Here is a 68,711-nt window from a genome sequence, read left to right as displayed (position 1 = left end):
TGGTACGGCAACTTCACCGCCCACAACACTCTCCAGAGGGTAGTGAGGTCTGCACAATGCATCACCGGGGGCAAACTATCTGCCATCCATGACACCTACAGCACCCGATGTCACAGGAAGGCCATAAAGATCATCAAGGACAAAAGCCTTCTGGCTTTCTACAGAGAACCCTTAACTTTCTCCTTTGATTCTATGCTTCTTCTCTATCATTTATTTAATATCTCAATGTTCAAAATGTCGAACCCAACAAGGTGCAAAGCTGGGACCGAGAGACTGAAAAACAGCCTCTATCTCAAGGCCATCAGACTGCTAAACAGCAATCACTAACTCAGAGGCTGCTGCCTACATAGAGACCCACAATACTGTCCACTTTAATAAATGGATAACTAGTCACTTTAAACAATGCCACTTTAATAATGTTAACATATCTTACACTACTCATCTCATATGTATATATGTAACAGTATAGCTTCCGTCCCTCTCCTCGCCCCAACCTGGGCTTGAACCAGGGACCCTCTGTACACAGACAACAGTCACCCTCGAAGCATCGTTACCCATCGTGCCACAAAACCCACAGCCCTTGCAGAGCAAGAGGAACAACTACTTCAGGTCTCAGAGTGAGTGACGTCACCCGATTGAAACGCTATTAGCGCGCACCACCGCTAACTAACTAGCCATTTCACATCGGTTACATATACTGTACCTTATACCATCTATTGCACCTTGCCTATGATGCTCGGCCATCGCTCATCCATATATTTATATGTATATATTCTTATTCACCCCTTTAGATGTGTGTGTATTAGGTAGTTGTTGGGGAATTGTTAGATGTTACTGCACTGTCGGAACTAGAAGAACAAGCATTTCGCTACACTCACATTAACATCTGCTAACCATGTGTATGTGACCAATAAAATTTGATTTGATTTTGATTTGAAGTTCAATCTATTGCGTCTCTGCGCGGCATGTCATTTCTTCTGCGCAGCCGCGCACACGAGCAGCTTAGAGGGAACGTTGGGCCCAATGTGTGCCATGAAAACACAACCCACACATCCAGCCTGCAATGTTGACACGTGGCATAATGGATGCATGTACTCATGTGGTTTTCTCCATACCCTAGTCCTCCCATCAGCGTCAAATAGCAGGAACCATCAGACCAGGCAATGTTTTTCACATTCTCAAGTGTCCAGTGTTTTTGTTCCTTAGTCCACTGCAACCCCATTCGTGTCAAGGTACGACGAGCTGTGCATTCTTTTATAGGTCTTTGGGCACCAATGCTGTACTGGACTGTCAATTGATTAACTGTAGCCCGTCTGTTGCTCTGCACAATTTGTGTCAGCCTCCTTTGTCCTCTTTCATCAATGACCCGTTTTAACCACTGGCCTGCTGTCGGCTGGATGTCTTTTGTGGACCATTCTTGATATACACGGGAAACTGATGAGCGTGAAAAACCCAGCAGCGTTGCAGTTCTTAGCACACTCAAACCGGTGCGCCTGGCACCTACTACCATACCCCGTTCAAAGGCACTTAAATCCCATTCACCCTCAATGGCACAGACACAATCCATGTCTCAATTCCTTCTTTAACCTGTCTCCTCCCCTTTACCTACACTGATTGAAATAGATTTAACAGGTGACATCAATAAGGGATCATAGCTTTCACCTGGATTCACCTGGTCAGTCTACAGTATGTCATGGACGTCTAAATGGCGAATGACTGTGGGGGGTTTATAAAGCTGTACTGTGTTATACTTGTTGTACTTACAGTGATGTTGTGCTGCTTGCTGTTTTCAGAGAGGCACAGTGACAGGACGGTGGGGTCTGACTGCTTGGTGCAGGGCTCATCCAGAACCAACAGTCCCAGGCTGTCTGCTTTGCCATCGGGACGTGAGGTTACAATGGAACACCGTCATTGACAGTAGCCCAGCTCGGATAGCTTATTAATACATTCCACCTTCTTCCCTGTATCTTTTGATTTATCCACTGATCATTACATTATTGGATGAGGAAACAAAGTTTACACCTAATTGGACATTTAACCAATGTGATTCCTTCAAGCAGGGAAGGAAAGAACTAGTACCATAAAATAAATGCTGAAGCTAAGAGAAAGTGTTTGTTTGGTAATGCTCACTTTAAGGAAGGCAGGGATGAAGTCAGGTATAAAGGGTTTCAGCTTGTGGTCTAGTTCAATAGTCTGAGAAGTATACCTGCAGATTGTTGCTTGACGCAAGGCTGTTGTTCGGTCTGTATGTGTAAATGTCAATAAGTGACACATTCAGCTTTGTCAGCACACACACACACAGCTCTGTGGCTGAGCTGCAGGTGCCACTCATCTAGTGATTACTGAAATAGCTATTTGATCTCCGCAGTGACAGGAATGTGATCATAGTGAGCCAGGTCATTTGCCTTGCAAAGAATCACATATTATAGTGATAGGGGTGACAACATGGCTGGTTAATTATGAGCTTGGTCTGAAGATGATGAGACAGAAATCAATTGACTTGACAACATGCAAACTAGCCCAGGAAGGTACTGTGTAGGCTACATGCAAACTAGCTGGGTAAGTTGGGTAGCTAGATAGCTATGTTGAAAATGTAAAGAATATTCGCTGGTCTGTGGTGTGTACTGAGGAGCAATCAGACACTGCACTTGACACATTCATGAAATTGCTTACTCCAGTTACTAAACATGCACCCATTAAGAAAATGACAAAAAACTGAAATCTATGTGGATTGATGAGGAATTGACAAATTGCATGGTTGAGAGGGACGAGGCAAATTAGTGTGGAAGAAGAATTTTTTGTTGTATATCAACAATGACAAACCATCTGGGACTGACAACTTGGATGGAGAATTACTGAAGATGAAAGCAGAATATATTGCCATCTTCAAGCTAAGCCTACAGGAAAGTGTGTACCCTCAGGCCTGGAGGGAAGCAAAAGTAATTCCGCTACTCAAAAATAGCAAAGCACCCTTTACTGGTTCAAACAGCAGACCAATCAGTCTGCTACCAACCCTTAGTAAACTTTTGGAACAAATTGTGTTTAACCAGAATTTGTTTACTGTGAATTAGCATTAACAACTGACTTTAAACACGCTTATAGGGAAGGGCACTCAACATGTACGGCACTTACACAAATGGCGGATGATTGGCTGAAATAAATTGATGATAAAAAGATTGTGGGGGCTGTTTTATTAGACTTCAGTGCAGCTTTTCACATTATCGATCATAGTCTGCTGCTGGAAAAACATATGTATTAATGGCTTTACAGTCTCTGCTATATCGTGGATCGAGAGTTACTTTGGGGGAGGGGAGTTACTCCGGGGGAGGGGGCAGTCTACTAAGCTATATGGAATTGTTTTAAGAAGGTCATACCAAGGATCATTTAGCTATTTGATTTTGAATTTTCAAATCAGTAAAAAAAAATTTTAAAAATGACATTTTTGGGGGCCTTACCGCTATTAGCCCATACAAACGCGTTGAATAACATATTCACTACATGGAACAATAGATCGGCCCCCCCAAAAAATCTAAAGGAAGTTTGTTCTGAAGTGTCTGTCCTATATCTGAGAGATATATGAAAGTCCACTCATTTTTTCAACTGGTACCGGGGGACTTTCAGTCTTGTGACGCCTGTGGGCGTCCTAGAGCAAAACAACCGGCATGTACGTGTTCGTGCGAGTCTCACCATTCCAATGTCTGTTCCCCCGACATCGACTCGAGGGGGTTAATGGAAGCCGCTCCAACATAATCCAGGTAGAGTCGGAATATCCCAGGGCAGCTGTCTACTTTTTGCCATTTTTACTAATGACCTGGCACTGATTAAAGTCTGTCTATGTATGCTAATGACTCAACATTATACACATCAAGTGGAATCACAGCAACACTTAAAGAGCTGCAGTCAGTTTTAGAATGGTTGGCAAGTAATAAGCTAGTCCTAAATATGTCAAAAAATATAAGCATTGTATTTGGGACAAATCATTCCTAAACACTAAACCTCTAAATCTTGTAATGAATAATGTGGAAATTGAGGAGACTAAACTGCTTGGTGTAACCCTGGATTGTGAACTGTCATGGTCAAAATATATTGATGCAACGGTAGCTAAGATGAGGAGAGGTCTGTCCGTAATAAAGCGCTGCTCTGCTTTCTTGACATCGCTATAAACATAAGTCCTACAGGCCCTAGTTACATCGCACCTGGACTACTGCCCAGTCATATGGTCAAGTGCCACAATGGGGGACATAGGCAAATTACAGTTGGCCCTGAATAGAGCAGCACAGCTGGCCCTTATATGTACACGGACAGCTAACAACATGCCTTTCAATCTCCTGGCTCAAAGTAGATGAGAGATTGACTGCATCACTACTTTTCTTTGTGAGAGAGGTATTGACATGTTGAAAGCACTGAGTCATCTGTTCAAACAACTAGCACACAGCTCAGACACCCATGCATACCCCACAAGACATGTCACCAGGGGTCTCTTCACAGTCCCCAAGTCCAGAAAAGACTCAGTACTACATATGCACAGTACTACATATAGCCGTTACTACATGGAACTCTATGCCACATCAAGTAACTCAAGCAAGGAGATTTTTTTTAAAAAAAATATAAAACTACACCTTATGGAACCAAGTGGACTGTGAAGAGACACACACACACACACACACACACACACACACACACACACACACACACACACACACACAGGCACACGCTAACACACAATGTGGTAGGCTAACCCAGTGGTTCTCAAACCTCTGTTCGGGGACCGCAGCCAGTTCATGTATTTGATCTATTCCAGAACTAGCACACATGATTCAACTTGTCAACTAACCCTTGATTAGGTGAATCAGGTGAACTAGTTCAAGGCTAAAACAAAATTGTTAAACATCTGGAGGAGCGGTTTGACAACCACTGGGCTAACCTAACCAGGTAAAACTCTGGACCCTAGGAGGATATGAAATAGTAATAAATCAGCTGTAAAACAGTTTTATATGGGCTATGATGGGACCAGATTTTTCTAATCGGGTCATATGGTAAAAAGTGTGATTGGACAATGGAACTAACAGGGCTGAGTTTGCTTTATGCAGGTTTGCCTTTGCATCTGTAATTAAAAAGTTACTCACACAGTATATCAAATACATTTTATTCGTCACATGCGTCGAATACAACCTTACAGTGAAATGCTTACTTACGAGACCCTAACCAACAATGCAGTTTCAAAAAAATACGGATAAGAATAAGAAATAAAAGTAACAAGTAATTAAAGAGCAGCAGTAAAATAACAATAGCGAGACTATATACAGGGGGTACCGGTACAGAGACTATGTGCAGGGGCACTGAATAGTTAAGGTAATATGTACATGTAAGTAGAGTTATGAAAGTGACTATGCATAGATGATAACAACAGAGAGTAGCAGCGGTGTAAAAGAGGGGGGGGGGGCAATGCAAATACTCTGGGTAGCCATTTCATTAGGTGTTCGGGAGTTTTATGGCTTGGGGGTAGAAGCTGTTTAGAAGCCTCTTGGACCTAGACTTGACGCTCTGGTACCGCTTGCCGTGCGGTAGCACAGAGAACAGTCTATGACTAGGGTGGCTTGAGTCTTTGACAATTTTTAGGGCCTTCCTCTGACACTGCCTGGTATAGAGGTCCTGGATGGCAGGAAGCTTGGCCTCAGTGATGTACTGGGCCGCTCACACTACCCTCTGTAGTGCCTTGCGGTCGGAGGCCGAGCAGTTACCATACCAGGCAGTGATGCAACCAGTCAGGATGCTCTCGATGGTGCAGCTGTTGAACCTTTTGAGGATCTGAGGACCCATGCCAAATCTTTTCAGTTCACTGAGGGGGAATAGGTTTTGCCGTGCCCTCATCATGACTGTCTTGGTGTGCTTGGACCATGTTAGTTTGTTGGTGATGTGGACAAAGGAACTTGAAGCTCTCAAACTACTCCACTGCAGCCCCGTCGATGAGAATGGGGGCGTGCTCTGTCCTCTTTTTCCTGTAGTCCACAATCATCTCCTTTGTCTTGATCACGTTTAGGGAGAGGTTGTTGTCCTGGCACCACACGGCCAGGTCTCTGACCTCCTCCCTATAGGCTGTCTCGTCGTTGTTGGTGATCAGGCCTACCACTGTTGTGTCATCAGCAAAATTAATGATGGTATTGGAGTCGTGCCTGGCCGTGCAGTCATGAGTGAACAGGGAGTACAGGAGGGGACTGAGCACGCACCCCTGAGGGGCCCCTGTGTTGAGAATCAGCGTGGCGGATGTGTGGTTACCTACCCTTACCACCTGGGGGCAGCCAGTCAGGAAGACCAGGATCCAGTTGCAGTGGGAGGTGTTTAGTCCCAGGGTCCTTAGCTTATTGATGAGCTTTGAGGGCACAATGGTGTTGAACGCTGAGCTGTAGACAATGAATAAGCATTCTTACGTAGGTGTTCCTTTTGTCCAGGTGGGAAAGAGCAGTGTGGATTATCATCATCTGTGGATCTGTTGGGGCGGTATGCAAATTGGAGTGGGTTTAGGGTTTCTGAGATAATGGTGTTGATGTGGGCCATGACCAGCCTTTCAAAGCACTTCATGGCTACAGACGTGAGTGCTACGGGTCGGTAGTCCTTTAGGCAAGTTACCTTAGTGTTCTTGGGCACAGGCACTATGGTGGTCTGCTTGAAACTGTATTAAGGGCTGTATTAACTGTAACCAAGTAAAATCCTTGAAATTGTTGCGTTTACATTTTTGTTCAGTAAAGACAGATAGTACTTATACATTATAAATCGTATCTGTTTTCAGTCATAACTATTATAGATCCAGAGCTTTTAAAAACACCTCAATCAATCCCACCTATCTCCGAAAACCACCCATTTATGATTTCCATGTGCCATATATTTTTCAACTGTGCTGTTTCACAATATCTGAACCCGTCTAATCGCATAGTATCTACAGGTAGTAAATTAAAGCAACATTTTTTTACTGAAAGTATTATATTGTTGATTGCTTGGCTATGGTTTTCCAAATCTCCCAACAGTGCTATTATAATGGTTAATTTTAGATAAATGTGATTTTTCAGCCATTCCTGAATCTGTGACCAGAAACAAACTGCATAGGGAAATGCCAAAATAAGTGAACTAATGATTCTGTCTCTTCATAGCAAAAACTGCAGAGATGAGATGGTTGTTTGCCCCATATAAACTCAGCAAAAAAAGAAACGTCCCGTTTTCAGGACCCTGTCTTTCAAAGATAATTACAAAAAATCCAAATAATTTCACAGATCTTCATTGTAAAGGGTTTAAACACTGTTTCCCATGCTTGTTCAATGAACCATAAACAATTAATGAACATGCACCTGTGGAACGGTCGTTAAGACACTAACAGCTTACAGACGGTAGGCAATTAAGGTCACAGTTATGAAAACTTAGGACTCTAAAGAGGCCTTTCTACTGACTCTAAAAAACACCAAAAGAAAGATGCCCAGGGTCCCTGCTCATCTGCAAGAACATGCCTTAGGCATGCTGCAAGGAGGCATGAGGACTGCAAATGTGGCTAGGGCAATAAATTGCAATGTCCGTACTGTGAGACGCCTAAGACAGCTCTACAGGGAGACAGGATGGACAGCTGATCATCCTTGCAGTGGCAGACCACGTGTAACAACACCTGCACAGGATCGGTACATCCGAACATCACACCTACGGGACAGGTATAGGATGGCAACAACAACTGCCTGAGTTACACCAGGAACGCACAATCCCTCCATCAGTGCTCAGACTGTCCGCAATAGGCTGAGAGAGGCTGGACTCAGGGCTTGTAGGCCTGTTGTAAGTCAGGTCCTCACCAGACATCACCAGCAACAACGTCGCCTATGGGCACAAACCCACCATCGCTGGACCAGACAGGACTGGCAAAAAGTGCTCTTCACTGACGAGTCGCGGTTTTGTCTCACCAAGGGTGATGGTCGGATCGTCGAAGGAATGAGCGTTGCTAATGATTTTGACACCCCCCCCCCCGTTCAGGGACACATTATTCCATTTCTGCTAGGCACATGTCTGTGGAACTTGTTCAGTTTATGTCTCAGTTGTTGAATCTTGCTATGTTCATACAAATATTTAAACATGTTTAGTCTGCTGAAAATAAACGCAGTTGACAATGAGAGGACGTTTCTTTTTTTGCTGAGTTTACATTACATTCTGTTTGGCAATACTTTTGTATAATAATTTAAAGTAAAAAACTCAAAGTTTTGAATCAAGCTTTGTTTTGCGTATTAGTTCATAAACCATGTGCTTCGGAATGTATGGCACCACGGTCATTTTTGGTCCTCAAGTAACACTGCTATTTTTTTTTTTTTTCCAAAAGATTTGGGGCCAATTTTGGTAATTAAGAAAGGGCTATTGACTAAAGTAACTTAGCTAACTAGCTCGTGGCTTGACTTGTTGGCTCTGCTTGTTGACAAGTGTGCTTAATACACGTTAGCAAGAAGCATTTCCATAAAAGGTGAATAAATGGGCAAAACTAGCATAAGAGGCATGCATGCAATACCAATTGTTATCAATTATTTCGTGAAAGATAATAGGACTTTTTGCTTACCTTGTTTCTCTGCTCTTTCCATGAAAGCCAAACAGTGTACCGTCACCAAGGGATACCATGTCTCGCGATTGTTGGATCTCTTTGAAGGGGTTAGAATTGGGAAATTGTATTCAAATCTTAGCTGTACCATACATTGTATATAAAACAATAAACCGTCACACAATGATCAGACCATTGACTTGAATATCTGTGCACATTTATTAAGATAAGCGCAAACAATAATCAACAAGATCATCTCATGTGACACGTCACAGTATGTTGCTAATGCATTTGACCATAGAATTAGAATTCTAAGCATATGACAAAATGTGATAGTTAATTATTCAGGTAATGTGCAGGTCAAATATATACAACATAAATAGACTGATACAAATACATTACATAATCACTGGTTGTGTCACAGTAGTCGAAGGGATTAGACCAAGGCGCAGCGGGTTGCATGCTCATCATTATTTTATTTATAGGTGAACATGAAAAAACAATAACCAAAGAACGACAGTAAGACAGTTTTGCAGGCTACACAAAAGCAATGCAAAAAACAACTACCCACAAAGGGACAGGTGGAAAACAAGCTCCCTAAGTATGACTCTCAATCAGAAACAACGATGTACAACTGTTCCTGATTTGAGAGCCACACCAGGCCAACAAAGAAATACACAACATAGAAACCCTAGAATACAAAACAAGAACATAAACCAAAAACCCCAGAACACATAAATCCAACACCCCTCTACATACACACACATCTAATAAACCCCGAACCACTTAAATCAAATACCCTTTCTACATAGATACACCACTAAACCCAGAAACACTCTACACAAAATAACCCTCTATATAAACACATAACCAAAAACATGTACAACAAATACCCTCTGCCACGTCCTGACCAAACTACAATAAGAAATAGACCCCTTTACTGGTCAGGGCGTGACAGGTTGATTGCATACTATAGGCAAAATGTCTCACCAACCACAAATTGCAAATTTGAGGCCATCACCTTGAAGAGAAGTGAAACGCCTGGCATAGCAACAGAAACTACCAACACATCTCTTACTGGTGTTGCAACAGGAGTCTGACTCAGATTCATCTTGGCTAAATATTGTGTGGCATCCTGAACTACAGAACAAAGCACTATGGGTCAAGGTCCCCATTGAACAGAGGGTCTGCTGCTCTGCATCTGGGTATAATAGTTCATTCTTAGCTTGAGCAGAAGACAGCGTGTTTTAACAACTGCCGTATAACACAGCATCTAATGGCTTTTCACACTACTGAGCCACAAACCAAGCCAACCAACCATGCTGAAAAGGACAATCTAAAAAATAAAATATGAGAGCCAGCACAGTTTGGTTTGGGTAAGCATGATCGTGTGAGTAATAGTGTAGGGTTGCAAACCACATCCGTTGGGCCCTGTGGCCCTCACTTCTTGGTGTGGATGAGAAGTTCCCTCTGCAGGTCTGCCTCCAGGCTTCCTGCCTTGCTGCCCGGAGGGTCGGTGACCAGGGTCAGCTTGTTGAACACCCCGCGGCCAAAGTAGTCCGCCACCACGGAGAAACCGTCGTTGGAGCTGTGCAGCTGAAATGCATAGAAATAAAAAATGAGCCATGATAGAGAAGTAGTAGGCAACACATCAGTTCTGAAAGAAAGATTGAGAACTTTAGTGGTAAATTCAATTCAATATTTTTAAATATTATATTGAACCTCAGACTTGATATATTAAGTGTTGCACTATTACTAGTTCTGTTGTAGTTTTAAGTCGTACCAATATAGCAGAGAAAAGACAAGCAAAGAGGGTGTGTGTGTGTGTGTGTTGTGGTGGTTAATTTCTTTACTATCAAATGAGGAGAGACTAACTTATCACACAAGTCAGAGTTATACTTAAACTACATTTTTATTAGTGAGAGCTTTGCAATAGCGATGGCTGGTCGACGAATCACCCTCAGATGATTCGTTGAGAGCCCCGAGACAAAAATACAAAGTTATTTTATAGCCGAGATACACCCCTTTCAACCTACATAACGAACAACAGATATATAGAATGGGTCACAAGGTTAAGATTTGTATGAAAGATACCTATAATTCACAGCAGACAGTATCTGCTGTAAAAACAGTCATCTTTGTGTACAGACCAGGGTCTGGCCCTGGGGTCATCTCTCCCTGGTACCATATAGAACAGAAACATTACCTCATGCTCTGGAATGCAGTCTCTTTAGGTTTTATCACCCAAAAGACATCGTAAATCTCCTGTCAGTATTATCTCCCAGAGGCCCATCCTCAGTAGAACACACACAGAATAGTTATAAGAATACTCTATTCTGTTGCATAAAAACAACCATTTGATGCAATAAAGGTATTATAACATTACCTTGCAATTTTCCACCATAGTGTATAATCTAGCACTCTGGTACCCTGCAAACCATGTATTCTACAGAAGTCAAATGTAATGCAGTCCACTGCCCATGTTGTGAATGATTGCTGTCCATACAATGATTTGTACATTGCTAGACATGACCGCCATGTCAACCTGATAGCCAGCGAGTTGAGACAGGTAGTCTCACCAACAGCACAAATCCATAAACATTCTTGTGTAAGAGGAAGCTGGTTCGATGTTGTTGATTATGTATTTTCCTATGTGCCAAATACAAAAACATGGAGCAGGCCTTTGCCGACAAGCTTCTTAAATACCAGCCCCTCATGGCACGCTTGGACAACCTCGGGTGTAGGTGCAAGCTGGTGCCGCTGATATTTGACAGTCTCGGCCATGTACACAGGCTTGCAGTGCGTGGCCTCCAGATTACGGGCAAAGCAGTTGGCTAGGTACTGTACTGTTTCTGCTGTCGTGGACAGCCTAGCTGTTTGGAGGAGGTGCTTTCTGTACCCTTGAGTGCCCTGCATACAGAGACTTTTGAAATGTTTGGATCCTTTTTTAATGTAAATGTGATTGGTGATTTAAATAAAGTATTTTAATGTGTGTGTGTTTCACCTGTCTGGTGAAGTGGTCGTGTAGGTCTCGCTTCTGGTCCTGGGCACGCAGCATTTCCATGACCTTGCGGTTTTCTGGTGTGCAAGTGGAACACTCTACCTCGCTCTCGGCATAGCTTTCAAAGTAGTGCTGGTGGAAAGAATGACTGCACAGGAAGTGAACAGAGAGCAACTCGAGGGGGCTGTTACAAATCAAATCAAATCCAATGTATTTATATAGGCCTTCTTTCACCAGCTGATATCTCAAAGTGCTGTACAGAAACCCAGCCTAAAACCCCAAACAGCAAGCAATGCAGGTGTAGAAGCACGGTGGCTAGGAAAAACTCCCTAGAAAGGCCAAAACCTAGGAAGAAACCTAGAGAGGAACCAGGCTATGAGGGGTGGCCAGTCCTCTTCTGGCTGTGCCGGGTGGAGATTATAACAGCACATGGCCTAGATGTTCAAATGTTCATAAATGACCAGCATTGTCAAATAATAATAATCATAGTAGTTGTCGAGGGTGCAACAAGTCAGCAACACAAGAGTAAGTGTCAGTTGGCTTTTTCATAGCCGATCTTTGAGAGTATCTCTACCGCTCCTGCTGTCTCTAGAGAGTTGAAAACAGCAGGTCTGGGACAGGTAGCACGTCCGGTGAATAGGTCAGGGTTCCAGCAGGTCTGGGACAACAAGTCTGGGACAGGTAGCACGTCCGGTGAACAGGTCAGGGTTCCATAGCTGCAGGCAGAACAGTTGGAACTGGAACAGCAGCACGGCCAGGTGAACTGGGGACAGAAAGGAGTCATCAAGCCAGGTAGTCCTGAGGCATGGTCCTAGGGCTCAGGTCCTCCGAGAGAGAGAAAGAAAGAAAGAGAGAATTAGAGAGAGCATATTTAAATTCACACAGGACACCGGAAAAGACAAGAGAAATACTCCAGATGTGACAGACTGACCCTAGCCCCCCGACACATAAACTACTGCAGCATAAATACTGGAGGCTGAGACAGGAGGGGTCAGGAGACACTGTGGCCCCATCCGATGTTACACATGCTGCATTTGGTCTTCTGGAAAATCTTTGCACTTGTGAGAAAAGAGGTGGTGAGAGAAACAAAAAAATACATTGAAATCAGTACAGCTTCAATGAATGGTCTTTGGGAGGTTAAATCAAGCTTTCAAAATACAGTACTAAAAACACATTCAGAATGTAGTTAAATTTTCTTCGAAGTTCAGCCATCAAACAAATTTAGAATGCGCTTGTGTATCTTAGTGCGCAGGACTAAAACTGCCCTTAGCCTCCACTCCACATAGATGTCAAAGAACTGGATGAATGGAATATGGAGGAAACTCCAGTTGTGAACATGACCCAGTCTAGGGAATAGGGGTTGTTTTTGGACTGGACTTTGGTTATGATTTTCCTCTCCCTCACCTGCTTCTGAGCTCCTGGATCTCGGTGCGGAGGTGGGCCGTCTCCTCACGGTACTGGCGGATCTTGCGCTCGTCGTCCTCGATCTGCTGTGTCTCCCTCTGCAGCTTGTTGATGAGGTCGTCCTTGATGACCGACAGCGTGGCCGTGGAGTTGTGTGCCAGCGTCTGCACCACTGTGGACCAACACGTGCATAGATAGACACACAAGCACATACATACACGCAAAACTTAGCAACAGTGCCCAATAAAATTCTCAAACTCTGTTATAATGCTCCGATTACATATAAAGCCCTATAGATTACTTAACCCAGCAACTGGCACGTTTATCATGAATGTACGCATATGACAGAAATAAATCAGTACTCGTTTTACATATATTGATTTGAGGTTAGCCACGCAGCCAAAACAGAACAGAAACACTAGCTAGTGACACATTCAATAACAGGAAGGAAGTGGAGGCAGAAAACTGCATAGAACACTTGAGTTTATTTTAAGTTGGTGAGGTCTGATAGAATTCAGACAGTGACTACTAGGGAAATCCCTACAGAAAGCCCCAGAGTCTTCATCTACAGAGAAGGAGAAATACTGAGAAAAATGGCCACCAGCTCACCCAATAAGGGAGGCATCAGGTTGTTCTGGTCGATGTGCTGCAGGACTTGGCTGATGAAGGCCTTGCAGTTCTCCTCTTTGCGGGCAAAGTAGCCCAGCGCCTGCTCCCACAGGCACACTTCCTGGTCACCGTAGCGCTTGCAGGCCTCCACCACTTCGCCGTACTCCTCATTCTGCATGTGGTAGTGCATGATCTGCTGGTACCTAGAGAGAGAATGACATCATTAACAACATCATTCAAATGACGTCATTGATAATTATATCAGTACATACCAATGAAGTCCCCATAGTCTGCACTTGTTCACTCTCCATCATGGATTTTAAAGCATTGGATCTGGGTGTTAAATAGTAGACAATCCGGCTACACCAATCCCATGGTTTTAAATCCACGAGGTGGAGTAAACGAATGCACACCTCAGAGAGAAGCAGAAATATTGGAATTTGAAGTGTTTCTGACTGCAAAGGTTTAGAGACAGGAAGACTCACAGTACAGGACCCCTTCTTTGAAGTTGTGCATCTGGCACAGGACGAGGGCCTTGTCAAAAACGGTGTTGTCGCCCCCTGCAGGACCTTCTTCCTCTGCCAGCAAAAATAGAAAGACAGACAGACCGGACAAAAATAAAACGTTTGATACGCCAGACAAAACACAGAAATAGTTTAACATGAATTGGTGACACTACAAGTTCAGGAAATGTGTTTATTCTGAAATCTTAATTCAAAGTAATTTAGGCTGCAGGTACTTCATCTAATATTTCATTTGTAACATTTTGTACATTTTGTATATCTATACGAGTTTAGGTTGTTTGCGTGAACACATGGCGCTTTTCAGTACACGTGTGTGTGTGTTTCCATCACCTCAGGGTCTTGTTCATGTGACCAGTCCTGCAGTCGTAGCTCTAGCAGCGTGTCGTACACCCCCTGAGAGGAGAAGGGCTCCACCTCGATCATGTGCTCCAGGAAGGCCCTTAGCTCCCACGGGTTATTAGTGAACACAGGGATGAACTTCTCTGAATTGGCCTGGGAGATAAAGGTACAGGGTCGTTCCATTTAATTTCAGCAAGCCATGACACCCACCATCTCAGATTGTTTGGAAATCATTTCTGTAGTTAGAAATGGATCAGATTAGCATTCCTGCAACATTATTTTGTTGAAATATAATTATATCAAAATAATTCAGCTAATTGATTGCACCTAAATTGGCCATTTTAATTTATAGGATTCAAATAAAATGTTATTGGTCACATACATATGGTTAGCAGATGTTATTGCGAGTGTAGTGAAATGCTTGTGGTTCATATCATATTCGATAAATATAGTATCTAACATCCGATTTGGACCAAACTTTTTCCTAACAATGAGTAAGACATGAGGAATCTAAATAAATTGTCATAAGCCACCCACGGACCCCCCCACACCAGCAACGAGTATACAATATCAGTTCTTTATGTCAGACAAGTAGTATAGAGCTGCGGCTCGGAGTATTGTGTCTTCATCCTCTGTAATGTATTCTCAGTGAATTTGGTGATGGTATATTTCCCCTGTTCAGAGAAATTAATCATTGAAGTTGTTAGGTTTATGTCCCATCCTGCTATCACCAGGTTCTGACCACTACAATGAGTAGTGTTATTACTATTACCATGAAATATGTATTTTACCATAACTTGATCATTATAACCATTAGAAATAGTCCCATCCTTATCAATATAAGCTGTATTACTTGTCTTAGACTAAATTGATAAAGCCATTTTAATTAGGGAAAGGATCTCAAATCCAAAGAGCTAGACTAATCGGCTGCCTGGGGGATGTAGCTGTTAACCACTAACCACTGACCTTGTTGGCTGCCACCGGGCCTCTGTCCAGCCTATCTCTGTCCGTGGTGTCCCAGCTGGGCTGGTAGTCGGTACACAGGCCCTTGAGGAGCAGCGTGGTGCCGTCGGGGATGTGGTGCATCAGGGTCTTGCCGTAGCGCTTCATGTTGCTCTATGCCTGCTCGAAGGGAAGTCGCCCCATGTAGCGCAAGGCCTCATCGTAGTTCTGTATGGAACATAGAGGAGGAAGACAAAGGGGTTTGAATTTCGGTAAATGGTCGTTCAAATCAGATTGACTTTACCCAAGGGTAGGGGAAGAGCCTCTTTGTCCAATTATAATCATAAATTCTCATTTGAAAATGGGTTTGTGATCCAACAATGGGAGTAGAGGAGCTGCCTAAAATATGTACTGAATGTGGACAGAAGGCAGCACCAAAAGCCTGTGCCGTTGTCTTCCATCATATGTCCATTGAAAACGCAACTTGCAGGTGCCTTGTTGGAAGAGCGGGGTAACATCTCACAGCAAGAACTGGCAAATCTGGTACAGTCCATGAGGAGGAGATGCACTGCAGTACTTAATGCAGCTGGTGGCCACACCAGATACTGACTGTTACTTTTGATTTTGACCCCCCCCCCCCTTTGTTCAGGGACACATTATTCCATTTCTGTTAGTCACATGTCTGTGGAACTTGTTCAGTTTATGTGTCAGTTGTTGAATCTTGTTATGTTCATACAAATATTTACACATGTTAAGTTTGCTGAAAATAAAGGCAGTTGACAGTGAGAGGACGTTTCTTTTTTTGCTGAGTTTATATTCACTTTGTAGTGTGTCTATGGTACGCAGACAAAGTGACCAGTAGTTAATGTTAATTGAAACCACTTGGATTTTGTTTTATTGGTGTTGTGCCAAAGTACTTACAGCTACCGACCCTTGTCTTATCCAATCAAGTCCTGTTGACATGATCAGCAAGCCGCATTCACTAATTCTTAAGCATTTCTGTCATTTGGAATCTTGTTGGGGATATGTGAGAGGAAGTCAGTGTTTCCCCTACCTTTGTTTAGGCAAGGTGGGCTCTCCCAACTTGGGCTTCAATTGAACATGTTGGTATCAGAGAAAAACAATGGATAGGGAACCCTAGAGGTGTTTAATTAAGAGAGAGAATGTGTTTTGTGTTCCAACAATGGGAGTAGAGGAGCTGCCAAAAATATGTACTGAATGTGGACAGAAGGCAGCACCAAAAGCCTGTGCCGTTGTCTTCCATCATATGTCCGTTGAAAACGCAACTTCTCTGCCCTCAGCACGATCGGGAAGCTCGAGCCCTCTTACGTGATACGTAAGTTTCTGGATGCTCAGCGGATCCACAACCTGACGGCCTACCTGCAGGCTCTGCACCGGAAGTCTCTGGCCAATGCCGACCACACCACCCTGCTTCTCAACTGCTACATCAAGCTCAAAGACAGCTCTAAGCTTGAAGAGTTCATCAAGGTTAGCATTTAAACAATTAACCAAGGGTTGGTCTCCAACTCCGGTCCAAGGGAGTTAGCTGTGTGTGAAGGTTTTCGTTCCGGGCCTGCAACACGAATCCGACCATCACCCCTGGTGAGACAAAACCGCAATTCGTCAGTGAAGAGAACTTTTTGCCAGTCCTGTCTGGTCCAGTGACGGTGGGTTTGTTCCCATAGGCGACGTTGTTGCCGGTGATGTCTGGTGAGGACCTGCCTTACAACAGGCCTACAAGCCCTCAGTCCTGCCTCTCTCAGCCTATTGCGGACAGTCTGAGCACTGATGGAGGGATTGTGCGTTCCTGGTGTAACTCGGGCAGTTGTTGTTGCCATCCTGTACCTGTCCCGCAGGTGTGATGTTAGGATGTACCGATCCTGTGCAGGTGTTGTTACACGTGGTCTGCCACTGCAAGGACGATCAGCTGTCCATCCTGTCTCCCTGTAGCGCTGTCTTAGGCATCTCACAGTACGGACATTGCAATTTATTGCCCTAGCCACATTTGCAGTCCTCATGCCTCCTTACAGCATGCCTAAGGCATGTTCTTGCAGATGAGCAGGGACCCTGGGCATCTTTCTTTTGGTGTTTTTTAGAGTCAGTAGAAAGGCCTCTTTAGAGTCCTAAGTTTTCATAACTGTGACCTTAATTGCCTACCGTCTGTAAGCTGTTAGTGTCTTAACGACCGTTCCACAGGTGCATGTTCATTAATTGTTTATGGTTCATTGAACAAGCATGGGAAACAGTGTTTAAACCCTTTACAATGAAGATCTGTGAAATTATTTGGATTTTTAGTAATTATCTTTGAAAGACAGTTTCTTTTTTTGCTGAGTTTATATACATTATACATTTCCTTATTGATGTTATGCAATCCCAACTCTATGGGATTACTTTTCAGTAAAATCCCATGTTTAATATTAACTATATCAGCATCTATGACATGAGCTTGAAGCGACTTAAATCCTGCAAATAAATCATATTTATCATCATTAACTATGTATTATGAAGTTGAAGTTAGATACATCGACCCCTGGGTGAGCATTACCGGATGTACGGTTGGATGGCGCCGTCGTGGTCCCCCTTCACGTAGAGGTGGTCACCGTACTGCCTGAAGATCTCAGACAGCCCGTCCCTCTCTAAGTGCTGACTCTTAGCCAAGTTTATGGCAATCACAAACAGATTCTTCTTGAATAGCATCTAAAGACAGATTTGAAGAGTTAAGTGCCTTACTAAATGGCACAACAGCAGTAAACGATAACTGGGATCTAAAACCTGTTGCCCTCCAGTTTCCAGTTCAATCCGATACAGAGTTTAACATAATACGTTTGAGGGGAAAAGAAGGCATGACGTCAGTCAGTGCACTTTGGCCTCACCTCTAGCTTGGTCTGAGTGTCTTTCTCCTGCAGAACAAACATCTTTCCGTCCCGAGTCAGGATGTAGAAGGAGACCCATTCGGCCAGAACTTCAATGATGTTGTCAAAGGAAGCGTTGTAGGCAATGAACTTGTTGTCCAGGTCGTAGATAGTCAAGGTTTGCTTCTCCGATGGAGACATCTCTCTGCTCCCAAATTCAGACCTGAGTACAGAACTTGCATTCAATACATTGTCATAGGAGTTAATATAGTTATATCACCTGCAAATATGCATGGGTGGTTTGGTTGAAAATACAACCTTCTGTGTTTGTCCACTTCCATATAAATTGATTTAGAATAAAATGAATTGTTGTGTTTCATTGTTGCAATAAATAAAGACTGACCCTGGTCTTGAACCTTAGGGGACCCGCTCAATAGAAATGGTTGCTGTGCCAGCATCTGAGGGAGACTTGGTGTTCATGGTGAGCAGCAGGAGGTATCCCCGGTGCCAGTAAGCTTGTGCCCGTCGAATGCGAAACAGGGCCCCCGTTCGTCGGGCTGGTAAAGGTACACACACTCGTCCCCCGCGACGATGAACTGGGAGTCCTGGTAGGGGTCTGTGAGCACGGAGCAACGCAGCGCACAGCCGTGAGTGTCCAGCTCCAGTTTAGGGTACTCTTTCACCGTCAAAGTGTAGCACTAACCATGGGGGGAAAACAACACCAAATGAAACAGAAGTAAGTTAGTGCTTATGCTCCAAAGGAATAGTAGTATGGTGGCAGGCTTGGGATCAATGCCATTTCCAATCTATCAATTCAAATCCTCATTAAAAATATGTGGCACCTTTATTGTAATTTACATTAATATCCTGAATTGAAATTGATCTCAAAAGCGATTGTAAGGACTTCACATAGAGTGGCATTGGAAGACTCTAATTACTTACATGGACTTTTTCCAGAGTGGCAACAAATAGGTGAGTGACCTTGCCCTGCTGACGGAAAGCGAGGCCCGTGATTGGACAGGTGCCCTCATGGAGTGTCAGGGTTTTACTGTGCCTGTCCCGAGTGATGTCACCCTTTGTTAACACCACACTGCCATCTGTGAAGCCTGCAAGGACATGGGGATTATAGATTTATGACAGGGAGCAAAAACAAAATGTCAAACCCAAATCTAAACTATAGCCGACTGATAGGTAGCGCTGAAGAAATTCCGCTTACCAATGGCCATAAAGTTGAGGTTCTCGTGTACAGTGAGGCAGGACACCTCTGTTGGCTTGTTCCCAGGAATAGCTGGGAATATTCTGGTACACAGAGGATTCCCGCTGTCTCGCTTGTCCAGATTCCATACCTTCACCTGGGAAACAGCTAGGTTTTTAATAACAGTTCACAAATAACCAAGAAAACTAACACACTCTTTTTTTGATAGTCTGTATTAAATACATCCTACAAATGTTCTTACCAGGGGGTTAATTCCTTGCTCGTCCTGCCCAACCGAGACCAAAATGCTGTGCTGCTTGAGCTGGTACAGGTGGGTCACTCACAGCTTGTAAGCCTGAAAGGAGGACAACTGTAGTGAGCGTGTCAAAAACCATATCTGACCATCCATATGTAATTTATTCTGGGTCAAGGAAGCATCAATATAGATCAGGAGAGACAAATGGCCATTTGCATGGCGTTAGGGATAGAGGAGACAATTACAAAGGCAATACCCTGTTTGAATACTCTCAAAATGTATATCATTAGCCATAGGACTAAGAAGAGTAATGTACAAGCAATGTAAATACGTACTCTTCTTAGTCGTACGGCTAGCACATAATATATTGTGACATGACTGGACTGGTGTAAGCAAGCCTTCCACGGCATTACTGTACATCAAATAAAATGTTATTTGTCACATGATTTGTAAACAACAGGTGTAGACCAACAGTGAAATGCTTACTTACAGGCCCTTCCCAACAATGCAGAGAAAAAATATATATAAATAATTGAAAAATAATAACACAAGGAATAAATACACAATGAGTAATGATAAATTGGCTATATACGCGGGGGCCGAGTTAATTGGGGTAGCTATGTACATACAGTTGAAGTTGGAAGTTTACATACACTTAGGTTGGAGTCATGAAAACTAGTTTTTCAACCACTCCACACATTTCTTGTTAACAAACTATAGTTTTGGCAAGTTGGTTAGGACATCTACTTTGCGCATGACACAAGTAATTTTAACAACAATTGTTTACAGATTATTTCACTTATAATTCACTGTATCACAAATCCAGTGGGTCAGAGGTTTACATACATTAAATTGAATGTGCCTTGAAACAGCTTGGAAAATTCCAGAAAATTAATTAATGGCTTTAGAAGCTTCTGATACGCTAATTGACATAATTTGAGTCAATTGGAGGTGTACCTGTGGATGTATTTCAAGGCCTAACTTCAAACTCAGTGCCTCTTTGATTGACATCATGGAAAAATCTAAAGAAATCAGCCAAGACCTCAGAAAAAAATTGTAGACCTCCACAAGTCTGGTTCATCCTTGGGAGCAATTTCCAAATGCCTGAAGGTAGAACGTTCATCTGTACAAAGAATAGAACGCAAGTATAAACACCATGGGACCACGCAGCCGTCATACCACTCAGAAAGGAGATGCGTTCTGTCTCCTAGAGATGAACGTACTTTAGTTTGAAAAGTGCAAATCAATCCCAGAACAACAGCAAAGGACCTTGTGAAGATGCTGGAGGAAACAGGTACAAAAGTATCTATATCCACCGTAAAACGAGTCCTATACCGACATAACTTGAAAGGCCGCTCAGCAAGGAAGAAGCCACTGCTCCAAATCCAAAATAAAAAAGCCAGACTACGGTTTGCAACTGCACATGGGGACAAAGATCGTACTTTTTGGAGAAATGTCCTCTGGTCTGATGAAACAAAAATAGAACTGTTTGGCCATAATGACCATAGTTATGCTTGGAGGAAAAAGGGGGAGGCTTGCAAGCAGAAGAACCGCGTCCCAACCATGAAGCACGGGGGTGGCAGCATCATGTTGTGGGGGTGCTTTGCTGCAGGAGAGACTGGTGCAATTCACAAAATAGATGTCATCATGAGGTAGGAAATTGATGTGGATATATTGAAGCATCATCTCAAGACATCAGTCAGGAAGTTAAAGCTTGGTCGCAAATGGGTCTCCAAATGGACAATGACCCCGAGCATACTTCCAAAGTTGTGGCAAAATGGCTTAAGGACAACAAAGTCAAGGTATTGGAGTGGCCATCACAAAGCCCTGACCTCAATCCCATAGACAATTTGTGGGCAGAACTGAACAAATGTGTGCTAGCAAGGAGGCCTACAAACCTGACTCTGTTACACCAGCTCTGCCAGAAGGAATGGGACAAAATTCACCCAACTTATTGTGGGAAGCTTGTGGAAGGCTACCCGAAACGTTTGACCCAAGTTAAACAATTTAAAGGCAATGCTACCAAATACTAATTGAGTGTATGTAAACTTCTGACCTACTGGGAATGTGATGAAAGAAATAAAAGCTGAAATAAATCAATCTCTCTACTACTATTCTGACATTTCACATTTTTTAAATAAAGTAGCGATCCTAACTGACCTAAGACAGGGAATTTTTACCAGGATTAAATGTTAGGAATTGTGAAAACTGAGTTTAAATGTATTTGGATAAGGTGTATGTAAACTTCCGACTTCAACTGTATACAGTGCCTTCAGAAAGTATTCATACCCCTTGACTTATTCCACATTTTGTTGTTACAGCCTGAATTCAAAGTTGACTAAATATGTGTTTTTTCTCACCGATTTACACACAATACCCCATAATGACAAAGTGAAAATATGTTTTGAGAAATGTTTGCAAATGTATTGATAATGAAATACAGAAATATTCAATTTACATAAGTATTGACACTCCTGAGTCAATACATATTAGAATCACCTTTGGCAGCAATTACAGCTGTGCGTCTTTCTGGGTAAGTCTCTAAGAGCTTTGCACATCTGGATTGTACAATATTTGTCCATTATTCTTTTCAAACGTCTTCAAGCTTTGTCAAATTGGTTGTTAGTCATTGCTAGACAACCATTTTAAAGTCTTGCCATAGATTTTCAAGCAGATTTTGTCAAAACTGTAACTCGGCCCCTCAGGAACATTCACTGTCTTTTTGGAAAGCAACTCCAGTGTAGATTTGCCCTTGTGTTCTAAGTTATTGTCCTGCTGAAAGGTGAATTCATCACAGCTATTAAATTGTAACTGTTTTAAAGTCACCATTGGCTTCATGGTGAAATCCCTGAGTGGTTTTCTTCCTCTCCGGCAACTGAGTCAGGAAGGAAACTTGGATCTTTGTAGAGACTGGTTGTATTGATACACCATCCAAAGTGTAGTTAATAACTTCACCATGCTCAAACAGATATTGTTTTGTTTTACCCATCTACCAATAGGTGCCCTTCTTTGCGAGGCATTGGAAAACCTCCCTGGTCTCTGTGGTTGAATCTGTGTTTGAAATTCACTGCTTAACTGAGGGACCTTACAGATAATTGTATCTATTATTGCACAAAGAGTGAGTCCATGCAACTTATTATGTGACTTGCAAAGCAAATGTTTACTCCTGAACTTATTTTGGCTTGCCATAACAAAGGGTTGAGTACTTATTGACATTCCAGATTTTTATTTTTTATTAATTTGTAACATTTTCTAAAAACATAATTCCACTTTGACATTATGGGGTATTGTGTTTAAGCCAGTAAAAAACATTATATATAATTTTTGTATATTTTTTTTATCTGACGTTTAGTGCCAAAAGGAGCCCTCATTCAATATTCTCCAATGGGATAATCGGTTTTCCTATAGTCCCACCGATTAAGTGCTGTCAATCAATGGTATATTTCTATTAAACTGGCCCGGGTTGAACTGTCCCGTCATGTAACTGGGCGAAGTTGGTGAGGGAGGAGCGCCCTGCTCAAATTGAACAGCCATCTGCGCCGCTTGGTTATGTTGTCAACAAGGCAGCATGAGCCAGCATTCATAAAATATATGTTCAAATTTTCAAACTAGTTTCCATTGGGAAGGCATATTATCAAAAGCAATCACTTTCCCCATGTGAAAACACGGAATCCTACTCATAGTCCACGTGCTAACTTATGTCACTTTTGAGCCGACGAATGCAATCAACTTTAAGCCGTTGCAACACACGCCTAAACGGGTGGCCGGGCAAGATTAATCGAATCCCCTCTATAACACCCAACGTACCGGTTACAGCCAATCAGAGTTGTTTAAAGGGGTACAGGGTATGTCTACCCGCCTATCAGCTCTTTCAAGGAAGATGCGATCACTACACTGCCTGATACCAGTGATGCCAATTTTGTTGCTAGATTTGGCAACTTTTCAGACTACCCTGGCAACTTTTTTCAAACAGCACCTAGCAAAATGTTTTGCTACTTTTAAAAATGTATTTTGAACTTTTAGCAACTTTTGAAAAGTGACTCAAACGCTATAATGCACGCATTTTCTCTCTAAATGACACAAAAACTATTTTCTCTGTCACACACTCAGTCACAAAACACGTGCCTGGTTGCAAAATTGCATTGAGTGACGTCAGCAGCAGGCCAGCAGCAATTTCAGCAAATTGCAAATCATTGTTGGCTGACTTCAGCAGCAGTAGTACGGGTTCGACGAGCCAAACCCAATGAATATAGTTGGTCACGAATGTTTGATCTTGAACAGAACTTACATCAATCAACATGTCTCAATCAAAATTGTACAGAAAAGAGTGGGCGTCTGTACCTGAACAAAAGTCAAATCATATTTTTTGCAGAGATGTTTAGTCAATTTGAGTAACGTTATTGTGTATTCCACGTAATGACGCAGTTTAACGTTAACACGCAATGACATCACAACGTCATTTAGCGACTTCTAGCAACAAATCACCCTGCTCTAGCAACTTACCCTGAAAATTAGTTGGCAACACTGTCTGCCAGTGTGCTTTGCGCTTAACTCAGCGGTGAGTTAACACCATGGAGTTATGGATTTCATAAACTTTATCCGATCATCATCTAGCCTGCAACATCGCTTTTTTCGTAGTCTGCTGAGCATCATGACCAAGCCTACTTTTACATTAGGACGTTCAATGGCTAAGCAAAGGTAATACACCTCTCAAGAGAGCAGGCCCTGTGAGGTTAGGGAGGAGATAGTTGCTTTTCTCTGCAATTGCCGCGACAAGAAAGACAAAACATATCTAGCGAAAAAGCTTGATGTGGAGTTAAGATGTTTCAGATGTTTCTTCTTTAGTAACGTCTTCAATCAATTGAATGGACTTTAAATGTGGGACTTACATGGGAGGCAAGGTGCGAATTATGGGGGGAGCCAGGGGGGCTCAGGTCCCCTGAATGAGACGTTAGCTCCCCTAAATGCAAGAACATTCCAACTTGAGGGGGTGAGCTTTAAATAATGCTAATTTAGTAATTCTCCTATTTGTCTAAAATGGAGTGGTAAATATGTTTTACAGTGATAAATATGAAATTAAAAGATTCCTAATGAAACAAACACACCCACATCTATGTCATGGTTTAAACCACAGGTGTCAAACTTATTCCACAGAGGGCCGAGTGGCTGCGTGCATTCGCTACTCCTTTGTACTTGATGAATTAAGGTCACTAATAAGTAAGGAACTCCACACACCTGGTTGTCTAGGGCTTGATTGAAAGGAAAAATCAAAAACCTGCAGACACTAGGCCCTCCATGGAATGAGTTTGACATCCCTTGTTAAACCATTTATTTCTGTGACGGCACTGTCCACTCAGTAGTGCTGAATTTAGGCCTCATATAGATGTTCATTTGTACTTCCTCATTTTCTCCATTTGTTTGCCATGCGTCCTTGATAAAAATAGCATATGCCTTTATTCCAATGCATTACACTTATCCTTTGGGTATTTTATTAGGATCCCATTAGCTGTTGCAAAAGCAGCAGCTACTCTTCATGGGGTCCACACAAAACATAAAATAATACAGAATATTATAAGACAAGAACAACTCAAGGACAGACATTTTGCTTTTGTCAGTCAGCTGTTTAGGGCGCTCATTGCTTTGTTTTTCAGTTGCACGCGGGTACTGGTGTTCTCTGTGCCCAGAAGTAGTCAACCATTTATTGTGCTTTATTATTAATGACAGTAGGCCTATAAGGTGACTATTTCAGTTAGAAGAGCTTAACATTCGGTTAGAAGCTTTCAATTTTATAATGGCATAGGCCTACATTATTTTGGATTTGTGTACCCAAGAGAACTGTTTTCACAGTGAAACATCATGAACTGTTACATAGGCATAGTTACACTTACAGTGCATCTTCAGAGATCTCCAAGATCCAGGATTCGTACAGGGTTTAAGTTCAATGTTCTACTTCAATTGTTAAATGCTTAACAATGATAAATACATTAATTAAATTTATGACAGTGTTAGGGTAAGGAAAGAAAGGTAGTGTTTTATGTCACAGGATCTGTGAAGGCTCCAAGCATTAACTCATGAATTATGGACAACTCATGAACTAGGGTGTAAAACATGTTTTGATTCAACTTATGTATTACAGTGAATGTAGGCTACATGTTCTGCGTGTGTTCATGTGGGTAAAATTGCCTCGGCTGAGAGGGTTGACTACCGGCAGTGGTGTAGGCCTAGTGGAAGGTAAATGCCTTTTACCCATCTTTTTCAGAAAAATGCATTGAAGGTCTTTTTTCAGAGTTTACCTTCCTATTTTTTAATCAAATCAATCACATTTATTTTTATATAGCCCTTCGTACATCAGCTGATATCTCAAAGTGCTGTACAGAAACCCAGCCTAAAACCCCAAACAGCAAGCAAAGCATGTGAAAGAAGCACGGTGACTAGGAAAAACTCCCTAGGAAAAACTCCCTAGAAAGGCCAAAAACCTAGGAAGAAACCTAGAGAGGAACCAGGCTATGAGGGGTGGCCAGTCCTCTTCTGGCTGTGCAGGGTGGATATTATAACAGAACATGGTCAAGATACCATTACATGACTGGCTACCACTAGGCCTATTTGAAGTTCATGGTAATACACACTGTGGCCTAGTCTAGTATGTTGACCATGGGTGTTAGGGTGACCATCCCATTTTCCCAGGACACTTTCAGCCCCATTTCAGTGTCCCGACTTTTCAGGCTGAATGTCATTAGGCACATGGTTTGGTGTTTTGTAACAGAAGTCCATTTCCATTCATCAACTGGCACGAATATACATGCAGTTTGGATGCTGGGCTTATTTTGGAGTGGAAGAACATGCACAGCCTACTTTTTGAAGTAATTTGTTTGACAACCAGGTTAAAATATTATGTCTGGTTGTCTTCATGCCACATTAAAAGCTAATAAATTTTTACAGTTTAAATGACATCTTTATTATTAGTCTCATAAAACGCAAGAGACCACGCCGAATGTCATAGTGCAATTTGCACTCCGAGGGGAGGGATAAAACGATTATTGACGTGATTTAAAAACGTATTTTCAAAATAAGTGTTATTTTCTCCTCTGATTTGAGCCCAAACAAAACAGTCCATTTCCCTACACTGCACAACTATATTCAGTCATCATCAGTACAGATCTCTCCCGTGATGCCTGAGTTTTTAGATAAACTGAAAGTTAACATCGCAACGAGATTAAGTCCCCACAGAGGTGGTGCAGTTTGTTATAGTGACCCGTAAGAGAGAGACTTCTCCACAATATAGTCAACTGAGATACGCCTTGCATAAAAGGTTTCTATGTGTAAAAAAAACAACAGAACAAGACAGAGAAAATAATGAAATGATAAAGAAATAGAAAATGGAGCCGAATGTGATGCTGGTCAACTGAGATATGCCATGCATAAAAGGTTTCCTATGTGTAAATAAAAACTAAATTGTCAAGCTATGTATGTAAAACACAGGAAAGTAGAAATGCCTTAATGTGATGCAAGTCAACTGTGTTAAAAGTACAAATGTGTTACATTATTTAAACAATTTGATGCACTGAATTAGGCTAATCTTAAGCACTTAAAATGAATTTTAACATTTCATTTTAATAAGTGCTTTATAAAATTATAATTGTTTTTACATTGTTTTTATACCGGTCCTAGGAAGAGTAATCCCATGTAGAAAATGTCTGGCCGGCCTGCCGAGTGGCACAGTGGTCTGTGCCACTAGAGATCCTGGTTCGAGACCAGGCTCTGTCACAGCCGGCCGCGACCGGGAGACCCATGGGGCGGTGCACAATTGGCCCAGCATCGTCTGGGTTAGAGGAGGGTTTGGCCGGCAGGGATGTTCTTGGATGCGGTCCAAATACTTAAAAGACATCCCCTCAGCCCTCAAATTAAGTGGACACTTCTGATGACGTATCATGACGTCTGACGAGTATACACTTTCAGGGCAAGGGAGGACCACCCTTGGCCGGAAATTCATCACTCGTTCATCCTGTGATGATTGTGTTTTCAGCCACCAGCAGCATATGGGTGCATTATATGTGCTACAGTCAATTATGAGTGCATGTGTACTTATATTAAATATATAATTATTAATATACACCTACTGTATGATAACTAGCAAATGAATTAGCTAACTGACGTTAGCCTGCTTAGCTGGAACCTCTGATGAAGGAAAATGTTTTCAAATCTACAATTTCCAAAAGATAAGCAAACAAAAACATATTTACTTTTTACGAGATGTGTTTGTGCAGTCATGTGCATTAGTAACACAATTTCTAACTTATTTGCATTTGTTTTTACTTACACTTGTATGTTGACTTCTCCATTGATGTTGTTTTTAAGTTTTCACAGACTTTTCTTAGCGGATGTACAATCATCGCAAATGTAATTATGGGGAGTTTCAGGCCCCGGAGTGAACATAATTGTACACTCACAAATTTAACTAAAAACGAGGGCTGAGGGGGCTTACGTTGCAAACTTCCCTTGCTTGGCTAATCATTTGGACCACCCTCCAAGATGGCGATGGGGATTCCCACAAGGGCATAAGGCGAGGGTAAGTGAGGGTGTGTCTTTTATGAGTTTGAACAGCAGCCTTTGTCCCATCGTGCACTAGCAACTCCTGTGGTGGGCCGGGTGCAATGCACGCTGACATGGTCGCCAGGTGTACGGTGTTTCCTCCGACACATTGGTGTGGCTGGCTTCCGGGTTAAGTGGGCATTGTGTCAAGAAGCAGTGCGGCTTGGCTGGGTTGTGTTTCGGAGGACGCACGGCTCTCGACCTTCACCTCTCCCGAGTTTGTACGGGAGTTGCAGCGATGGGACAAGACTGTAACTACCAATTGGATCCCACAAAATTGGGGATAAAGGGGTAAAAAAAAAATGTAAACATATATATTTTTTATTATAACAAAGCACTCACCAAAGAAAAGTTCTATATATATATATTTATAATATAATATTTAAATAATGTCTGCCCCTGTAAATAACCTTTTTCAAATCTGGCCCATTAAGAATATTGTTGAACAGCCCTAACATATGTGATGAGTCAAAAGAATTTGTGCAAAAAGGGTCAAAGCAGACAGTCCAGGTAGCTATTGTAAACTATTTAATTAACTATTTAGCAGTCTTATGGCTTGGGAGTAGAAGATTCAGGGTCCTGTTGGTTCTAGACTTGGTGCATCAGTACTTTTCAAGGAGCTATTTGAACAGGGCCATTGATTCAGTTGATTGTGCCTTTGAAGGCCAGTCTAGTATTTTTTATTCACTCCCTTCAAGCTAATTTCTCGGACTGGCACCAAGGCTAACTTCTTACCTAGTTAACTAAAAAAGGATCATGTCCTGGCTGTTTCCTAACGTCAGCTAGCATACTAGCTAACTCAAATGTTACTATTTAACTAGCTAAATCATTATTCATAATTTCCTTACTTGGAACTAGCTAGGTAGCATTATTAGCTCACTTGCTTAGACAGACTGCTTGCAGGGAGGGGTGTCTGTGCATCAAGTCAGCGAGCAATACCTAACTAGGCTGTTCAAATCATGGAAACCACTGAAAGGATATCTCCAAGAATGATATGGCCCCGGTCCGAGTCACAAGCCGATAAGCCGACGGGGAGGACTACGTTTTTGCCATTATCTCCAGCGTCCTTCACGGTCTCTTTATCAAAAAATACAAAACGTCTCCACTGTAAGTAAGAATGCAGTCATTCTCTTCGCACTGTATCCTCATAGTGAATAAATCATGTGATACCCACCCACAAGTCATGTGAGAGAGAGGAATGAGAGCGTTAAATGTAAATTATTTAAAAAAATAAATTTCAATGAACACACGATATAATATGAATATCAATGTAGGTGGCAGGCTGTAAGTGTGAAGGTCAGAAAATAAAGTTGTTCAATGTTCGTTATGTTAGTTTTGACATACCACCCATTAAATCGTTTTTTATTTACTTGCATAAAATAAAGATAAGAACTCATTAAAAAGAAAAATATGTACCAATAAGTAATGGATAGTCCGATCAATCAGGAATCAATTAAATGGACTACAACAGTGTTTTGACTACAACTACTAGTAGTCGCTGATAAAGTAGGTCACCTTAAGAAAATGTCGTTATATAATTTCCCCCCCCATTAATTGAACGTGGACCAATCACATATCGACAAAGATTTCTTCTCGCCAGCCATCACTGCACGTGGACCTATCACTCTGCAGTACTTGGAACGTAGAAGGCAGGCTCTATGTGTCAGCGTTCTCCTAGCGGAACAACGACTCGAGTGGATCCAATGAGATCACGCCGCGTTCTGGGCCCTATGGTGAGAACAAGCCGGTGATATAGCAAGGTAAAAATCAAGAAACCGTTATTAGTGTGGCTATGAAGAGATTTTCAGTCAATACATATAGCCAACAGTAAGAAGCACACGACGCAAATAATACGAGATTGGAAGTTTTAGCTTGTTGCAAGTTAAGTCGTGCTCTCCTTTTGTTTATATTTTTGTGTAAATCAGCCTGTTTCAAGAAACTCAACTGCTGCCGGCTCGAGAAGGTAAGGTCTGCTCTGTCACTCCTCTCATAAATGTGCCTAGCTAGCTAAGTCATTGTTTTTCCATTCTTTATCTACCTGCAAATACTGTTGTTCATAGGTTAATTGAAACAGTAACTAGCGGTTATTTCCTAACAGTCTCATTTCAAATCAACTAACTAGGCTGGTTGAGATTTTAATTTAAGGTATAGTATTCTAGTTAACTATATGGCTTTTTTTTACCTAACCTAAGTTAGCTCGTTGAACCCGTTTCCAGAACCCAAGACTGCTTTGTTTTTTAATGCTCAAGGCATTACCTGTTCTGGGCGTCCATAGTAGTACGTCAGTACTCTATGATGGGACTAGAAGTTTCTACGCTCATGTATTTGAATAACTCCATGCTAGATAGCCATTAGCTTTCTGATTGCCTATTTGCCACTTGAGACCTTTGCTAGGCTATATCCTTCATTCTGTGAAGTGCCCAAGTCCGCAGTTAGAAAAAGCATTACTTCAATATGTCACCATGCTTCCTGACTCCATCAGCACTTCAATTGACAGTCACAGAACTAATCTACTCAGATTTGCTAAGTAGAATACTTTAAAGGTACTGTACAATTCATGCCACGTGTCAAATAAATTCGTCAGTGAGATCAGGCCAATTAGATGATTGCGGGTTCAAGATCAAAGGGATTGCTACTGTACCTTGAATGCACCTGCACAAGCTGGCACCTAGAGTTTGGAAGTGTGATGTCTAAATAACCCTATGAGGTGCTGAAGAGTAATGGCAGATAATTGTAATATTCTAAAAGCTGTTGTTCCTACATCTGCACTGGTGTGGAAAGAGGCTATTATAGGGGAAAATAATATGGTGTATGCCCACCAGGCATTTGCTTTTACCTCTCCTCCTGTTCAACAGTGCAGGTGACGGAATGGACACTCAGACCGAACAGATCTTGAGATGCAATCGATTGTGCATTCAGAAAGTTTTCTCCACATTTTACTTTACAGCCTTATTCTAAAATTGAATAAATTGTTTCCCCTCTCAATCTACACACAATACCCCATAATGACATAGCAAAAAACAGATTTAGAAATGTCAGCAAATTTATTAAACTGATATCACATTTTACATAAGTATTCACACCCTTTACTCTGTACTTTGTTGAAGCACCTTTGGCAGCGATTACAGCCTCGAGTCTTGTTGGGGAGCGTCGCTGCACAGCTTTTTTCAGGTCTCTCCAGAGATGTTCAAGTCTGGGCTCTGGCTGGGCCACTCAAGGACATTGAGACTTGTCCGGAAGTCACTCCTGTCTTGTCTTGGCTGTGCGCTTAGGGTCGTTGTCCTGTTGGAAGTTGTATCTTTGCCCCACTGAGGTCCTGAGCTCTCTGGAGCAGGTTATCAATGATCTCTGTACTTTGCTTTGTTCATCTTTCCCTTGATCCTGACTAGTCTCCCAGTCCCTGCCGCTGATAAACATCCCCACAGCATGATGCTGCTACCACCATGCTTCACCTTAGGGATGGTGCCAGGTTTCCTCCAGACGTGACACTTGGCATTCAGGCCAAAGAGTTCAATCTTGGTTTTATCCGAACTAGAGAATCTTGTTTCTCATGGTCAGTCCTTTAGGTGCCTTTGACAGCCCACTTGGAGTTTGCCTAATGTGCCTTTTACTGAGTGGCTTCTGTCTGGCCACTCTACCAGAAAGCCCTGTTTGGTGTTGTGCTGCAGAGATTGTTGTCCTTCTGGAAGGTTCTCCCATCACCACAGAGGAACTCTAGATCTCTGTCAGTGACCATTGAGTTCTTGGTCACATCCCTGACCAAGGCCCTTCTCCCCCGATTGCCCAGTTTGGCTGGGCAGCCAGCTCTAGGAAGAGTCTTGGTGGTTCCAAACTTATTCCATTTAAGAATGATGGAGGCCACTGTGTTTGTGGACCTTCGATGATAACGTTTTTGGTACACAATCCTGTCTCAGAGCTCTACCGACAATTCCTTCGACATGGCTTGGTTTTTGCTCTGACATGCACTGTCAACTGTGGGACCTTATCTAGACAGGTGTGTGTGCCTTTTCAAATCATGTCCAATCAATAGATTTTACCACAGGTGGACTCCAATGAAGTTGTTAAACATCTCAAGGATGATCAATGGAAATAGGATGCACCTGAGCTCAATTTCAAGTCTCTTAGCAAAGTGTTTGAATAGTTATGTAAATAAGGTATTTGTTTTTTAATTATAGGGTGTTGTGTAGAATGATAAGGGGAAAAATGTATTTAATATATTTTAGAATAAGGCTGTAATGTAACAATGTGGAAAAAGTTAAGGGGTCTGAATACTTTCACAAAGCACTGCATTTGCTTTGCTGCTTCTAGAGCATGCGGATGTGCTCACTATTTCCTTCCTGAAACAGCACACTTGTTTCCTATTTGCCTATATGCATTCAATAAAAAAATTTAACTTCTTGAGCATATATAACTGCACAGACTGGAAGGTTGTAGTAAAAAAAAATATATATATTCCCAAAGTTGACTTTTAAAACCAAGGACATTTGTAGCAAAGGGCTTTGTACATGTAGAAGAGAATGTATCTTTGATAGATTCCTGAGTCGCCAAGAATTTTGCTCCTTATGAGGTCTAACAATAGTGAACCAATTATTTATTCAGCACAGTCACCATGGAGGCTGCTATTAGTGTTTGAAAATCAATGTCTTTGTTCTGCTTTGTGTGTACAGGTCACCATGAGGAGGAAGATGTTATGGGCTCTCTTCTGCCTTGTCCTGGCTCTGCTGCCTTCACAAACGGGTACTAACGCTACACATGGTTATTCCTTCCAAGACACCTGCCTGCATCAAGCACTGGCAGATTTGCCTAACACCAAATGCAAATTTCAACACAAATCTGAATGCCTCCATTTTGAGTGCGAGAAGAAAATGGACACATGCAGAGATTTGAGTTAATCTACTCTACTGTGTCACTTCACAATATGATGCGCAGTCCATATTTGTACCTATTTACACAAGTTAATTTACTGATGCACGGGTGAACATCGATTTCATTTCAACTGACGCGAAGGACTTGTCAAATGTTTTGACATTATTTGCTCACATTGCCACCAAACCACTGTAGCCAGTGAGAAACTGTTGAAGCTAATCCTCTTTAGTATTGTCTCACATAAAATGTGTAATCATCACTTTGTTATTACAAAAGTACAGGTAATACAATAATCATACCCATTATTTTGTCCATACAGCCTCTGTAGCAGTCATGTCAGTTGACCTAGGCAGTGAGTGGATGAAAGTAGCTATAGTAAAACCTGGCGTGCCAATGGAGATTGCTTTAAACAAGTGAGTATTGCCTTTATTTCTAACCATATCACCATGGGTTATTGACTTTGTGCTTTTAGATGGAAATCCCTACTCCATTTCATGTTTTCTTTTATGTATTCACAACTATTAACATCCATTATTGCTTATGTTTAATGAGCTAGCCATTGTTCCTTACAATGTATATTAACATGGAAATAACTAAATGGGCCTGTGCCATCTTAACACATGCATGCCTCTGAAAAGTGTGGTGAACGAAATTGGGTAACTGAACAGTTGGGAGAGGGTTCGAAGTGTCAGTTCATGATAAAATGCATTCTCAAAGCTTCATCATGTTTCAATGGACTCTCTTTTCCTTTGTGTGGCACAGGGAGTCCAGGAGGAAAACTCCAATAGCTGTGTGTTTGAAAGAAAACGAGCGACTTTTTGGAGACAGTGCATTAGGAGTGGTAAGGCACTTTGTCGTGGTGGAAAAAGTACCCAATTGTCATACTTGAGTAAAAGTAAAGATGCCTTAATAGAAAATGACTCCAGTAAAAGTGAGTCACCCAGTAAAATAATACTTGAGTAAAAGTATTTGGTTTAAAATATACTTAAGTATCAAAAGTTAATGTAATTGCAAAAATATACTTAAGTACAAAGTAAAAGTAGAAATCATTTCAAATTCCTTATATTAAGCAAACCAGACTGCACCATTTTTTTTGGCATGTTTGTTTTTATTTCTGGATAGCCAGGGCTAATCTCCAACACTCAGACATCATTTACAAAGGTAGCATGTGTGTTTAGTGAGGCCGCCTGATCAGAGGCAGTAGGGATGACGAGAGATCTTCTCTTGATAAGTGCGTGAATTGGACCATTTTCCTGTCCTGCTAAGCATTCAAAATGTTACGAATACTTATGGGTTTGGGGGACAATGTATGGAATAAAAAGTACATGTATTTTTTAAACAATGTAGTAAAGTAAAAGTTGTCAAATATAGTAGTAGAAATGTAATAATAAAGTACAGAACCCAAAAAACTACTTAAGTAATACTTTAAAGTATTTTTTATTAAGTACATTTCACCACTGGCCCTTTGCCATAGGAACCTACCAGGTCACATATTTTAAAATGTCTATCATACAGTTAGTACTCTGTATTCCCCTCTGGGGGATCAATACAGTTCATTAATTCATATCTACACTGACATTGATTTGGATTTCTCTTTCATCTGCAGTCTGTGAAGAACCCCAAATTTGTCTATAGGTATCTTCAGAGCCTCCTGGGCAAGAAGCACGACAACCCACAGGTGGCGTTCTACCAGAAACGTTTCTCCGAGCACCAACTGGTGAAAGATGCGAGTCGGGGCACAGTTCTCTTTAGAAACTCAGAGTAAGTCTTATCTGATTTCCTATCATTGGTTCCCTTTTTCTTTCGTTTTAGCAGTAGATTGAGCCAAGTGATTCATTGTTGAAGTACTTTTGAAGAGTACAAATAATACTCAACTCTATGAGCCATTGGTGATGAGGGGTAAAATGCTTACCTGAACACTTATCAGTTATTAGTGTACGATGTTCCTTTGCATACAGCCTAAATTACACATTACACAGCCTGTGACAATGTTATTGATCCAGTATGTCTTATGCTTTAGTTGTGGATAAGTGTGCTTGGTTCTAATGTTTTCCTACAGAGAAATGCAGTACTCTCCAGAGGAGCTCCTGGGCATGGTTTTGAACTATTCACGTGGACTGGCTCAGGACTTTGCAGGTTTGTATGTTCACTAGTAGTATGGGGAAAAGGTTTTCTCATTCAACATTTTGTGTTGTATAATTATTTTGAAGCCCCGCCTGACTGAATATATTTTACTCTCGCTTACAGAGCAGCCCATCAAAGATGCAGTGATCACCGTCCCGGCCTTTTTCAATCAGGCAGAGCGCAGGGCGGTCCTGCAGGCCGCACAGATGGCAGGTGTTAAGGTTCTTCAGCTCATCAACGACAACACGGCGGTGGCGCTCAACTATGGTGTCTTCAGGAGGAAAGACATCAACAGCACAGCTCAGGTGCACTATCTAGGCTGCTTTTACATTTGGATTTTTTTATTTATATTGAACTAGGTTGGTGTATTCAGAACCAACTGGTAACTTTTTGAGTTGCGCTTCATAAGTTGCTTCGTGTGTAAGTAAAGTTGCTTAAGATGTCGCTTTCAACCTGTAATTGCATTAAAGTTGCTTTGTGTAACCCTAGTCTTATAGTCATGCCTGTTTTCTCCCTCTACAGAACATTATGTTCTATGACATGGGTTCAGGCAGCACGACGGCAACCATCGTCACATACCAGACGGTCAAGACCAAAGATTCGGGCACCCAGCCACAGCTCCAGATCCGAGGAGTAGGGTGAGACAAAAGGGCCTGTATACACACACACACAGGATGTTGGGGAAAGCACACACCTTAACCTCTACTCTGATCAATATGAAGTAATAGTTTTTGTATTTGTGTTTTAAATGACTTATGGTGGAGCTATGTCAAGCACATTTCTCAAATGTTCCTAACCTAGCAGATGTTCTCCATCTCTGGCCAGGTTTGACCGCTCTCTGGGGGGCTTTGAGATGGATCTGCGGCTGCGGGACCACCTAGCCAAGCTGTTCAACGAGCAGAAGAAGACCAAGAAGGACGTGAGGGAGAACCACCGCGCCATGGCCAAGCTCCTCAAGGAGGCCCAGAGACTCAAGACGGTGCTGAGCGCCAACGCCGAATTCATGGCACAGGTGAAGGGACATGGTGCTCTGTCAGTTTCATTGTCACCCATAGCGCTGTACTGTAGTTGTGTAATACTGTACATCTAAACTAAATGATCTCACTCTTGCTGTATGATGTTCAGGTGGAGGGGCTTCTAGATGAAATGGACTTCAAGGCCAAGGTGACCCGTGTGGAGTTTGAGGCCCTGTGTGCTGACCTGTTTGAGAGAGTGCCTGGACCCGTACAGGAGGCCCTTAGCTCTGCAGAGATGTCCCTGGTGAGTCACCATAGTTTGTGTTTATTCATTATTAACTAAATGGAAGAAAATGGGCTGAAACAGGAAGGGACTCCTGTTGCAAAACATTTTTTTTTTGTAATTCCATTGTGTGCCCTAATGAACATTTGATCTTATTGATCAATCACTATAACTTTATCTACCTCTTGGGGGAAACTGACTTTTATGCATTAACAATTACGTAGACAAAAGCATCATTTGACCCACAAAAAGACACAGGAAAATTGGCAGTATCAAAAAGATCACTGTAGTTTCCAATCCCCTGGGTCTGTGGAATGGCTATGCTCCTTAGGATAATGTATTCTCTTAAAATCCTATCACAATTGTGTAGTAGGGTCCAGAGCTCCAGACTGCAACCCTTTGACTTGGCTGTGCCAGTTAAAAAATTATTGGTTGCACTGGTGTGATCTGCACATGGTCACCTCAACCAAAACATCTTATTTTTGGGGGCAGATAAAACCATGAATTTGTTCAACAGTAAAGGGCATTATCCTCATGATTTCTGTAATAGAAGTGGCTGTGCTGCCGCTGTGCCTGCCTGTTTCGCTGGGGCCGGCTGCTGCAACGAGCAAGCATCTCAAACTTTCTCTTCCCCCTCGTGTGCCCCTTCGTGAATGTAACATTTTGAAATGAAATTGCGTGTACCAAACAACTTTGGATGCAACTTGTTGTACATATTAAAGAGAGGAGGGTCTCCGCTTTCTGTAGAATCATTTATTCCTTAACAATCACTATTGAGCTCAAAGCACACGGCTTTACAATCACGATATCTCATATGGCCTTGAAATATGGAGCCTGTGAAATTGCGCATCAGCTACCGCGAGTGTACTAGTCCTTTTTAGGACATTACATTTACTGTTAGATGAATATGTGGCTACTAGCAGTAGGTGTTATATTTAGTTAGAGATCCTTCTGTGTTTTTAGTTTAGTCGAATGAGGCCTATATATATAATATTGATGCACATAAAGAGGAAGGAAAATTCATCTCTATTGAACTGAAAAATTTTGACAGTAAAATTGTCATGAATTTTAGGTAGACTTGAATATCACAGGAAAGGGAGATACCTAGTCAGTTGTACAACTGAAACGTGTCTTCTGCATTTAACCCAACCCCTCTGATTCAAAAGTGTGGTGGGCTGGATTAGGTTGCATATCAAAGTATTTAGAATCATGCGTTCCTGCTTGGACATGTTGGCTATAACAACTTATTTGTATATCTCAGTAGTCTAATACACTTAAGGCATTGTGAATGATTTTTATATTGACTTTATAAGATGACGCAAGTGTATTCTATTGTGTGAAGCTGCTGAAAAAATGTGTTTTGTTCCACGAAATCATGGGCTGGTGCCGCCAACTAAAAAAGTGCCGCCAGGGGGAAATGTTAGTCTGGAGCCCTGACAATCAAAAACTGAAGTAGGATAGTTGATGTCTGTGTGACTAAAAAGTTGCACTTTGATATCGGTTTGATATGAAATTCCCATTATTGTAGTGGAATGTTCAATGGAACAATATGTTAAACTCTGACATGTTTCAGCATGACAAGCCTTCAGGGATTTATAGATTGAACCAACATGTGTTATGTTAATGTTTGTTTATTTGCAAATACTGTTTGTATATCTTCCAACATTGTCTTCTAACAGGACGAGATTGAGCAGGTGATTCTGGTGGGCGGCTCCACCCGAGTGCCTAAGGTGCAGGAGGTGCTGCTCAAAGCCGTTGGGAAGTAAGTATGTCTAGTGCTGTTGCGGTGACCGTATTACCACCACACCGGCGGTCACGAGTCATGAGTGCAGTCAAATTCCACATGACTGTTTAGTCATGGTAATTAGGCTTCTCCAAGCTCTGATGCTGCTGCTGGTCATTAGTAACCTACCAAACTTGCTAACTGCCTGGTACTCATGCCCAAAGTAGATGTCCTAACCGACTTGCCAAAACTATAGTTTGTTAACAAGAAATTTGTGGAGTGGTTGAAACACTTAGGTTGGAGTCATTAAAACTAGTTTATGTAAACTTCCGACTTCAACTGTATGTGCATAGATGACATGTATTTTTTTCCCCCGCTGCCCCTATTTCGATGCAGGTGCATAATGGTCCATTCTAAATCAAAACAAATGTAATGTATTATTTAGTATATGTAAAGACAAGATTGAATAAGTACGGAGAAAAAATGTATGAAATGTATGCATTCACTACTGTAAGTCGCTCTGGATAAGCGCGTCTGCTAAATGACTAAAATGTAAAATGAATAAAGAAAAGTCTGATGGGTGACAATATTATTTACAGTAGTGACGGTATACAGTTGAAGTCGGAAGTTTACATACACTTAGGTTGAAGTCATTAAAACTAGTTTTTCAACCACTCCACAAATTTCTTGTTAACAAACTATAGTTTTGGCAAGTCGGTTAGGACATCTACTTTGTGCATGACACAAGTAATTTCTCCAACAATTGTTTACAGACAGATTATTTCACTGATAATTCACTGTATCACAATTCCAGTGGGTCAGAAGTTTACATACACAAAGTTGACTGTGCCTTTAAACAGCTTGGAAAATTCCAGAAAATGATGTCATGGCTTTAGAAGCTTCTGATAGGCTAATTGACATTTGACTCAATTGGAGGTGTATCTGTGGATGTATTTCAAGGCCTACCTTCAAACTCAGTGCCTCTTTGCTTGACATCATGGGAAAATCAGCCAAGATCTCAGAAAATAAGTTGCAGACCTCCACAAGTCGGGTTCATCCTTGGGAGCAATTTTCAAATGCCTGAAGGTACCATGTTCATCAGTACAAACAATAGTACACAAGTATAAACACCATAGGACCACTCAGCCGTCATCCCGCTCAGGAAGGAGACGCGTTCTGTCTCCTCGAGATGAACGTACTTTGGTGCGAAAAGTGCAAATCAATCCCAGAACAACAGCAAAGGACCCTGTGAAGATGCTGGAGGAAACAGGTACAAAAGTATCTATATCCACAGTAAAACGAGTCCTGTATCGACATAACCTGAAAGGCCACTCGGCAAGGAAGAAGCCACTGCTCCAAAACCGCCATAAAAAAGCCAGACTAAGGTTTGCAACTGCACATGGGGACAAAGATTGTACTTTTTGGAGAAATGTCCTCTGGTCTGATGAAACAAAAATAGAACTGTTTGGCCATAATGACCATCGTTATGTTTGGAGGAAAAAGGGGTAGGCTTGCAAGCCGAAGAACACCATCCCAACTGTGAAGCACAGGAGTGGCAGCATCATGTTGTGGGGGTGCTTTGCTGCAAGAGCGACTGGTGCACTTCACAAAATAAATGGAATCATGAGAAAGGGGAAATTATGTGGATATATTGAAGGAACATAAGACATCAGTCAGGAAGTTAAATCTTGGTCGCGAATGGGTCTTCCAAATGGACAATAACCCCAAGCATACTTCCAAAGTTGTGGCAAAATGGCTTAGGGACAACAAAGTCAAGGTATTGGAGTGTCCATCACAAAGCCCTGACCTCAATCCTATAGAAAATGTGTAGGCAGAACTGAAAAAGTGTGCGAGCAAGGAAGCCTACAAAGCGGACTCAGTTACACCAGCTCTGTCAGGAGGAATGGGCCGAAATTCACCCAGCTTATTGTGGGATGCTTGTGGAAGGCTACCCAAAACGTTTGACCGAAGTTAAACAATTTAAAGGCAATGCTACCAAATACTTATTGAGTGTATGTAAACTTCTGACCCACTGGTAATGTGATGAAAGAAATAAAAGCTGAAATAAATCATTCGCTCTACTATTATTCTGACATTTCAGATTCTTAAAATAAAATGGTGATCCTAACTGACTTTTTACTACAATTACATTTCAGGAATTGTGAAAAACTGGGTTTAAATGTATTTGGCTAAGGTGTATGTAAACTTCAACTGTATGTACCCCAATTTGGGGTGGAATCTCCTCCTCTCAACACTACATCTCTGTTGCTAGGCAGGAAATGAAGTGACGCGGGCAGTAGACTGTTCCTCCCTTAATGTGACCTGACTTCGATCCCCTTCATCACTAATCCACGGCTCTCTCCCCTTATCAGTGCTGCCACGTGATCGTTTTCCCTGCTCTAAACACATTCCAAGCTTAATTGCATCCACCATATACCTTCCTCCTACAGATAACCATCAACTTCTGGTGTAGACCCTCTAAACCTAAGAACTCAATATTTCAATAGGATACCTGATAATTAACCCTATCCCAAGTTTAGGAGTTGGAGTCCATCAATAGTTCACACCTCATGTAGCCTAGCCCATATGCCTATATGTTTTAATAAGGTTTGTATCACAACTAAAGTGGCCAAATAACTTCTCAAAATGAAGCACATTAATCTGCTTTACAAGGAGTGTAGAGCCTAACTGGCATAAGCAGCGCATGAGTTTCAAGTTTGGGGAAGATCATTTTCACCATAAAAATGCACCTTTACAATAAAAGCATTACATGCATAATTGCATTTGCGGTCACTTTTGATAATGTGTTCCAGTAATGGAACATTCCTGCTTATAGCCTACTACCATGTGTGCATTTCTGCGCTTATTATGTGAAGAAATAGCCTAATAGTTGATCAACATTTTAAGCTAAACGTTCTGATCCATTGCGTCAGCCGCATTGCATAACAAAGGTTTTTAGATGCTAGTGGTTGTATTAATATGGGATCTATCTCATCCCACAACTGTCCCAGACTATGTTTGGAATATTTATTTCTCACGCAGAATAGAATAGGTCGACTTTTGTGCTATGGAGGATAGTATAGTCGCGCCCAAAAGTTTTGAATGACACAAATATTAATTTTCAGTCTGCTGCCTCAGTTTGTATGATGGCAATTTGCATATACTCCAGAATGTTATGAAGAGTGATCAGATGAATTGCAATAAATTGCAAAGTCCCTCTTTGCCATGCAAATGAACTGAATCCCCCAAAAACATTTCCACTGCATTTCATCCCTGCCACAAAAGGACCAGCTGACATCCAGTTAGTGATTCTCTCGTTAACACAGGCGTGAGTGTTGACGAGGACAAGGCTGGAGTTCACTCTGTCATGCCAACAGTAAAGCATCCAGCATCGCATTCATGTGTGGGGTTGCTTCTCAGCCAAGGGAGTGGGCTCACTCACAATTTTGCCTAAGAACACAGCCATGAATAAAGCATGGTACCAACACATCCTCCGAGAGCAACTTCTCCCAACCATCCAGGAACAGTTTGGTGATGAACAGTGCCTTCCTTGATGGAGCACCTTGCCATAAGGCAAAAGTGATAACTAAGTGGCTCGGGGGAACAAAACATCGATATTTTGGGTCCATGGCCAGGAAACGCCCCAGACCTTAATCCCATTGAGAACCTGTGGTCAATCCTCAATAGGCGGGTGTAAAAACATCATAAACCCACAAATTCTGACAAACTCCGAGCATTGATTATGCAAGAATGGGCTGCCATCAGTCAGGATGTGGCCCAGAAGGTAATTGACAGTATGCCAGGGCGGATTGCAGAGGTCTTGAAAAAGAAGGGTCAACACTACAAATATTGACTTCTTTGCATCAACTTCATGTAATTGTCAAAAGCCTTTGACACTTATGAAATGCTTGTAATTATACTTCAGTATTCCAGAGTAACATCTGACAAAAATATCTAAAGACGCTGAAACAGCAAACTTTGTGGAAATTAATATTTGTGTCATTCTCAACTTTTGGCCACGACTGTAGATTGACATAGGCTAGTGCTTTTGCTGTTCGTTAGGCCTATTCTTGTTGGCTGACAAAATGAATGTGGACAATTTCTTCCAATATCTTCAATATGCACCTCGGAATTGGATAAGGACACACGCAGTTGCGTCCCCGACATGTCTGTCTTCATTTTTGGCCTGTGAGGAAAAAACCTGGTCACGTGACAGAGCCATGTGAGTGAGAGGGCTTCCGATCGCGCAGGGTGCATTACGGCCACACAGGCCGTAATCATCATTAGAATCTCATCATGCAGTCTCACAATGTATTAAAAATCTAAACATACAGCCCAACGTTTGTAGAACAACTAAAGTTACTCTAAATTAAGCATGTAGGCATACCTATTTCTTTGTTAACCGCTTAACACAGAATAGCCACATGTGCACTCCCTCAAATCGTTTGGAGACAATTTTATTCAGCTTTGTTCAATTATATTCTTCATACTATAAAATAATGCCACGGAATGATAAGCAAATATTGTCTGCTAAATTAACTAGTATAGCCCACAGCCATTTGGCAGAGCCACATAAGGACAACTCAGAGTATTCTATTATTTTCTTCTGAAATAGACTACATTTTCTTCAGATGTTTCTTTAGACCTGTCTAAAATAAATAATGGCATTATTGTGGTGTAGGCTATATTACATGGATTTATTAGACTTTTTAAAATGGCTTGTAGGCTTTGTGGAAGCCAGGAGATGCAAAATGTGTTTATGATAATTAACAGTCAATTACCGTGAGACTGACAGTTATTTGCTTGACAATCACCAGCTGGTGAAATTTTGTGACCGCCAAAGCCCTAAGTATGTCAGGTTTTTCACTCAACACATCAATACCTGAGTCTGTATACTACAGGACAAACAAACTTGAGGGACTTAGAATGCTCCCTATTGTCCAGGGTTTGGGCTGAAGGGTGTTCTATTCAAAACAATACTCTAAGACAAGGGAACACAATAGAAATGTTTCACCCGCAGATACTACAACAATTGTAGATTCTATAGTTAAATAGTATGTAACTTACATGTTGGCAACGCTCCACCTGGGATGAGAAGGCTTAAAGGGATAGTTGAATCTCAAATCAAACTTTGACAGATGTTTTCAGACCTGAAAAGCAATCTAATTTGAAGATTAGTTCACGTACGCTAGATATGCCTTACATCCACAAAATTTGACTGCTTTTGAGGTATGACAATGTCTCTGGCCAACCTTGTTTTTGGAGTGAATTATCACTTTGAATAAACAAGATATCTGCATGACATTGACCACTCTGTGTGTGTGTGTGTGTGTGTGTGTGTAGAGAGGAGCTGGGAAAGAACATCAATGCAGACGAGGCTGCAGCTATGGGTGCTGTGTACCAGGCCGCTGCCCTCAGCAAGGCCTTCAAAGTCAAACCCTTCCTGGTCAGGGAGGCAGCTGTTTTCCCCATCCAGGTAACACAGCTCATTCTTTTACATTGAACCCCACCCCTTTTTTAAAAAATAATTCCATTACCATCCATCCATTCCTTTTAGAGGAGACGAAACCCCAAAAGTTGTCTATTGTCAAGCCTCCCGAGTGGCACAGCGGTCTAATGCACTGCATCGCTGTGCCAGCCGGGTCACTACAGATCCTGGTTTGATACCAGGGTGAGTCGCATGTGATTGGGAGACCCATGAGGCAACACACAATTTGGCCCAGCCTCGTCCTGGATAGGGGAGGGTTTGGCCGGTTGGGATGTCCTTGTCCCATCGCGCTCTAGCGACTCCTTGTGGCGCCCGGGCGCATGCAATCGGACTTTGGTCGCCAGCTGTACGCCGTTTCCTCCAACACATTGGTGTGGCTGGCTTTTGGGTTAAGCGTGCATTGTGTCAAGAAGCAGTGCGGCTTGGCGGGGTCGTGTTTCGGAAGACGCACGGCTCTCGACCTTCGCCTCTCCCGAGTCTATACGGGAGTTGCAGCGATGGGACAAGACGGTAACTACCACTTGGATATTGGGGAATAAAAGGGGTAAAAAAAAAAAATAATTGTTAAGATGGGTCCACATCCCACGCCATCAGTTATGTAAGTTCAGCTATATACCTCAACCCAAAATGAATGGAAAAGCTTAGCACCACAACTCGATATCATACGGTGCTCATCTTTTCATTCATCTCTCTCATTCTCCAGGTGGAGTTCACCAGGGAGACGGAGGATGAGGATGGCTCCAGGAGCCTGAAACACAACAAGCGTATCCTGTTCCAGAGGATGGCCCCCTACCCCCAGCGCAAGGTCATCACCTTCAACCGCTACACTGATGACTTTGCCTTTGACATCAACTATGGAGACCTCAGCTTCTTGGGCCAAAATGACCTCAGGTGAGCACCTCCCCAATAAAGATGGGTTTAATTGGTAGGAACTTAGGGCCGGTTTCCTGGACACAGATTAAGCCTAGGCCTGGACTTAAAACCATGCTCAACGGAGAACCAATTATTTATTTTCCCAGGAGTTGGTTTAATCTGTGTCCAGGAAACTGACTTAAGCCAATCTGTGTGAAACAACACGGCAAAACTGTAGAGATGTAACGATTCACCGATGCGTATCAGAATCGGGTTTAAATGTTTAAGATACGAGTGCATTGGTCCACGGGAGCACAAACCGATCCAAATGTAGAATGAATCGGTCCGAAAATCTATTGTTTAAGCCTCCCTCAGTGCCTTCTGTGGTGGAGGGTCAGCCAGAGAAAGCACAGAGCGTAGGTGTCGTTGATTTTTGTCTGGTTGCGCGTGATTGGATCAGGGTGATGTCAATCACAACACTGCAGCACCTCTCCCAAGGAAAATTCTGGAAAATTAAGGATATACTGTAACAGCGTTAGTTTGCCATTGGCTATAGGCCAATTCTATTAGGGCTAAGGGGACAAATACAGTTTTGAATTGTAACAGAAGTCAAATAAACAGCCATAACACAACCTTATGTTGCATCTGATTTTAAATCTCCACCTCGCTTTCTTTTCCTTCCTTTCCTCTGCCAGTGTGTTTGGCTCTCTCAACCTGACCACAGTGCAGCTGTCTGGGGTGAGCAGCAGCTTCCAGAAGCACATGGATGCTGAGTCCAAGGGCATTAAGGCCCACTTCAACATGGATGAGAGTGGCATGCTCCTCCTGGACCGGGTCAGTACTATAGAATTACTTATAGAATGTGAATGATGTGATCTCTATTAGAGGTCGACCGATTAATTGGAATGGCCGATTAATTAGGGCCGATTTCAAGTTTTCATAACAATCGGAAATCGTTATTTTTGGATGCCGATTTGGCTGAATTTTTTTTATATATATATATATATATATATATTTTTTAGACCTTTATTTAACTAGGCAAGTCAGTTAAGAACACATTCTTATTTTCAATGACGGCCTAGGAACAGTGGGTTAACTGCCTTGTTCAGGGGCAGAACGACACACTTGTCAGCTCGGGGATTCAATCTTGCAACCTTACGGTTAACTAGTCCAACGCTCTAACCACCTGCTTTACATTGCACTCCACGAGGAGCCTGCCTGTTACGCAAATGCAGTAAGAAGCCAAGGTAAGTTGCTAGCTAGCATTAAACTTATCTTATAAAAAACAATCAATCAATCAATCATAATCACTAGTTAACTACACATGGTTGATGATATTACTAGTTAATCTAGCCTGTCCTGCGTTGCATATAATCGCTTAGGTACACGTTGCTCCAACCATAAACATCAATGCCTTTCTTAAAATCAATACACAAGTATATATTTTTAAACCTACATCTTTAGTTAATATTGCCTGCTAACATGAATTTCTTTTAACTAGGGAAAATGTGTCACTTCTCTTGCAAACAGAGTCAGGGTATATGCAGCAGTTTGGGCCGCATGGCTCGTTGCGAACTGTGAAGACTTTCTTCCTAACAAAGACAGCTGACTTTGCCAAACGGGGGATGATTTAACAAAAGCGCATTTGTGAAAAAAGCACAATCGTTGCACGACTGTACCTAACCATAAACATCAATGCCTTTCTTAAAATCAATACACAGAAGTGTATATATTTTTAAACCTGCATATTTAGCTAAAAGAAATCCAGGTTAGCAGGCAATATTAACCAGGTAAAATTGTGTCATTTCTCTTGCGTTCATTGCATGCAGAGTCAGGGTATATGCAACAGTTTTGGCCACCTGGCTCGTTGCGAACTAATTTGCTAGAATGTTACGTAGTTATGACATAACATTGAAGGTTGTGCAATGTAACAGGAATATTTAGACTTAGGGATGCCACCCGTTAGATAAAATACGGAACGGTTCCGTATTTCACTGAAAGAATAAGCGTTTTATTTTCGAGATGATAGTTTCCGGATTCTACCATATTAATGACCAAAGGCTCGTATTTCTGTGTGTTATTATGTTATAATTAAGTCTATGATTTGATAGAGCAGTGGTAGGCAGCAGCAGGCTCGTAAATGTAACAGCTTCCGTTCCTCTCCTCGCCCCAACCTGGGCTTGAACTAGGGACCCTCTGCACACATCAACAACTGACACCCACGAAGCATCGTTACCCTTCGCGCCACAAAAGCCGCGGCCTTTGTCGAGCAAGGAGAACAACTACTTCAGGTCTCAGAACGAGTGACGTCACCCGATTTTGAAACGCTATTCGCGCGCACCACCACTAACTAACTAGCTATTTCACATCGGTTACATAAGCATTCATTCAAACAGCACTTTCGTGCGTTTTGCCAGCAGCTCTTCGCTGTGCTTCAAGCATTGCGCTGTTTATGACTTCAAGCCTATCAATTCCCAAGATTAGGCTGGTGTAACCGATGTGAAATGGCTAGTTAGTTAGCGGGTGCGCGCTAATAGCGTTTCAAACGTCACTCGCTCTGAGACTTGGAGTAGTTGTTCACCTTGCTCTGCATGGGTAACGCTGCTTCGAGGGTGGCTGTTATCGATGTGTTCCTGGTTCGAGCCCAGGTAGGAGCGAGGAGAGGGACGGAAGCTATACTGTTACACTGGCAATACTAAAGTGCCTATAAGAACATCCAATAGTCAAAGGTATATGAAATACAAATCGTATAGAGAGAAATAGTCCTATAATTCCTATAATAACTACAACCTAAAACTTCTTACCTGGGAATATTGAAGACTCATGTTAAAAGGAACCGCCAGCTTTCTGATGTTCTGCGCAAGGAACTTAAACGTTAGCTTTCTTACATGGCACATATTGCACTTTTACTTTCTTCTCCAACACTTTGTTTTTGCATTATTTAAACCAAATTGAACATGTTTCATTATTTATTTGAGGCTAAATTGATTTTATTGATGTATTATATTAAGTTAAAATAAGTGTTCATTCAGTATTGTTGTAATTGTCATTATTACAAATAAAAACATTTTTTTTTAAAACGGACGATTTTAATTGGCTTTTTTTGGGCCTCCAATAATCGGTATCGGCGTTGAAAAATCATAATCGGTCGACCTCTAATCTCTATGGTCAGTGCACCCCTCTGATGCTTATGGAGCTCCTCTCTGGAAGTACAATAATGTCAGATACAAAACTTATCAGACATTTAACTTTTTTAAAGATGTTTGCAAATAATATGCATTTCATTTTTTCTTTAACGGTTTGATGATTTTGTAAGTACATGTAAAAAGTTCAAATTACTTTTTTAAAATGTAAAACCTACATCGTGTTTATCTCTGAGATCTGTAATACTTATCTACCAACATGAACCCAATTTCAAATTGGCTTGGTTTGAAGTCACTGAGTTGATTTGGACATGAAAATGTGCACTATTGAACTCATTGTTTTGGGGTAATCAATGCTAACATTAGCCTGTGGTGGTTTTAGCTATGCAAGCCTCATCGTAGGTTAGGAGGTGTTGACTCTTGGTCCATACACAAGGTCAGAAAGCAATGAACATGATTTTATTTTGGTGACTTATCACTTTAACTAATAGTTTATTTTTATTTTTAGGTGGAGTCTGTCTTTGAGACCATTGTGGAGGAGAAGGATGAGGAATCAACTCTGACAAGTGGGTTTTACGTAATCAATTGACATCTGATTTCCCCCCCCCATTAGTCAGTCATAGTCTCTTCCATGTCTGAATTCTGGCTCTTTTGATTTGTCAGAACTAGGAAATACCATTTCCAGCCTGTTTGGAGGGGGATCCTCAGAGCCCAACGCAAATGTGACGGAACCAGTTCAGGTAATCCTCTCCTCAGTCCCCATCCTAATGTAACATGCTCTAGAGTCCCTCTCCTTCACACTAAGTTCATGGCTGTCTAACTCTCCCTGCCTGTCCCCTATTGTTTCTGTGCCCAGGATGAGGAGGAGGTTCATACGGAGCCTGGGAAGGAGCAGGGCCAGAAGGAGGAGGCTGTTCCCCAGGAAGAGAAGCAGGAGCCTGGGGAGAAACAGGAGGAGGAAGTCCCAACCCAAGAGAAGACTATGGGAGAGGCATTGGACAGCAAGGCTGACCCTCAGGTAAGCACTCGGCTCAGTTGGATTCCACATGGACGCTCAGCCCTGGGGTGTAGTCAGTGCTTTCGTGTTTAATGAACATTTCGAAACTTAACATTTTATATGGAACATTTGGTTACAGGATGTTGTCAGTAAAGCATATACCTCACATGAATGAGTTTTACCTCGTTCTCTGTTTGAATTGGACATTAAATAACTAAGTGTCATTACCATTATGTAAATGAATCATCTTTCTCTGAAAAGGAGGGAGAAAAAAATGGAGAGGAGGCGGCGGAGGCGGCGGAGGAGGAGAAGGGGGCGGCGGCGGCGGAGGAGGAGAAGGGGGCGGAGGAGGAGAAGGGGGCGGCGGAGGAGAAGGGGGCGGCGGCGGAGGAGAAGGGGGCGGTGGAGAAGGGGGCGGCGGCGGAGGAGAAAGCCAAGCCTCAGAAGAGAACCAAGTTCTCTGAAGATGTCTCAGTGGAGCTCCAAGTGAACGACATCCTTAACCCTAGCTTGGAAGCTATCGCCTCCTCAAACAAGAAGTATGTTGCGCTATCTTTCCTTTTGACATTTTAGGAGGCTTCAAATGTGTGCAGGGTGGGGAAGTTAAACATTGATTTGTCAATCTATAATGATATTCATGTTGCATCCTGACTTGGTTCAAAACCTAGCAACTTCGCCAGAGGTTTTGGATCTCTTGGTGTAATGGTTAAGTTGTTTGACAGACTCATAGATCCAGGTTCGAGCCCCAGCAACCTCCAAATTCGCTGCAATAATGTTTTGATTTCCCCTTGACCTGACAGGCTCCAAGACCTGACTGATAGAGACCTGGAGAAGCAGGAGAGGGAGAAGACCCTGAACAGCCTTGAGGCATTCATTTTTGAGACCCAGGTTAGAACAGCACAACACTAGTATGCCCCCCCCTCCCCATAGGTGTGTGTATATAACCCACTTCTTGCAGCTGTCTAATTTCCCCCCCCTGTTTTCCTCTCCTTCCTCCTAAGGACAAGATGTACCAGGAGGAGTACCAGGCGGTGGTGTCAGAGGAGGAGAAGGAGGCCATCACGACCAAGCTGAGCGAGGCGTCGGCCTGGATGGATGAGGATGGCTACTCTGCAGTCACCAAGGAGCTGCGGGAAAAGCTGCAGGAGCTCAGGAAACTGTGCAAGGCCATGTTCTTCCGTGTGGAGGAGCGCAGGAAGTGGCCCGACCACCTGGCCGCCCTGGAGAGCATGCTCAACCACTCCAGCTTCTTCCTCAGGTGGGTCCTGACAGCTCTAGGATCAGCTTCCCCTAACCATTAGTAGGGAAAATGCTAAACGGATTTTACCAGTTAAGTTGACTGGGAACACATTCTCTTTTACAGAAACGACCTGGGGGGGGGAAGAGTTACAGGGGGAGGGGATGAATGAGCCAATTGGAAGCTGTAGATTAGGTGGCCATGATGGTATGAGGGCCAGATTGGGAATTTAGCCAGGACACTGGGGTAACACTCATACGATAAGTGCCATTGGCTCTTTAGTGACCCCAGAGAATCGGGACACCCTTTTTAACATCCCATCCTAAAGATGGCACCCGTCCCCTTCACGGCCCTGGAGCATTGGGATCTCCTTAGAACCCCCACACTGGCCCTCTAACGCCATTTCCAGCAGCATCGGGTCTCCCATCCAGGGAGCGACCAGAACCAACCCTGCTTAGCTTCAGAGGTGAAATTTACAATGCATCCATTTGACATGTTTTTTTTTTCCCTCAAGGAGCGTCAAACTAACACCAGAGGACGACCAAATCTTCACCGAAGTGGAGCTGAAGACGTTAGACAGAGTCATCAACGAGACCATTGTATGTAGTGATTCATAAACTTCTATTTGTTTTACTCATTGATACCTTTGCCGAGATTTTGTTTTGATGGACCATTACCTCAGGAATTCCAAATTACTCAAATATGAGATGATGTGGTTCACATGGTTATTGTCCCTCGTTTGTCATCAATGTGGAACAAAGAAACAACCTTTTTATTATTATTTGTTCATTTTTAACCCCCAACACCTCCCTCTCTTCTACAGACGTGGAAGAACGACACGGTGGCCGAGCAGGAGAAGCGTTCTCCCACAGAGCGGCCCGTGCTGCTGTCCAAAGACATTGAGTCCAAGCTGTCTCTGCTGGACCGCGAGGTCCACTACCTGCTGAACAAGGCCAAGTTTGCCAAGCCCAGGGCCAAGGCCAAGGCCAACAGCACTGCCTCGGAGAGCAGCAGCAAGGCCAACAGCAGCACCTCGGAGAGCAGCAGCAAGGCCAACAGCAGCAAAACAGAGGAGAAAGTCATACCTCCCAATGAGGAGACTAAAGACAAAGGTCAGAGAGAGTCTTTATATATATATCTATATAGGGAGGGTCATGTTCAACAGGCCACACCTTAGCAAAATGCTTTGAAACATAAAATCATGTAATTTGCCATGGAAGTGCTTCACATGATGTGTGCAATAACTTGTCAAAGATCCCTTTTAGACAAAAATGTAATTACCAATCAGACCCATCTTTTCATTGGTGGGATTTGTTTTCATTTGACAGAAACCACTAAGGTGGTGCAGCCAGAAGAGGAACCGCCCACCAAAGAGCCCACTGGACAGAACACAGACTCGTCCAGCCAATCGCAGCCTAAAGATGAAACTGCAAGTACAGGTACGTCTGCCAAAGCAACTATCCTTTTGCATGTGCAAATTGGCACCCAGTTGTCTTACAATTTCTCGCTATATAAGTGAGAATCTAATGGAAAGGAATAGAATTTGGCATTCCATTCGAGGTGGAGCAACTATGATGGTATAAAACCTTTTCAAAGTAATATGCTGTGCTGTTATTTACTAGAGTATAATATTGTATTCCTCCTCTCCATTTTCAGAATCAACAGAGAAAGACCAGTCGGAAAAGCATGTAGGGGATGAGTTATAACAGCTGGAACTGAGAAGATTTAATTGTATTTATTGACGATGTTTAATTGTTCAAGTTTCCTCCCCAAAAAAATGTAGGGGGGGGTTGTTTTTCCACCCACATGTTGAAAACCAGAAAGACATTGGATCAGCTCAGACACCTTGAGCTGTCTTAATCCCCCCTCCTTTCTCAATTTCTGTTGATCTTCATGCCCCTTGGCCACTATTACATCTCTCCTCTCACTGACATGGTGAGCAAGGAGCACTTAGTCTGGAATAACCAGTGAATGAACTGAACCCAAGACCTCAAGTTTCTATTCTACTATTCTGCCCTTAAGGTTTAGGCATACTTTCCTGCATGCAAACAACCTTATTTTGACCACTGTATAATTTGCCTGCATAGAACAGAACAAGTACCTGATACAAAATGTTTTGTTTTGGAAGGACCAATAATAACAGAACTCAATGTTTCCTCCCCTGCAAAATTCAGCTTTTGTCGCATTCTGTGATCAAAAAAGGTAGACTTTTCCTCTCAAGCACGGTTATCCTCAGATCTTCTGTGTTTTCTTTGGGCAAATCTTGCTTCCATTCACTTTTAATGTGTTTTGTCTGCTTGAGAAAGATCTCATTGGTGTGTTTCAGTTGTCTTTGAATATTGAATTCCTCGCTTAATGCCTTGTATTGTCGCTGAGAAAATGCAAAACAATCGTGGTGTGTATTCCGTACACCATGAGGAAAACTATCCTCAAAATATGATTGACAACCATCCACTGTGTTCATGTGTAAAATCCATATTTTATGTTTTTCAGAACCCTCTCTCCATGTTCGAATTAGCATTGGTCTTTCTGAAAATTCATAACTGACTTAGGATGAGGGTGAAAAAACATGTTACCTTGAATGACAGTTATCTTTTGATATGCAATACTTGTGCAGTCTAAATTGTACTCAATACAGATAGTTCAGTAAACTTACTTCAATCACCAAGGGGCTGCCATGGGCTATGTTCAATAGGCGGAAAACATTGTTGCAATGGAGTGAAATGGCACATTATCGTATTCCGTTGCATAACGTTTTGTTACAATGAACACTACCCTGGTGTTTGTGTATGGATGCCAGTATGAATTTGAGGACTGCTCGACTGTGTTGCACTGTCTGAAAAATAAGCAGATAATATTGTCCATGTTTCAAGCTGCTTGAACCTCTAACAGAGGTGTCCCACTGGGTAAATCAACGTTTCCACTTAATTTCAATGAAATGATGTTGAACCAAGTGGAATAGATGTTGAATTGACATCTGTACCCAGTGGGATGATTTCTGCTCTTTGCGTCACCTCGGGATGGTTTGTGGGGGGGAATAAACGGGAAGGGAGATGCCAACGTTTTTGTTTCTAAACTTTGAATGAATGTTTTTTTAAGACGGGTTTTTTTTTTTTACAGAAATGATGGATGGATGAACAGTGGCATGTGTATTTATTCCCTCAATCCATGTCTTTAAAAAATAAAGTGTCTTCAAATACACATTCAACGGTACCATTGTAACTTTGGGCTAGGGTCCATTCTGTAATCAGGTAATGGTTTCACTCCAATTCATTGAGTTTAAATTCCAGAACGGCCTGTTTGAATGTGTAATTGTCTGAGGCTGGAGAACTTCAAGGGCAGCAGGACAGATTATGAAACATCATGGAAAAACAACAAGCCATTTTATGATAGATTTTAAAAGTAAAATATGAGTGTGGTTTTATACACCAGTATTTGTAAAAACGGGGAAATTGAAAGAAATGTTATAGAAAAATTGCATTTAAATATGATTTGATGGACAGCATCAAAGAAGCCCTTGAAACTAATACACCAAAATAGGTAGTCATGTTTGATTTGACATTTTGAATTATGATAATAGATATTGAATAGCATCCATGTATACTTGACCTTACCCCCAGACAAAGAAGATAGACTTTAAACACCTTTAAAATGGAAATAAACTATTTAAACATGCAGTGCTATATGTGCAGGTTACACAGATATATTCATTAAGTTATTGCACTGTCACTGACCCACCTACTTTAAGTCAATGATCACAAGAACTAGGACAGAGGAAACAACCTTAAGAGTAACAGGACAAAGCCTTCCCCTAAAAACTGTCACTCCTTTGTAGAGAAGAGCATTCTCTTCTCTGTGGCCCCAATGGTCCTTGGCACAACGATCCAGTAGGCAATGAAGGCTACCATAGAGATACAGAGCGCGCCAACAATCCCTGCTGCTATGGCAACACCCTGCAAGGATCTGTGTTTTCCACCAAACTGCTCGGCAACTGCAAAGAGGACACAGGTTGAGAGAACTTTTGTATTATGATATCCTTTGAAATTCCAATATAAAGTACTCCATAGGGAAAAGGTTGCAGTGTCTATACGTATAATGCAGTACCATTAAAGTTTGGACACCTGCTCATTCAAGGGTTTTTCTTTTCTTTTACTATTTTCTACATTGTAGAATGATAGTGAGAACATCAACTATGAAATAACACATTGAATCATGTAGTAACCAAAAAAGTGTTAAACAAATCAAAATATATTTCAGATTCTTCAAAGTAAACACCCTTTGCACACTCGGCATTCTCTCAACCAGCTTCACCTGGAAGGCTTTTCCAACAGTCTTGGAGTTCCCACATATGCTGAGCACTCGTTGGCTGCTTTTCCTTCACTCTGCAGTCCAATTCATCCCAAACATCTCAATTGGGTTGAGGTCGGTTGATAGTGGCGGCGAGGTCATCTGACGCAGCACTCCTTAACTCTCCTTCTTAGTCAAATAGCCCTTACACAGCCTGGAGGCGTGTTGGGTCATTGTCCTGTTAAACAAATGATGGTCCCACTAAGCTCAAACCAGATGGGATGGTGTATAGCTGCAGAATGCTGTGGTAGCCATGCTGGTTAAGTGTGCCTTGAATTCTAAATAAATCAGACCGTGTCACCAGCAAAGCACCCCCTCACCATCACGCCACCTCCATGCTTCACGGTGGGAACCACCAATGGGGAGATCATCCGTTCACCTACTCTGCGTCTCACAAAGACATGGCGGTTGGAACCAAAAATCTCAAATTTGGACTCATCAGACCAAAGAACACATTTCTGACAATCTAATGTCCATTGCTCATGTTTCTGAGCCCAAGCAAGTCTCTTCTTATTGGTGTCCTTTAGTAGTGGTTTCTTTGCAGCAATTTGACCATGAAGGCATGATTCACGCAGTCTCTGAACAGCTGATGTTGAGATGTGTATGTTACTTGAACTCTGAAGCATTTATTTGTGCTGCAATTTCTGAGGCTGGTAACTCTAATGAACTTATCCTCTGCAGCAGATATAACTCTGGGTCTTCCTTTCCTGTGGCGGTCCTCATGAGAGCCAGAAATAGTAAAAATAAAGAAAAACCCTGGAATAGGTAGGTGCATCCAAACTTTGGACTGGTACTGTAGCTTTATCAATAGTTGTGATGAAAAGCAGATGCATACCTTCAGATACAATTGCGACAGTATCACCTGCATAAGAAAGAAAAGGAAATTCGTGCGTTCATAACATGAAAACCCCCTCAACCAAAACGGCATTACTGGTATATGAACGTGCAGTAAGTACATGTGCTCAGTAAAGTGTTACTGCGCCTTCAATATCTTTTAATCATTTTAGTCATTCTTGCTGATGGATCATTGAATGCTGAAGCACAGAGGAATGCTGATGTGAATGATGGTCATGAACAGTCAGTGGTTGTTGCTCACCGTTGTCCACTTGGGTGCGGATGGGGCCGGAGCTGACTGTGGCTGTGTCGGTCACAGACGTGTCCTGGACCTCCCGCTTCCTCCTTGAGCTGATGATGTCCGTGCAGTTCTGAGAAAAGGGGTGGTTGGAATAGCTTTCTTACACAAGGTCATAGGTCATTGCTAGCATCATCTACTGTATGTTGCTCCATTGTTTCTCTTGTGGTGGCCCATTCATTGGTATGAAGTTATGAACATCTAAGTCCCGTTTATACCTGCCCCTAACGTGCATCCGTCATCCTGATCTTGACCTAATCTTGTCTGTTTACACTTATAAGATCTGATCACAATGCAACTTTTAATCGTAGTTTTTGTCATTGTTGTTCTGAACCCACTGCCCGCAAGTCGTCTTTAAATTTGTGTCATTTAATTAGCCATGAAGATGTGGCCATTTATTTTATGTAATAAAATAATCAAAGTCATAATTGCTCAATGAGTCTGTGACCGTGGTTGCGAGAAAAAAAATGTTTGGTGTGCTCTTTTTTTTGTTTAAGCACCTGCCCCCCAAAAGGTCTGTGCACGGCCCTGGACATAGTGCCCCAAATCTCACAATGCTTGGATAGGTGTTTAAAGTGCCAGTAACCACATCTGACCATGCAATCTAATGCCCGACTGCAATTACGTGGCATTCAATTGTTGGTTAATTGGTGCATCACAACTACTTTGCAGATGGGCTGGAATGTGGCTACAACGTCCGCACAGGAGCAGTGACTGACCTGTTGCAGGGAGGTGCAGACGGACCTCTCACAGAGTCTGGTAGAGCAGTGCAGGTAGAAAGTGGACAAGGTCCTGTTCTTGTGCTGGACGAAGCGGAAGGCCTCAAACGAGAAACGAGCTTCCTGCTGTTGCCCATTCACCCCCATCACCGTCTGGCCATCCCGGTTACACCTGAGCGAGGCAAGGCACTAAGTTATGTCAAGGAAAAAACTAGGTGATCTTGATAACATGATAATTAATCAATAGCTAGAATGTAGCTGCAACTGAGTTTCTAGTCTTTTCCCCATTTACTGTATGTACATGTTTTGTCCTATAGGATGTCTGAATATCTTAGTAATCTAATTATTCCCTAAAAGTGAAGCTTTGTGTGACTGACAACGTGTCCCAAAGGAGTAAGCTCGCACAGTTTTGTCTGGGTTGTCTCACTTACCCAACAAAGAGGTCATAATAAGTGCTGTTGACGGGGTAAGGACTGGTTGTGGCATAGCATCGGTCCAACAACACGTTGAACCTAGAAATGATGGAGAAGAAAATAATTGTTGCCGAAAATGTATTTTCTTTCATGTGAAATATTTGGCAATATTCTAAATGGGACCATTGACATAGTTTCTTTAAAAAGTTGATAATGAGGTTTGATAGGAAATGACATACTCCATCACAATATAGTCTACTACAGTCAGTAAATAACTACCAGTATTTTTTTTTCACTTTCATGAAACCTAGTTCCGGCCACTTAATCTGATTGGACGAGATGCGTTAGCCGCTCCGCGTTGGCCGGAAACAACACCCTTTAACTGTGACTATATTCACCATATAGCATGGCCTCTTGTGCCTTATTGCTTAAAACTCCATGTTTTCTTCAATCCAGATTTACTATACTCGTACCTTCCAGTGAGATTGGTGGCCTTGACCTCCACAAAGATGCGTGTCTTCAACGTCAAGCCTCCCTCAGGGACCTTGAGCTGGGTTGTGTAGTACCTGTCCTTGGAGCCAATCGGAACAAGATGGGGAAGACTGTCATTTGGGATCATTCAAGCATTCACAAGCACATTGGTCCTCTCAATATAGTTTAATTCAATTATGAACATTCATACCAGAAATACTGGAGGAAATCAGAAAGTAAAAAATAATACAAACATTTAGTGTGTTATTCCCTCCAGATCAATTTGGAAACTGCTAACACAGTTTTTTCCATGTGTACACTAAATATTATCTACAATTAGTGATTACACCTCACTTCCTTCTCCTCTGTCATAGAAAATGGATCATAGAAACACATTCTTACCGAGTAGAGCGTCATACTCAGGGTACTGATGAAACTCCCATTGCTGTCTTTGACGGCTAGGCTCACCCCAGACCTGTTTGTAAAAAACAAAATGTCTGTCTGTTAGCTACTATCAATTGCTCGAGAAAAACTGCAGCGTATCACCATCCAGGTCACCATATGATACACCGTATGATTCAACCCATAACACAAAACTCAGAAGCATTAGTCCACCCGCCATAACCAGCTACGGTAACTCCATACTTGCAAACACCACGTCACTGCTATGGTCAGGTTTGAGGTTGTTTTTATTTAAACTCGGTTCAGTCCCAGTTTGCATGAAACAATACTCCAATATCAATGTTATTGCAATCTTGTTATTTCTATTTGTTCTGGCATGAATCTGCCTCCATTTGATAACTTCCCATTAAGGGTTTTACTATTGAGGAAGTCCTTCCCTGAATTGAATTAGTTCAGATGAATTGACCCCAAACCTTGGTTATCATGAGTGAACCTACGAGAAAAGGTGGCCTGGGTTACTCACACAGTCATCTCAGTGTTGTTGACCAAGTACTGGAGTGGATAGCGGCAGGAGAATTTGTAAATCATTTCCTGGCGGTAGGTGATCGTTCCCGCACTGGGGTCCAGAGAGTTGATCATGCCCGAGATGTTTACAAACTGAACGCTGGAGAAATCCGCAAAGAGCCCAGAACCCACCTCCTGAGTGATCTGTATCAGAGAGAGAGAGAGTCACATGTTACTAGGTTCAGGGTAAAATCTATCTACCCAGAGTTGAAGCAACATCTTCTAGTGTCAACCACCAAATGACTCCTCCACAGTCAGTGTGATACCATAGAAATAAAATTACTCAAACAAACTAGAATTACCTTTATTTTGTTGTTGCAGGCGGACACCGCCTCTTCTGTGATGGAGAAGTTGTATTTCAGAATAGGCGGGTCGACAGTCCAATCGGGTATCCCCCGGCACTCTCCCTTGAAGTACTGAGCGTTGAGGGACATCAGTGTTTCATTGTATCCACCGAAGTAGACGGGACATAGCAAGATATGGAGCTCCATGCGATTCGTGCCACAGTAGACCTTAATGTCAGTGTTGGCTGAGGGGACACCAGGTCACACATTACCACAGTAGACTGTCCACTACTGTTCTGCCCACTTAACTCCTACAGTAGCTATAGGCACTTTGTTTACTACAAGAAAGGCAAGCATATCCAAAGGGGAATTTGAGTGCAATATTTAACATTTCTACAGTAGATTTGTCTGCCCAGTACCTCATGAGTGTGCATGACCACATTTTCATTGCCTTTAAACCACGCAAACATGTTTACCTGACACCTGCGACCATGACACACATCTAACCCCATTCATAAACTGCAAAGATGCATGACATCACATCTGGCCTTGATCTATTTCCCATTGCCCACATATAGACCTCACTCAAAAAAACAAAGACTCCACAAACTGTTGGGTGGCCCCAACTGACAACTGACTTACGTGGTAAAGAAGGAAAGGTGTAAGGGGGACAGGAAAGGAAAGGTGTGAGACAGGTAGGGAGGAAGTGGAATTTGGGCTGCAGCTCCACTGACCTGGCTCCCTGAATGTACGGTGTGTGCTGCAGTAGTCATTTTGAGCCTGGACGAGAGGAATCAGAGCAAGCTGATACATGAGGGCCCGCCACATTGTCTTCAAACCAAAGGAGGGGCAAACCCAGATATCAGGATCTCTCTCTGAACTGCTTTTGCAAGGCCAATCTGACAGGTGAAATGTAAAATATTTTAATGTTCATATATATATAGCTTTGAATTCAAATTGTACGTTTTCTCATTGTGAAGAGAATTTGACAAATGTAATTAATCCCAGTAGGAAATATAAAAGTAAAATATTTCTTCACAAAATGAAGAGCAAAGGTACATTTATAGTGAATGGAGTCATGTGATAACTACGTACATGTAAGCACCCTATATGTTTTCTTTGTTTCTTTTCATCCTTAAATTAACCAGGTGAGTCCAATTAATCTATTAATGTATTTTTCAATGGCACCCTAATTTCCCTTCCCATTCCTCCTGTTGCATTGTTAACAATAATAATTGAGAAGATGTGAAATTACCTTGTGTGATGTATCTTTCCTCTCCTCTCTTTCAGTCTCTCTTTCTTATTCTCTTTCTCCCTTCATGAATCACAGCTATTTATACTGGCCTCCTTTGCAGTGAAGGGGTGTGAAAGAGGGCAACCGACAAAAAACAGGGGCTGGGAGAAGAAAAGGGAATGCCAAGAGAGCAATGCGAGAAGCTTAAACACCACTGGTGACTGCTTTGTCTTCAGGATCATCTGGCACATCTCTGGAAAACAAGAACCTTTTATATTTAGTGGAAGTCTCTATGTTCTCCAGCTCTACACCACCAGTCTAAAGTTTTAGAACACACACTCATTCAAGGGTTTTCTTTATTTGTACTATTTTCTACATTGAGATTCTTCAAATAGCCACCCTTTGTCTTGATGACAGCTTTGCACACTCTTGGCATTCTCTCAACCAGCTTCATGAGGTAGTCACCTGGAATGCATTTCAATTAACAGGTGTGCCTTATTAAAACTTAATTTGAAGAATTTCTTTCCTTCTTAATGCATTCGAGCCAATCAGTTGTGTTGTGACAAGGTAGGGGTGGTATACAGAAGATACCCCTACTTGGTAAAAGACCAAGTCCATATTATGGCAAGAACAGCTCAAATTAGCAATGAGAACGAACTGTCCATCATTACTTTAAGACATGGTCAGTTAATACGGAACATTTCAAGAACTTTTAAAGTTTCTTCAAGTGCAGTCGCATAAACCATCAAGCGCTATGATGAAACTGGCTCTCATGAGGACCGCCACAGGAATGGAAGACCCAGAGTTACCTCTGCTGCAGAGGATAAGTTCATTAGAGTTACCAGCCGCAGAAAGGACATTAGACCGGTGGAAATCTGTCCTTTGGTCTGGAGACCAAATTGGAGATTTTTGGTTCCAACCGCCGTGTCTTTGTGAGACACTGTGTGGGTGAACAGATGATCTCCGCATGTATTTTTCCCACTGTAAAGCATGGAGGAGGAGGTGTTATGGTGAGGGGGTGCTTTGCATGATTCCATATGTGTTATTTCATAGTTTTGATGTCTTTACTTTTATTCTACAATGTTGAAAATAGTAAAAATAAAGAAAACCCCATTGAATGAGTAGGTGTTCTAAAACTTTTGACCGATAGTGTACATTGAGACGTGATTTATTGTGATGATGATGACATGGGCTGGTTAAAAAAGTTTGTCATTCCCCAAATTAAAATGTGAAATACTGTACAGTAGCATGCATGAGTCTAAACACTAAGCCTATAGGAGCATTTATAACGCAATATGAGCTATGCATAATGCATTACTCACAACATAAGCGCTATAACGCAATATGCCTTGCCTTTCTAAGGTCTTCGAAAGCCAAGTTAACAAATAGATCACCGACCATTTCGAATCCCACCGTACCTTCTCCACTATGCAATCTGGTTTCCGAGCTAGTCATGGGTGCACCTCAGCCACGCTAAAGGTCCTAAACGATATCATAATCGCCATCGATAAGAGACAATACTGTGCAGCCGTATTCATCGACCTGGCCAAGGCTTTCGACTCTGTCAATCACCACATTCTTATCGGCAGACTCAACTGCCTTGGTTTCTCAAATGACTGCTTCGCCTGGTTCACCAACTACTTCGCAGACAGAGTTCAATGTGTCAAATCGGAGGGCCTGTTGTCCGGACCTCTGGCAGTCTCTATGGGGGTACAACAGGGTTCAATTCTCGGGCAGACTCTTTTCTCTGTATACATCAATGATGTCGCTCTTGCTGCTGGTGATTCCTTGAGCCACCTCTACGCAGACGACACCATTCTGTATACATCTGGCCCTTCTTTTGACACTGTGTTAACTAACCTCCAAACGAGCTTCAATGCCATACAACACTCCTTCCGTGGCCTCCAACTGCTCTTAAACGCTAGTAAAACCAAATGCATGCTTTTCAACCGATCGCTGCCCACATCACTACTCTGGACGGTTCTGACCTAGAATACGTGGACAACTACAAATACCAAGGTGTCTGGCTAGACTGTAAACTCTCCTTGCAGACTCATATCAAACATCTCCAATCCAAAATAAAATCTATAATCAACTTTCTATTTCGCAACAAAGCCTTCTTCACTCACGCCGCCAAACTTACCCTAGTAAAACTGACTATCCTACCGATCCTCGACTTCGACGATGTCGTCTACAAAACAGCTTCCAATACTCTACTCAGCAAACTGGATGCAGTCTATCACAGTGCCATCCGTTTTGTTACCAAAGCCGCTTATACCACCCACCACTGCGACCTGTATGCTCTAGTCGGCTGGCCCTCGCTACATATTGGTCGCCAGACCCACTGGCTCCAGGTCATGTATAAGTTTATCCTAGGTAAAGCTCCGCCTTATCTCAGCTCACTGGTCACAATAACAACACCCACCCGTAGCACGCGCTCCAGCAGGTATATCTCACTGGTCATCCCCCAAAGCCAACACCTCCTTTGGCCGCCTTTCCATCCAGTTCTCTGCTGCCAGTGACTGGAACAAATTGCAAAAATCGCTGAGACTTACATTTCCTTCACTAACTTTAAACATCAGCTATCTAAGCAGCTAACCAATCGCTGCAGCTGTACATAGTCCATCTGTAAATAGCCCACCCAATCTACCTACCTCATCCCCATATTGTTTTTATTTACTTTTTTGCTCTTTTGTACACCAGTTTCACTACTTGCACATCATCATCTGCTCATCTATCACTCCAGTGTTAATCTGCTAAATTGTAATTACTTTGTTACTATGGCCTATTTATTGCCTTACCTCCTCACGCCATTTGCACACACTGTATATAGACTTTCTTTTTTTTCTATTGTGTTATTGACTGTACGCTTGTTTATTCCATGTGTAACTCTGTGTTGTTGTTTGTGTCGCACTGCTTTGCTTTATCTTGGCCAGGTCGCAGTTGTAAACGAGAACTTGTTCTCAACTAGCTTACCTGGTTAAATAAAGGTGAAATTAAAAAAATGTAAAATAAATAAAAATGTACTCATAAACATCTGACTACATTTATAGTGCATTATGAACAAGGCTGTGGCTACATTGAGCGTTATAAAGCCCTATATTAAACACTTTGCCTGCTCATAATGTTTTATGAATGTAGTTATACCTATGTAATGCATTATAGTAGATTATGAAAAGCCCATAAGGCATTATAAATTTGCTTATAATGCATCACAATGAAGGTATTGACAGTATCACCTTTGCCTTGTGAAAATTGTCATCAATTCACAAGTTGTTCAGTCTTTGAGTTGCATACTTCTGGTCTGTGTGTAACGGACGTCACGCTGCTTGCTTAGCAAGTACCGCTTCTTGCTGATTTGGCTCACACCGAGGCTCGGACCCAGCACTTCTGCTTTGCTAGCACACGTGACCACCCTCCCGAAGCGTCTGACCAGTCTGCGCCACCGAAAAGTTATTTTATTGCACTTTCACTGCAATTCTGCAGTGAAAGTGGCAACACTTCATCTAAAGAGGCTAAATGTCCCTATTGTGAGCCAACTTGTGATGAAATCATTAAGACAGCGGCCATAAGACAACAAATTCACAGAATCCTCCCTCTGGAGATCCATAGTGGTAGAAATGTCCAGGAGTCCTCCTCTACATGAGTTGCCTAACCTTATTGGTAATTCCACTATATGTTGATGAAAACCTGCCACCTGGTTGGAGGTGGTGAATGGGGGCGGAGTTGTTCCAGGAAAATAACCTCTCATTAACGTCAACAAAACGAAGGAGCTGATCGTGTACTTCAGGAGACAGCAGAGGGAACACGCCCCCATCCACATCGACGGGGCCGCAGTGGAGAATTTGAAAAGCTTAAAGTTCCTTGGCATAAACATCACTGACAATCTGAAATGGTTCAACCTCAGGAGGCTGAAGAAATTCTGCTTGGCCTCTAATACCCTCACAAACCTTTACAGATGCACCATTGAGAGCATCTTGTCGGGCTGTATCACTGCCTGGTACAGCAACTGTATCACCCGCAACCGCAGGGCTCTCCAGAGGGTGGTGCGGTCTGCCCAATGCATCACCAGGGACCAACTGCCTGCCCTACAGGACATCTACAGCACCCGATGTCACAGGAAGGCCAAGAAGATCATCAAGGACCTCAGCCACCCAACCTCTGGTTGTTCACACCGCTATCATCCAGAAGGCGAGGTCAGTACAGGTGCATCAAAGCTGGGACCGAGACTGTTAAAATGGCCATCACCAGCCGGCCTCAACCCAGCACCCTGCCCTGAACTTAGTCACTGTCACAAGCCGGCTACCACCCGGTTACTCAACCCTGAAACTTAGAGGCTGCTGCCCTATGTACAAAGACATGGAACAATGGTCACTTTAATAATGTTTACATGCTGTTTTACCCATTTTATATGTATATACTGTATTCTAGTCAAGGCTCATCCTGTTCAACTATTGCTGTACATATATAGTTCCTTCGGAAAGTATTCAGACCCCTTAATTTTTCCACATTTTGTTACATTACAGCTTTAATCTAAAATGGATTAAATAATACCCCATAATGACAAAGCATAAACAAGTTTAAAGACATTATTGCAAATGTATAAAAAGAAATGAAAAAAGAAATATCACATTTACATAACTATTCAGATCCTTTACTTAGTACTTTGTTGAAGCACCTTTGGCAGCGATTACAGCCTCAAGTCTTCTTGGGTATGACGCAACAAACTTGGCACACGTATTTGGGGAGTTTCTCCCATTATTCCCTGCAGATCCTCTCAAGCTCTGTCAGGTTAGATGGGGAGCGTCGCTGCACAGCTATTTTCAGGTCTCTCCAGAGATGTTTGATCGGGTTCAAGTCCGGACTCTGGCTGGACCACTCAAAGACATTCAGAGACTTATCCTGAAGCCACTCCTGCGTTGTCTTGACTGTGTGCTTAGGGTCGTAGTACTGTTGGAAGGTGAACCTTCACCCCAGTCTGAGGTCTTGAGCGGTCTGGAGCAGGTTTTCATCAAGGATCTCGCTGTACTTTGCTCCGCTCATCTTTTCCTCAATCCTGGCTAGCCTTCCAGTCCCTGTCGCTGAAAAATATCCCCACAGCATGCTTCACCTTAGGGATGGTGCCAGGTTTCCTCCAGACATGACGCTTGGGATTCAGGCCAACAAGTACAATTTTGGTTTCATCAGACCAGAGAATCCGACCATCACCCCTGGTGAGACAAAACCGCAACTCGTCAGTGAAGAGCACTTTTTGCCAGTCCTGTCTGGTCCAGCGACGGTGGGTTTGTGCTGCCGGTGATGGCTGGTGAGGACCTGCCTTACAACAGGCCTACAAGCCTTCAGTCCAGCCTCTCTCGGCCTATTATGGACAATCTGAGCACTGATGGAGGGATTGTGCATTCCTGGTGTAACTCAGGCAGTTGTTGTTGCCATCCTGTACCTGTCCCGCAGGTGTGATATTCGGATGTACCAATCCTGTGCAGATGCTGCTACACGTGGTCTGCCACTGCGAGGACGATCAGCTGTCCGTCCTGTTTCTCTGTAGCGCTGTCTTAGGCGTCTCACAGTACGGACATTGCAATGTTCACACAGATGAGCAGGGACCCTGTGCACCTTTCTTTTTGTGTTTTTCAGAGTCAGTAGAAAGGCCTCTTTAGTGTACTAAGTTTTCATAACTGTGTGCCTAACTGTGAACTTAATTGTCTACCGCCTGTAAGCTGTTGGTGTCTTAACGACCGTTCCACAGGTGCATGTTCATTAATTGTTTATGGTTCATTGAACAAGCATGGGAAACGGTGTTTAAACCCATTACAATGAAGATCTGTGAAGTTATTTGGATTTTTACGAATTATCTTTGAAAGACATGGTCCTGAAAAAGGGATGTTGTTTTTTGCTGAGTTAAAATTTGCAAAAATGTCTAAAAACCTGTTTTCATTTTGTCATTATGGGGTACTATGTGTAGAATGATGAGGTAATAAAATAATTTTATCCATTTTAGAACAAGGCTGAAATGTAACAAAATGTGGAAAAAGAGAAGAGGTCTGAATACTTTCCGAATGCACTGTACTATTCTATCCTACGTATTCTTCAGATAGAATATATATTCTATATACATACTGTCCATAATGTCTATGCATCCCATCACATATATAGATATATTTATGCTCCGGACTCCGACATTGCTCGTACTAATATTTCTAAATTACATTCTTTTACTTTTAGATTTGTGTGCATTGTTAAATATTACTCCACTGTTGGAGCTTGGATCATTTCACTACTCATGCAATAACATCTGCTAAATATGTGTTGGCAACCAATACAATTTGATTTGATTTGATTAGGTTCACAGTATGGATGGCACTTTTTATGGGAGCCTTCAGTGCCTTCAGAAAGTATTCACACTGACTTTTTCTAAGTTTTGTTGTGTTACAGTCTGAATTTAAACTGGATTAAATTGACATTTTGTGTCACTGGCCTACACAATATACCCCATAATGTCAAAGTAGAATTATGTTTTTAGACATTTTTACAAATTAAAAAAGAATGTATAGCTGAAATGTCTTGTCTTGAGTTAATAAGTATTCAACCCCTTTGTTATGACAAGCCTAAATAAGTTCAGGAGTAAAAATATGCTTAAGAAATGACATAATAAGTTGCATGGACTCACTGAGTGCAATAATAATGTTTAACATGATTTTAGAATGACCACCTCATCTCTGTACCCCACACATACAATTACCTTTAAGGTCCCTCAGTTGAGCAGTGAATTTCAAACACAGATTCAACCACAAGGACCAGGCTGATTTTCAAATGCTTCGCAAAGAAAGGCACCTATTGGTACACTCCTCGAAAAAAACATGCAATCTAGAACCAAAAAGGGTTCTACCTGGAAATTAACTTTATGTCCTGAATACAAAGCATTATGTTTGGGGCAAATCCAACACATCCCTGAGTACCACTCTTCATATTTTCAAGCATGGTGGTGACTGCATCATGTTATGGGTATGCTTTTCATCGGCAAGAACTAGGGAGTTTTTTTTTTGTTGATAAAAGAAACGGAAGAGAGCTAAGCACAGGCAAAATATAGGAGAAAAACCTGGTTCAGTATGTTTTTCAACAGACAATGGGAGACAAATTCAGTTCTCAGCAGGACAATAACCTAAAACACAAGGCCAAATCTACACTAGAGTTGCATACCAAGATGACATTGAATGTTCCTGAGTGGCCTAGTTACAGTTTTGACTTATATTGGCTTGAAAATCTATGGCAAGACTTGAAAATAGCTGTCCAGTAATGATCAACAATCCCCTTGACAGACCTTGGAGAATTTTTAAAAGAAGAATGTGCAAATACTGTACAATCCAGGTGTGCAAAGCTCTTAGAGACTTACCACAAAATATGTAATCGCTGCCAAAGGTGATTCTAATATGTATTAATTCAGGGGGTCGAATAATTATGTAATTTTTTACAAATGTATTTTGTGTAGATCGTTGATAAAAATAACAAAAACGTTTTTTATCCCACCTTGTAACACAATAAAATGTGGAAAAAGTAAAAGGGTGTGTATACTTTCTGAAGGCAATGTATGTGAAAACCTATGTGTCTGCTGTTTGATATATAGACCAAATCACCAAATTTTTTCCTTCTCTCTTTTTGCTTTAGGCTACAACTGTTTGCTTGAAAATGAGGTCTCTGACACAATCACTGCCTTTTAGAATGAGGGACACACCCAACGAGACAAAAAGTGGTAATGTCAGCGTCGCCTGAACAATTGAGCTGGACCGGTTCCTTGTTAAACACAGGAGACTGAATGGAGCTAACAATGTCCTGCAGATGATCTTACAGAGTTTTTCTAAACATGTGTCTCTGAGAGCTACATAAGAGCTGTATAAGCCTGGTATTGAGGCTATCGCATTATTATTGGATCCCTCTATTAAGTGCCAATGCCGGTGTCAATTAACGTGAAAAAGTCAACATAGACAAAGATCTCCATTCATATAAAATGGTTTCTATGTAGTCCATTTTTAGCTACTTTGCTGGTATTTACATGATACCAACTAAGAAACTATATTCAATGGATACTCAGAAAAGTGTAATTACTATACAGTTATTAGGTAATTACCTTTTTTTTCAATTGTTAGGTAATTTCTAAGGAACTACCTGGTAAACAACGGGCTGTAAAAATCAAACGTTACTTAACAGAACTTGGCCATACAATGTAACAACAGATGCCTCATTACTTCCATCATTTTGGTCATTAAGGCTGATGTTAGAAGTTGGTGGCAGTGGCTAAATTAACAAACTATGGATTACTACTCTCAAAGTAAGGAAGCATTTGAGTCATTTTTTTAAATTGGGGTGAACTATCCCACTAGAAAAGCCTGGTCTCGCGCCATCCCGTTTGTCATTTTGACTTCAACATTCTAAGTCTAAACTACCTAAACTACCATGCCAATTGCACACTCTCTCAAAACTTGAGACATCTATGGCATTGTGTTGTGTGACAAAACTGCACATTTTAGAGTGGCCTTTTACTGTCCCCAGCACAAGGTGCACCTGTGTAATGATCATGCTGCTTAATCAACGTATTGATATGCCACACCTGTCAGGTGGATGGATTATCTTGGCAAAGGAGAAACGCTCACTAACAGGGATGAAAACAAATTTGTGCACAAAATTTGAGCGAAATAAGCTTTTGGTGCGTCCGGAATATTTCTGGGATCTTCTATTTCAGCGAATGAAACATGGGACCAACACTTCACATGTTGAGTTGATATTTTTCTTCATTGTAAATCAAAACGTGTGACCTGCATGAACCTCTATAGGATGATTTGATAAAGTCTGTCTATTACACATGCTGCGCTGTTCATCATATTTCTTAATTCACTATTGACAATATGGTCACCCATCAGACTATTGTCAATTGAATATTGTCTTTAGGCTATGTGTGCAATTAGTTCTGATATACTCTGTGGCTAGTTTATTAGGTACACCCATCTGGTGCTCGACCGGACTCACCTTTGCCTCCAGAACACCTTGAATTATTTGGGGCATGGAAACGTTGCTCAATTGTTAGGAGGAGACCTAACGTTTGCCAGGAAAACATTCCTCACACCATTACACCATCGCCACCAGCCTGTGCATTCCGAGATGCCGTTCTGCACACCACTGTTATACTGTGCTGTTATCTGATTGTTTCAGGGATGGAAAC

At 42.1% G+C, this 68,711-nt stretch overlaps 2 protein-coding genes and 1 pseudogene across 2 annotated transcripts; 1 reads left to right on the top strand and 2 right to left on the bottom strand.

Annotated features, from left to right (window-relative positions):
- Window positions 1-8,754: 8,754 nt before the first annotated feature.
- On the bottom strand, window positions 8,755-29,382 carry LOC106603649 (vacuolar protein sorting-associated protein 11 homolog; annotated as a pseudogene).
- Window positions 29,383-29,873: 491 nt separating this feature from the next.
- On the top strand, window positions 29,874-53,135 carry LOC100380749 (hypoxia up-regulated protein 1). Its single transcript, XM_014197590.2, has 25 exons — window positions 29,874-30,025; window positions 30,191-30,228; window positions 32,933-33,002; window positions 33,451-33,544; window positions 33,894-33,972; window positions 34,738-34,892; window positions 35,191-35,267; window positions 35,379-35,560; window positions 35,778-35,893; window positions 36,081-36,267; window positions 36,381-36,515; window positions 38,174-38,256; window positions 43,561-43,693; window positions 44,409-44,596; window positions 45,253-45,391; window positions 48,209-48,266; window positions 48,364-48,440; window positions 48,557-48,718; window positions 48,959-49,236; window positions 49,498-49,585; window positions 49,699-49,955; window positions 50,449-50,533; window positions 50,758-51,046; window positions 51,263-51,373; window positions 51,591-53,135. The coding sequence occupies exons 3-25, from the start codon at window positions 32,939-32,941 to the stop codon at window positions 51,638-51,640; spliced, it is 3,087 nt and encodes a 1,028-aa protein (XP_014053065.2). The 5' UTR covers window positions 29,874-30,025; window positions 30,191-30,228; window positions 32,933-32,938; the 3' UTR covers window positions 51,641-53,135.
- si:ch73-261i21.5 (zona pellucida-like domain-containing protein 1) lies at window positions 53,003-59,884 on the bottom strand. The gene is made up of 11 exons (XM_014197593.2): window positions 59,522-59,884; window positions 59,001-59,165; window positions 58,285-58,511; window positions 57,942-58,126; window positions 57,419-57,491; window positions 57,019-57,116; window positions 56,564-56,644; window positions 56,133-56,304; window positions 55,378-55,486; window positions 55,117-55,143; window positions 53,003-53,925 (listed from the first exon to the last, which is right to left on the bottom strand). The coding sequence occupies exons 2-11, from the start codon at window positions 59,092-59,094 to the stop codon at window positions 53,756-53,758; spliced, it is 1,236 nt and encodes a 411-aa protein (XP_014053068.1). The 5' UTR covers window positions 59,095-59,165; window positions 59,522-59,884; the 3' UTR covers window positions 53,003-53,755.
- Window positions 59,885-68,711: the final 8,827 nt, after the last annotated feature.

Source organism: Salmo salar, chromosome ssa04, assembly GCF_905237065.1.
Source record: "Salmo salar chromosome ssa04, Ssal_v3.1, whole genome shotgun sequence".
Lineage (NCBI taxonomy): Eukaryota > Metazoa > Chordata > Actinopteri > Salmoniformes > Salmonidae > Salmo > Salmo salar.
This window is presented reverse-complemented; position numbering and strand designations above follow the sequence as displayed.

Bases quoted from the DNA above. Each gene is read 5' to 3' on its own strand.
- LOC100380749 (XM_014197590.2), top strand. From the start codon at position 32,939: ATGAGGAGGAAGATGTTATGGGCTCTCTTCTGCCTTGTCCTGGCTCTG. The intron at 33,973-34,737 runs GTAAGGCACTTT...TTTCATCTGCAG, and splicing joins GAGACAGTGCATTAGGAGTG to TCTGTGAAGAACCCCAAATT. The intron at 48,267-48,363 runs GTGGGTTTTACG...TTGATTTGTCAG, and splicing joins TGAGGAATCAACTCTGACAA to AACTAGGAAATACCATTTCC.
- si:ch73-261i21.5 (XM_014197593.2), bottom strand. From the start codon at position 59,094: ATGTGGCGGGCCCTCATGTATCAGCTTGCTCTGATTCCTCTCGTCCAG. The intron at 57,117-57,418 runs GTAAGAATGTGT...ATTGGCTCCAAG, and splicing joins TGAGTATGACGCTCTACTCG to GACAGGTACTACACAACCCA. The intron at 53,926-55,116 runs GTATGCATCTGC...TCCTCTTTGCAG, and splicing joins TGTCGCAATTGTATCTGAAG to TTGCCGAGCAGTTTGGTGGA.